Raw genomic sequence first — 60,948 nt, 5'->3', positions numbered from 1 at the left:
ATTGTGGTAGCAACAGTAGTGGGAGGGCAGTTGGAGTAGGTGATCTTGTAGGTCCTTTCCAACCTTGTGTTTCTATGATTCTAAAAGCTTAGGAGGGTTTTAAATTGAGAGATCCTCCAGTCCAACCCCTCTGCTAAAGTGGGTGCCCTGTGGCAGTTTTCAAAGGAAAGAGATCCATGTGGAGTAAACTCTTGGAAAGGGCTGACAATAGCAGGACAAGGGGAAATGGTTTGAAGTTGAAAGAGGGAAGATTTAGGTTGGATGTTAGGGGGAAGTTCTTCACTAGGAGAGTGGTGAGGCCCTGGAACAGGCTGCCCAGGGAGGTTGTGGATGCCCCGTCCTTGGAGGTGTTCAAGACCAGGTTGGACGGGGCCCTGGGCAACCTGATCTAGTAAAGGTGTATGTTTGGTGGCCCTGCCAGGCAGGGGGGTTGGAACTACATGATCCTTGAGGTCCCTTCCAACCCGGGTCATTCTGTGATTCTGTGATTCTGTGAGGTGCTGATCAGGCAGCTGCACCACAACCAAAGACTCTTTCCAGAGGGATGCCATTTGCCCCTTTGAATAGAACAAAACGTGGCCTATTCCCAACCAGTGTACCACACACAGTGCATAAGTACTGCAAGGATGTGCTCATGAAGGCTGAAAACCAAGCTGAACAGCATTTTACTTGGTACTTGTATACACGCACAAAGAGCATAGCCAGAGAATGAGGGACGAGCTGCTTTCCCACAGCTTTCTGCTGTGAAAGCTGTTTCCCACAGCGTCTGTTTGAGGCCATTTCACAACGTGAGGCTTTGGAGGTGATGCCCGTATTCACTTCGCCATTCCGGCTGATTCATACTGAATGAGAAAATAAAAAGGGGTTTTCAGGATGCCGAACTTTTGAGTTCTCGAAGCCTTCGTTGCCCCCTAGTGACAGGCAGAGACAAGCTGCGGAGAGCAGGAGGGGTGCGGGGCACAGAAGGGGATAATAGAGAAAAGTGAAAAGCTTCTTCTTTAGCGTCATTAACTTCCTTGCTGATTAGGAAGGAAGTCTATGGTTTGTCTATCAGCAGTAGGTGACAGCCACCGCTGCAATAGCTGGATGTTTGGAATATTCTTGCTGAAATAATAAGAAAACAATAACGAAGTAATGGCTTCTACGCTATACAAATGGGTTCCCTAAAGCTATCTTAAAATGCAGCGTATCAGATCTTGGAGGAGGCCTGAGAGCATCCTTACAGTATCTAAACGGGCTATGAGAAAGAGATTTAGACTGGATATAAGAAAAGCATTTTATGACCAGGGAAGCAGTGGAACTGATTGCCCAGAGAGCTGATGGATGCTCCATCCCTGAAGACACTCAAGGTCAGGCAGGACAAGGCTCTGAGCACCTGATGGAGCTGTAGGTGTCCCTGCTCATTGCAGGGGACAAAAGCCAGATGACCTTTAAAGATCCCTTGCAGCTCAAACAATTCTGTGATTCTGTCTAAACACAGAATCATCATCTTTGTGATGACTGATGCAGGGGAGATGACGGCTGAGCCTGCTGTGCTTGAAATCCCCATGAACCCCTTCCTTCCTTCTAGAAATGCTTTGCAAATACCGCTTCACTGAAGCACCAATAGCAGCAAATGTGGATAAAAGTGATACACACAAAACAAGGCCAAAAATGCTTTTTTTGCTGATTCAATGTAAATTGAGTTACTGAATCATTACCACCACTTTAGATGGTACTTTTATATCACACCTGCATCAGCACTGGGGCTGATACCGGGCTCAGTATGTGAGTCAGTATGAATCACAATCCCTAACCTACCTCACTCACTGTACTGATAAAAGTTTTAATCACTGACAAGGTTTAAATTGCTCTGTTTGAACTGAACTGACTGCCACAAAGGAGTCTGTATCAGTACACTATGTTCTCTTTTGAGCAACTGCAGATTTGCAGCGTGGATGTAAGTGCTCAGGACAGAAACTCTAGACCTAACCACAGTGTATGTGCTTCTCAAGCCATCCTTCAGCCTGCCTTGTGCCAAGAACTTGAGAATCACAGAATTACCCGGGTTGGAAGGGACCTCAAGGATCATGTAGTTCCAACCCCCCTGCCTGGCAGGGCCACCAAACATACACCTTTACTAGATCAGGTTGCCCAGGGCCCCGTCCAACCTGGTCTTGAACACCTCCAAGGACGGGGCATCCACAACCTCCCTGAGCAGCCTGTTCCAGGGCCTAACAACTCTCCTAGTGAAGAACTTCCCCCTCCCCTTCTCCTTCCAGAGAACATCTGGAGAACAGTCTCCAGCATAAACACTGCTCAACCTACATTTGATTTGAGCTTCTCTGTAATGAGATTATGATTTTGCAGTTTTTATTTTGTATTATCATGGAATAGTTTTATTTTCGTTAGATATTCCTGCAGCATCCTTAGCTTCTGACTTTAAGCTGCATGTAAGCACTGATGTTTGCACTGCGTTTTTAGGTGGTTGTGTCCAGTCCCTTAACCATCCTTGCTCTTGTATGAGCAAAGACCTCTCTTCTCAGCGGCAGAGCCCTCAGGATGAGATATTCAGTTACTCATAACCCTATTCTGCAGTTTGAATTCCTCCTTGAGCTGCGCATCACAGTCAAAAATTCTCATTTAAGAGCAAGGATTTTTTTTGTTACCTCTCTTAATCTTCAGGATATTTACTTTTACGTTATCGTTAAGTCAACTCACAGTAAAAAATTTTCAGTTCCTCATGAGTCATAACAATCATTACAGAGCTTCCCCTTTGACTGTCTGTTGATGTAATCGTCGCCACAATCCCTGCAGTTATGGTCTTCACTTCTTAGGACACAGGAAGTTTTATCTAAATGTGAACAAAAATCTCTATATTTTGAGGGTGACAGAGCCCTGGAATAAGATGCCCAGTGGGGTTCTGGAGTCTCCTTCTCTGGAGATATTGATGAACATGCTTGGACTCTTTCCTGTGTAACCTACTGTAGGGAACCTGCTTTAGCAGAAGCATTGGACTGGAAGATCTCCAGAGGCCCTTTCCAACCCCTATTCTTCTGTGATTCCTTGTATGGGCCTGTTTAATTACATGGTAGATTTCCAGCTGTCAGGAAGGTGACCTTTGGAATTATAGCCATCTAACAGGATTATCTCACAGCTGTCCTGAATGTTGGTCCAAAATTTATGTTGTTCTTATAATACAGATGAGAGCATGGGTTACAAAATGGCAGCTATCCATCACTCTAATATCAAGCTGTATGTTATAGTAGTCCATATATTGTATGTAGAGTAAAAAATAATAGTAATTCCACACAATCATGTGATTTTTCAGCATTATGAATGAGAATAATCTCTTCTACTGTATGGAGTAACTAAAACTCCTGCTCTTAGGGCAGTGTGTTTGGTGTTACTGCGTTGAACCTTACAGTGCAATAGATGCACTGGGTAGGATGGGATTTGCTTTCAGAAAAAAAAACCAAAACAGAAATGCAACTTTCAGGCTTAGCATATCCTGATGGAATAAGAAACTCTGTAAAGTCCCTTGCCCATTTCCTTCTGCTTTAGTCACTCCTGAGTAAACTTCCCAGTTCTCAGTGGTCATATTTCTGGATGAATGTAAATATATATATAGTAGCAATGATCGTTGCAGTGAAGTATTCTTCATCATAGGAACTGTCTGCTCCCTAGCTGATTAAAGGGTACAATCGTGTGCATCAGGTGCGGCTTGATTTACACATGTCCTTTTGCATTTTGCTGAACAGACCAGGGACAGAACCAGGAGAATAATTCAGGAGTCAGCCTCGTTTCAGCCTTTCTTTAAAGTCATCCAGTTTGCATAACATATAAACACAAAGCCATTCAGGAGCTTGACCCCAAAGGTAGAAGCTCTGATCTCTTAATTAGAAAGTGGAATATTTTGCATACGTCAGTTAAGTTTTCCATATCTCATTTTCCTGGTTTGTCAAGTAGAGAAAATAATAATTACCTTCTTCAATAGTTTTTAAGGACCTCTTAAGGACTTTTAAACACTCAGACAAGAAAAAGTGCCATGTTGGCTCTCCCAGTAATTATGCAGCTTTGCTGTCTACAGCCCACAGGGCTTGAGTGCTCAGCATGAGCCATACTGACAAGGGTTTCCAACACATCATTAGGAGATATTACCATTTCTCAGGTCACAGTGCTGGCCTGTTGCTGGAGTTATGAGAACTGATGCTTTTACCACTTGCAGTTGTGCAACTTCCTTCTGGCTCCTCAGAATCTCCTTTCCAAGGAATTTCTTACGATGGCTATTAATGATTTGCTAAGCAACAGGCTCTGATGGTACTGCTTCACCTCCTTTTTGTCCTTCCTTTTTTACATTAACAAAATGATAGAAGCAGTTGAACCACATCTTCCTTTCCCCTGCAAGAGCAGTGTGAGTATCCATTGAAAGCCCCTAAATACTGATGTCATTTGTTGCTCCTCCAGGGGCTGGAGAAAGAGTCTTGGAGCTAAGGCCGACCCCACTGAGCCTGCAGAATGAATCAAACAGGAGAGAAGGGCACCTGGGCTGCACAGGGAAGATAATGTATCGATTTTGTATCTCTTTGCTTCCTTACCTCAAAGTATATCATAGAATAAAAATAAGGGGGAGAAAATCTATCTCAGGTTCATGCGTTCCCCTTATCTTGACCCTCTCAACCCCCACAAAACCCTGCAGCCCTGATCCCAGCAGGGACTGGCACACATGCTCTGTCAAATAAGAAGCAAGGACTAATGTTTGCATTCCTTAAGGCAATAATGATGAACAACTGGAAGCAAGGTGGGCTTGGGAATGCAGCAGCCATTGGGCAAAGCAAGCCTCCATCTCCTCTTACAGGCTCTGGGAGAGGAAAATGAGATTTTGATGCTCTCAGAAACCTGTGCCCTAAGCTCTTGCAGGCCCAGCTGATGGGATTGAATCTAATTATTTACCTTAACCTAATCTAACTAGTTACCAGCTGTTAATTGGTAATCAGTTTGCTAATTGTCAGTTTAGCAAACCATGATGAGTTTTTAATTGACTGGGGTGATAACTGACACTTTAACCGATTGATTCCATATTTTGGGACCCTAAGAAACATCCTACAAGCAGCTCAGGGTGAGTGGGGAGGGTGTGGGCAGGCAGTGAGGAGGGAACGTGCCTCACTAGGAAGGGGAGAGGGTGGAAAATAATGATAAAACGCCTTAGGTCGGAAGGGACCTTACAGCCCACGCAGCTCCAACCCCACACCGAGGGCTGGTTGACCCCCAGCAAACCAGGCTGCCCCACACCGGAATGGCTGTGAAGGAGGAGAGGCAGGCGGTAGCCAGGCGGCGCTGCTGCCTCGGGGAACGCCAGCAGCTCGCATCCCTCCCAGAGACGGTGATGCTGGTGCTTTCCTTTATTCATCTGTATTTCAATGAGTGAAAGCAGGCGCTTCTACTTACTTTAACTTGCTTTTATAGGATATAAGATCAGAAGAACGCTTTAAAATTTATTGCTTTTCTGATTGCTCTGCCACTTTCTAGCTCTTTCTGCAGAGTTCCAGGGCCTTCTGGACATACTGTTCTGCTCAGGGGTCAAAGTGGCAACAGCTATTGGCTCACAGTACAACTATCTTGTGCCCAGTCTGCGTGATTAAAGACAACAACAGAGCTGACTTTCAGAGGCCATTTTGCTAAATCATTCTGGAGTAAGAGCTCCCTGCCTCTTTGAAGTCCGTGGGGCTTTTGATGTTGCCTTCATCAATGGTAGGATAAAGCCTTAGCGCTGCCTAAGTATGGGATAGGGCCAACCTTTTTGTGAATCAGTGCAGCTATGAGTGAGTCAAACAGCTATTCGATGCATCATCTCCTCCTATGTAAGGGATACATTAAAGCAGATGTCATCCCAGGCACAAGCCTAGGAAATTCCTGAGGCAGAAGGCTCACAAGTTCACTGAATGCAGTCAGCTATCTCTTCTGTTCTTTGTGCCCCTTGGTACCTGTCTTCTTCTACAAGTAAGAGGTGCTGTGCATATTATCCTTTCATCTCTTTGTGATAAGAAGTCCTTCCTGAGCCAGGGTGGTGGTCTGGAGGCTCAGCCTCCCCACTGCGTGGTTGTGATGGCACAGAAGCCTCTGAGGGTTTATCATTCCACGGACAGGGGACTCAGGAGATGGACTTCATAAGCTGCTCTAAGAATAGAAGAGATGGTGGAATTGTTCAGAGTCACGGTCATTAACACAACAGACTTTGCTTATAATTCAGCTGTGATTGCTTTGGTAATGTTGTAAATTTGCATAATTAGTCTTTCATTACTCATGAGAAACATAACTAATATGCAGCAATCTTCTTTAGCCTGTAGCTTAAAAGCAGGATAGAGAAATAGCATAGAAAACAGTTTCTTTGATGTTCACATCTCCCTGACTCCCTAGGATAGAATGATCCACACAGGCCTTTCTCTCACCTGTACTTGTCCCCCATTGTGACTGGAAAATTGCATTTCTATTCTTTTCTGAATCCCTGGGAAATACCGTTTTACTTTATAGGGTAAGCAGGTTGAAATTCTTAAATACAGCTCGTAAACTTAGTTTATCTGTCTGGCTATAGAGCTGTGTCTGAGATCTATAGTGAAGCATGTGTTCTGCACAGACTGTGTGCAATTCTCACCCTTAAACTAGACCAGAAGGATGAAGAAGCTGACTATGTCTATGTCTATAGCTAGACTATGTCTAGTGATCTAGTAATGTCTAGCCCTTTTCATCACAGTACCTGTGAATGTGAAAGTGTGTTTGGTTTTTTTTCTTCCTGATGTTTAATATTGATGGCGTTATTGGTTTGTATTGCCTTATAATATATAGGAAGTAAAAAATCCTGATGCTCTCACAACTGCTCCCAGCCAGAAAGTTGCCGCTGCCTGTGCTTTTACAGAACTGCTCTCCCTGCTCAGTGCTGGAACTTGCAAGCGGTGTCCTTTGAAGCCTGGCTTAATATCTGACCTGCTCTGTAGCTTTTTGTCATTGTTTAGTGAAAGGCCCAAATGAGAGGATCATCGTCGTAAACCCCCCCCATTCAGTTTTATTAAGCAATTTTCTCAGTCTTAGCAGAATTATATGGCACACATTCATTAGTCCTTATAACAACTACTTTCTAGAGGAGGCACAATTACCCTCACAAGGGAGTAAAATCTCATTTAAATCGATCTTCATAACTTTTGGCCTTGTGCTCAAGACATTACTGATGAAGTGTGCTCATGTGAGTGACAACGCTGCCAGGCTCATCTTCTAGCTAAGAAAATTACTTTGGAAAGCACTGAGACCATGTTAAGCGTGTTGCTAGTCTCAGTGCTTTATTTTTTACTTCTGATTTTTTTCTTGTTGAGCTTGAATGACTGCTAGCTAAATTGAAAGGATATTTTAAGAAATCTGACTGTCAAACATTTCCTGGAACTTTTTTTTTTTTCTTTTTTTCTTTTTTTTTTTCTATTTTTCCCCTGTAGATGTCTGCGTTTTGTTGGTATTTCTTTTTGGGTTCTTCTTGGAAACACTTTATAAATTCATTCAAGTCAGCCTTTCCCAGCTGCTGAATGGTGTATTTCATTGCAGTCACTGTGATGTGTCTGTGGTTGTGAATTCTGAATTAGTTGGAATTCACCATTTAACGTTAATTATCTTCATAACACTGTTGTGAGTTCAGGTAGTGGTGTGGTCTTCAAACTGGAGTTAGGATATTATGAAGCAGATATGAGATATCAGATGATGATCATTTTGGATTCATGACTTAAGACTTAGGTTTGCACAGTGTTTTGCATTTTCAACATCTGTTTTCTTTAATGAGGATGCTTTTATTTCCCTTTTCTGGAATTATTTCCCCATCAGAATTCCCCATAAGAATTATTTCCTAACCATCATCTGAGGAAGGGATCCTATTAGTTATATGATTATTAATTACCCAGCCCTGGTATATTTTGTCATATGTCAGGGATGAATATCTCCCCTGAATGTCCAATAACACAAGCAAAAACACAACGTTGTCATGCAGTTAAGGGCTGAATTACAATGAATTTGCATGCATACATCATTAAATTCATTAAAGTTTCTCAGCTCTCATAACCTTTGTATTTTTCTAAGTCATTTAATAAGTAATATCATGATTATTAAAAAGAAAAAAGAAATCATATTACTTAGAATTTGTTTGTATGTTGTCTCACCATAAAGTTTACTTTTATGAGTGTAAACTGAATAGCACAGGAGTCCTTTGGTGTTCATGGCCAGAGTCATATATGCTCATGCCCTCTGGCCTTGTAGCCTGGTTTAGGAAGGAAAGGTACTCCAGAGACTACAGAGTTTTCAGCTTATTAGAATCTAATGACCCATGCCAGTTTGAAATTAACATCCCATGTTGCTGCTGGTCAGACTTCTGCTGCAGGCTGCTGAAGTCCTTGGTCTTTGAAGTCCAGGTCCACAGCTCTAGTTTTAACACCAATCATAATCCAGCCTATCAGCTCCTTTTGGACACCATTCAAAGTTTTTATGTCAGCCCTTCTTAACACAGGAATCCAGGGCTGGAAAGAAGCATGAAATTGAATTTAAGAAATATTGGATTTTGGATTACAAGGGTGGTTATGAATTGAGATAGGGCTAAAGCATGTCCTGGAAATAAACTGGCCACCCAATCTGACAGCCTGAACAAGGGCTGGGTCTGGGAATGGTTGAGGTAGCAAGCCTGTGGGAAGAGAGCTGGATTTAAGGTTTGGGTGATGGGTTGGGCATGGGGAAACAAGGCTGGGGGCTCTTTGATTTTGATGAAGCTGGAAGGGTTCAGTGTTTTAAAGTTAAGGGTCTTAAACCAAGAAGCACAAGTCAGTTGTAATTAAAGAAGATTTTATTCATTTGGAGCAGTTACGATCAATAATGCTGCTTAAAAGTATTAAATCAGTGTATTTATATTGTTACATTTCTTTTCCTGAGCAAGCTGCTCCTGAACATCAGGGAGTATGAGGACACAGAGTGGCCAAGTTCAGGACACAGTGGATGTATGAGGCTGAGCCATCACTCAGAACACGCAGACAGCAGGAGGCTTCCTTTGTGGCCTGCGTGTAGTGACTGCAGCTGGTGAAACTCCAGCTGGGCCTTTATGTAAGGAAAAGTCAAAATGAGCATTTGGAGAAACAATGTGGGTCCTATTTCCACTACCAGAAGTTCAGTGCGCAAGGCATTTATTTTTGTATGACACACAGGAACATTTTGAGACACAGCTCAGATGCTGCTTTCCAAAATAGCACTTACTCTGAGCTGATAATAAGATTTTTTTATTGGAAAATGAGGAATTGTATTTCGTTCTCAGAAGTGAGATGTGACAGTTTTATTTCCTCAGGTAACCCATATCAGCTATCAACAAGGCTGAAACAGGTAGTGGAAAACCAACTTTCATTCTTTCAAGTGTCGTTCACAGCAATTCACTTTTCTTGAGATCAAAGAATGATATGCAGAGTACCGCAGATAGCAGGAGGAGGTTAAAAATAATGTGAGCTCTTTGTCCTTCGATAAAATGAAAAGTAGTGACAAGGAATTTCATTATTTTTGAGACACAGAGAATAAAGGGATGAAAATACTCTCAACATGATAGGGAAACGTTAGGTTATCTCAAGATCTCAGTCCTTATTATCCTACTGCGAGCTTGCCCTGAATCATATCTCAAAGACAACCAAGATGCTGGGAAAAAGAACAACTTCTCCCCTAGTACTGGTGAGTGGTGTCAGACTAGAAGCCACAGACCGACACAGAAATTACTTACTTGAACTCTGGTGGATCAGAAAATCTATTATGGGATTCTCTGTTCTCTTTTGAGGTGCTTGATTGGTGTCTCTTGCCAATAGGAGAAGCTTCTTCCATGGGTGCAGGACACAGCAGAGTACTCCTGCCTTGTAGAAATGCTGGAAGATCATGAAGGAGCATACACAGAGCCCTGTTGGTGTTTCCATCTGTGATGGTGTTTTCCATCTGATGGTTTGTTACGCCTTCCTCAAGTATTTAACACTGAGTAGTGACAGAGAATTTAGTGGAGAATTCATCAGAGATGATCAAGGCATTCTCAGGTAACTCTATGTACAATTCCTTTGATTTTTATTATGTTGTTGAAATGAATCAATGGTTCACTCGCATACTTATTTCCACGTACATCTTTCCAGGGCTGGGCCTAAGTGCAGTAAAATGCCATCCTGTTATTTTCAACACGAAACAAGCAGTTGAAAGCTTGCACACTTGACTGAACTTCCTGATGCTCACACTGCTAACCAAGAACCGGGCTTCTGCTTTGTACGTCTCACTGATCTTCACATAAAACTGTGTCTACAGAGAAGAGGTGTAGGCGAAGTGGCTGAGGGAAGGAAGGAACACGAGTAGTTTTGTGTACAAAACATCCCTCCTACGCAAATGGTGCTCTGGGGGTGGCTGCTATTTTTAGACTCATTGAAAAACCACAGTCCAAAAATAATAAGTGTTACTACAGATCGTAAATGTGAGACCAATGGGTCAAATCTGAGCTTTCGCTTCTTTATTATTTATTTCTTTTTAGAGTGGATGCGTGGGCTGAAAAGTTTGATTGAGTCACTTTGGAGAATGGAGAGAAGTACGGGAAACAAATGAGAATTGTTTTAGATGTTGATCTTCTGTTTCATAGTAACAATTGAATGGAACATATTAGTAAGGCTTACATACTGCACACCTACACTTCTGATTTTTTTAAAGTGTTTTTTGGTTGCTTCAGCCAAGGTGCCATAAGAGAACCCAGGGTTTCATTTCACTTTAATTGCCTGTTTAAAAATGTGATCAAACATGGCATGAATTTGTATGCAACAAGGACTATTTTTGAAAGAAAATCGGTACATTGTAAGTTAAGGAGGGGAATTCTAGTCTGTTCTACACTCTGCATTCATTCCCTATGAGGACACTTCTGCACTTACCTGGAGAGCTCTTGCAGGAAATCAAGGAGGTGCCCAACCCTCTCTGCTGTCATTCTTGCTTACTCCACCATCATTCCAGATATCAACCAAAACAATGGACCAATGGAACCTACAAGTAAGACTAGAAAGTGCTGGTCTGAGTCTCTGGGCACAAGCATTCTTGTATAGCAAAAGATAAAACTGGAGGAAGGAGGGGTAAAATAAACTTGAATTAATAAAGGAAGATTATAGTTTAGATTCTTCTGACTCTCAAGAACTGCTCTTTGTTTTGTTTGGCCTTTCTATCTCCTTCATGACACAAAACCCTACAGCTGGAATTTCAATTTTCATTTGAAACAAGGTAGTGTTTCAGCTTTCCTAAGACTGAAGGCTTGGCTCCTACCAAGGCCATGATTGTGGAACTGTGTATTGACTCCAAGTAATTTTATGAGTTATGTCTCTAGTTTGGCTTTTCACTACAACATTATGTGCTGGTGTGATTTTTTTGTTATTTTACGATTGTGTTCCTGTTGATAGTGGTGCCTATGCAGAAAGGCATAGATTGACTCAGCACCCTGATTCCTGCTGCTAGCAGAGCTCTACTGGAAGCACTTCTCAACTAGTCCACATCTTGTTCTTCTGTATATTTGGCAATGGACTGAGTATATTTCCAACATCTCGTGGTTGTAAATAATTCCGGTCATTTCAGCAAATGCTGCCACTCATTAGATCTGGCTTCTCTGAACACCCAGCCTGTGAGGTCAGTGTAAGACTCCTTCATCCTGTGAGTGATGTGACGTTTTCAGTTACAGGCATTAGTCACACCCACTCACCAACATTTAGTTCTGAGTGGTTCTCTCCCACTCTTCCTCATTCTTTTACTCACATTTTCTGTCTTTTCATTTCCAGACAGATTTGATTTGGATACTACAGTTCCTGTGAGCTTTGAGGTGGACGCAACCCACCTGGAGGTTTGAAGGAAGTCTCAACTGGTGTTACTGCAGGTCAGGCTGCCACCCATTGCACTGACAACTACTGTGGGTGTCAAAGGTAGGGGTAGAAATATTTCTTAGTTTCTAGCAAAAAAGCTGCTGTCATGCACAGCACATGTATTTTCTCTCGGCAAAGCAGCTGTATTATCTCTGATCTTATTAGAAAACACAGATTTACAACTTCATGCTTCAGAGGTGAGGAAATCTTCTGGCCTTAAAGAGGGTATCAAAATGCATCGTATTTTGTGGTGTTTTCAACATACGGAAAGCTTTCAAAAGCTCCAAGGGCTGAACTATTTTTTCTTGTTAAAAATAACTCACTGTGCCTTATCTGTGAGCTTATCTTGTGGGTAAAACCAGAGATGCTGCATACAGAGGGCTCTTACAAAAGTACCTCAAAGATAGATTTGGTTGATCAGTTTTCTCTAAACATTACCATACAGTCTGATCTCATTGAGAAAGCCTATAATTAACATGTAGTTCAATTCCGTATATACATTTGTACTGAGTTTCTCAATTTACAAATAGGCATAAAATGTAAGTTTCAGTGAATACCAATAATTTTGTAAACCTTAGGCAAGTACAAGTACAGAATTATGTGTGGAGGTTGTGGTGAGTAGTGCTGGGCCAGAAATACAAGAGGGAAGTCTTCAGATGTTGCTGAAAGAAGTGTTGCTAGTGCTGCTTCCACTCCCAGCCTGCTCCTCCTGCCACCAGATGGGAAGCCTGGCATCCTACTGAGGCACGGCTGCTGGCAGGAATGGCACCTCTGTGCTCAAGTCTCTCTTGCACCTCTAGGGCAGTGCTGTTCACAGGCTTGTACAAAATATGCTTCAGAGTGGATTAGAAGTGCAGACATTTTGCAGAGACATATTGCATGTGAAGAGAATTCAAGAGCATGGGGAAGAGACTGACTGTAATAGATAGCATCTTTTGTGGTTGTCTCTGAGACATGTGAAACATGAAGGGCAGCAGAGCTCCTGACCATGCAGGTCAAGGACCGCCAACAGAGTGGATACAGGAAGAGATTTGTAGTGTTGATTAACTATTTTTTTCATTTTTTCACAGTGTCTGCTCTGAAACCAAACGTCTGCAAGCCTTCTTTCCAGTGTTTTGTTTCCTGGTATTAGTGGTGATAATGTTTGTAGTGACACTATGGGAAATCCATGTTCGAATCTTTCTTTTGTGTCTGGGATGACACAGATCCCTGATGAATAGATGCCTGTGAGAGACTGAGACGTGGGGGATACCGGGACTGCAGTTTCTGCCTATAGGTTTCTCTATATATTGCATCGTATGGCACTGCATGTCTACTGTGCCATCCTCCTGGAGCAGGAGCCCAAGCCTCTGAACTATCCTTCCTCCAATAAGAGGATTATCTATATATATATACACACAGTATACCTTATAAGGACTTGATTTGTGGCAGTGAATGCCTGCCATTATGGCACAGCAGATCTTTAATTAGCAATATCAGCACTGGCTCTCGGTGAACAAGTTGAAGTAATAAAGCAGTACGAGGAGAGTCATAGAGCTCAGTGTTGGCTCATTTAGCCTGTCTATTAGCTGGACTAATTAGCTCAGATGGAAAGCAATACTTAAGCAGTCACACCACTGCTGCTTTCTGAGCCAGTTAATTCAGAGCCAGCTCTGATATTTCTACACAGTAGCACATCGTACTATGTAAATACATTCTGAATGCTGCAAAGCAAATGGCCTTGTAGGAACCTTACTTCTCACATAAGCCACTGCTAATTCATAACTTCATATTGTGCTGGAGACCTCTCATGTGGAATCCATCAGTGAGAGAGACATAATTTTCCCCATGGTACCTACCAGTAGAGTTTGTGTTTCTTAGTTTAGGTTATCAGGGTCTTATGTTTTTTAATTATTTTTAATAAGAAAATTCAGCAATGCTGCTGTGAGATGTCTTGTATTTCAAAATACCAGCATAAATTTTATGTATGATTTCTACTATAGCTGTCAGTGATGACAAACATAGATTTCAGTGAAAAACAGATGAAATAAATAGAACAGTGTACAAAGCAGACTAAGAAGTAAGAAAGGTATTTCCAAGCAAATTATCTTCATATGGACACAAAGTGTGGAGGGAAGAAAATAAAAAGCTGTTCATCAAAGCTATAATCAATTGCATATGGCTTGAGCAAGAATGACTAGTCATGAGTAATTCTCCTTTTGACATTTAGCTATCCTTTAGAAACAGAAAATACAGTTTAAAAACAGAGCCCTGGAGTGAAAATGTGTATGAAAGTCTGGTGGAAATAATCAACTATGATTCTAAGATACATAAGTACACTTGATTTTGCTCCATGAAGAGCATTGGTGAACCTGGAGGCTACAGGAGGAGGTGGAACAGCTGAATCTCTACCACAGTCCTCTAGAGGAGGTGCAGCAGCGTCCATCTGCTGTCAGGGCAGAACAAATGCCTCTGCAGGAAACACACACTGTGTCCTTTCGTTTATCTGCCAAAGTTGTCTTACCTTCCTGAGAAGTGACTGCATTGACTAACAGAATGTTAAGCAGATGGAAGCATTAGAATCAGATATGGCGCTAAAAATGATGTGCTGGTGTCAAAGCCTTGTTTCCATGACATCTCATCCTGGTGTAGAGAAATGTCTAGGAATTGGTACCAAATTGTCTAAGAGATGATGATAAAATTAGATTTAGACAAATATATATTTCAGGGAAATTTCTCAGGTCCTCAGGTGCCACACAAACATAACAAATATTAGAGGGCAGATAAGAAAATGTGTGTTCAAGGAAGTTGCTCTGAGTTTTCAGTCAAAGGTGTAATCCTGTGCAAATGTTCATGCGAATGTCAGCACTCATCCAGAGTAGTGGATAAGCACTGATTAGATTTGTTTATGTGATAATTGGTGCTAGTGAAGAGTAGATTTTCCATTTGCCTTAGGCGTGCTTACCAGAAAGGCAACCAGTCTTAATCTGCTGATGTCAGCAGGACAGTATGCCTTCCTAGACAGTGTGCTGTCACTACTGCATACACTGCTCTGTATATGTACTAGTGCTCCACACAGCCCAGGTAAACTTCTTGGGTTCAGCTTTATTCAGGACACCATCTTTGTGTCATCTGCAGACAGTACTCATGATTATCCATCCATGGAAACAGTCATGATAGTCCAGCATAAAGCTCTGCCAGAAACATTGGATGAAGAATCCTATGTAGACATCTTGGAATCTTTCAGCTTGTTCTAAATCCACGCACTGTTTGGGCTACTTCTATTTTATAGTGCCACACTTGGATCAGGATGTCTTGGTGTGTTGGTTCAACCGTCTCACAAATTATTTTAGTTAAATATATCCATTGCTTTTATCACTTCAATTTAATGTGTCAAGGAGAAATCTGGATTGTTGAAGACAACCATTTTTTGTGCGTGGCTTTTTTTCCCCATTAATCATACTGGTGGGTGCTGAATGCTTATGCTTCCATTTAACCCTTTATTTGTTTTTCCATGGTTTTGGGTTTTGTCTGAGACACACAAACAAATCTTCTGCTGCACTGTGATGTCCCCCTCTCCTCGCAGGTGTTCATTGCTTTTAATTTTGGCACAGCTATCAGACTTCCAGCTCTTTTACTTTACTTTTGCTCTAGCTGCATTTGATATTCTTTATGTCAAAGTGAAATGTCAATAGACCAAAGTTACTCCATAGCCTCCTCTTTTTCCTGGATACTAATAGTGGGATGTTACAGTATTTATCCAAACAGATGCTTTTTACCATCTGACTTTTTTTGCTCATTCATCATCTTCATGTGATATGGGTTCATCATATCCCTTCCTCCAAATATAAACTAAAACTCTCAAGTACTTCTGCATTTTCTGAAGTGTTATTAAGAGCTTTTTCATTTCCTTTGACTAATGGGCCTTCTACCATAGCTAATGTTTATCCTCTTCTTCTCTTTTTTCTATCTTAACTTTACTTCTAATTTAATCTCTGAACAGTTTTCTATACTTTACAGCAGGGCCTGAGTCACTTGTGTCATAGGAGACATGAATGCTCTGTAACTGCTGAAACTATCCACATCTCTGTGTCTGACTTTGGCTGTAGGGAAAACATTTCTGTTCAAGTTCACAGAACTTAATATGTTACAGATGCGTGTGAGTGAGCTGCCCATGGTGCAGCTGGGTGTGCTTATCCATCCCGTGACAAGCTGAAGATGTCTGCAGTGAGGAGGCCACTCAGCCCATTATGCTCCAGAAAGCTTTGAGGTCAGGTGTAGGTTTGCATGAGCCTGCCAGACCCTGAGAACGTGACATTCATCTCAGTCTCTCTGACCACCGTGGAGGATGCAGTGGAGGGGCCTTTTTCACAGGCCACAAGAAGTAAAACAGCCCAACCACATGAGGAAATGACTAGCACATCCTATCTTCGGTATAGTACCAGATCCTGGGCTTGATGAAGTTTTCCTGTATTGACTAAATTGATTCATAGCAGACAGGAAAGAAAAAGGAGCACACAGACATATGAAACTTCTCCGAGTTGCTCTAAGGTGAACACATTTGAGGTGCTCCACTCTGTAGTGCACAGGGGTGGTTCCTGTGTCGTATGTGGCAGCTCCAAGTGAAAGTCCAGAATACCTTAAGGCATCTCAAATGGCATAAAATGCAAACTTAACTGAATTAAATCCCCTGAGTGGGAGTCGGATTAATGCACCTTAATTTAGGTAGCTAAGTACAAGTATCTCATTTGCAAACAAGGCTTCCTTCATAACCAGTGGAACTTCAAGTGAATGCTCTCTAGTCATTTGATTAAGCATGGGCGGTGCATTTGGACAAGCTAGGTAGCAATTTGGGAATGCTGACCAGAGACAGAGCACTGCTGCTTCAATGGAGGCACAGTGTAGCTAGGGAGGTACGTTGGGCTTCTCAGCTGGGCTCTGGCTGCTGCTGGGATGCAGACCCCATGCCACAGCTCCTCTCCTGGAGCAGCATCACAGATATTGTAGGGCAGCTCGAATGATGTTAGCCATTTGATTGTGGGCAACGGGAAGCTGTAATCAAGCCCTAGAACACCACTGGCTGCAAAAGTAAATCACTCAGCTAGTTCAGCAATATTAGCCATATAAATCTGGGAATCTTAATCTGGAGCTGAATCTCACCTGCTGGTTAGAATAACTGTTATTTCTAAGGCTAACATTGTACTTACTTTGGCTCAAAGGCTAACATTTCTAAATTGTATATCAAAGTGTAGCTGGTGTAGGGAATAATTCAGGTGGTTTACTCCTCAACTATGCAGACATGCTGAAGGATCAGGTGTTCTGTAGCAGCAGATTTACAAGCAGTTTCCTGCCCTTCGTGGCACCATGACCTCAAGTTTTGTCTGAGTCAAGGAGAAAAGTGAGAATAGGGAGGGGAGAGTATCAGCACATCTAGCACTGTACATTCAGGGCCTGAGGTGAAGATGGCACATTAATACTGTGTAAGCGAGAAGCTGGAACACTATGATTTGCTCTTGTAACACAAATAACAGCTTCTGCCACCTCAGTTTTGCTGTCCCTTCTTCCTGATATAAAGTGATGTTAAGCAACAAAAGATACCACAATGACTTGTTCAGGCACCATTCTGTTCATATCAGAGGCTGAATCTTCTGCTTTTGCAGACACAACAGATCTGGTCAGGTTTTCTCCACTTCCCTCGAGGAAATGTTTTCTGGCATCAGTGAGCTTTATGTGAGCTGAAACTAAGGAAAAAAGCCTCCCTTTTCTCAATGATTCAGGATGTCCCCAGAAAATTCTGCCCTGGTGCATGCATGGAAGAAGATTTAGCTTTGAGTGAGGATGAGAAACATAAGTGTATGTTTGGGAATTAGTGAGTGACTCAGATGTATTGCCTCTTTTGTGCAAAGGTCTTTGTGTGAAGCTACTTTTCAAACAGTAAGAAAACAAGCTTTATAACACTTGTTGATGTAAAGATGAAGGAAAGTTCACATCATACTGAAAATATGTGATCGGATTTGCTTGGAAAGAAAACAAGCAAGTTTCCTTATCATTGTACCAGAAGTAGAAATGCTAGTAATAAAAAAATCTGTGGGGAACAAATTGAGCACTGACTGTGCTCAGTTTGAGATGAGAACAGCTCAGGCCCTTCAGATTTGGTCTTTGCAGGCAAAAACGATTATATTCTGCACCATGTGCTGTTACCTTGTTTTACCGAAGGTTCTGTAGCCAAAATGTTTTGTAAAACTCTTTTCCTATAGACTTTGTTGTTCCAGTAACTATGTTTTGTGACTACTACTTCTTCTGAGCGTTATTATGTCATTGATACACACAGCAATATTACAGTAGAGCTGCCCAATCAAAGAGCAGGCTGCTGCTTGTGCCTCCTATGTTTTGACTTCGTATTCTGAAGCTTCACAGCCCACAGTCCTTGTGTCAGCTGCATCCTATAACTCTACAGCATCTCCTGTGCTCACTTCTAGTGATCCATCCCATATCATGTCCGTCTGTGCCTTAAGATTATGTGGGGCATGCACTACAGTTGTTGTTCGAATAATTTTATCTATCATACAGCGTTGTGATCATTTATGGATGATGACACTGTCTTCAAGCGATGAGTCATAGAAAATGCCAGCTCATGTGTCTTTTGTTTCTTCATTCCCAGCTCAAGACTCACATGATTTCATTAGGGCTGTCGCAGTTTGATGTGCAAACTTGCACTGAAAACATTGCATTTAAAATATATTCTTGAATCTAAAGGAGGATATTGGTGTTTGTAGTCATCTGTATGATGTCTGTCGCAGAGTGTGTGCTCTTCAGAGCAACCACACAGCACCAGACAGCTTCCTCAAGGAGACAACACTCCTTTGTTCAGTTCTGGCCGTGGTTTTTGCGTGTTAGTGGAATTCTTGGCACAGTTGTTGGACAGATGTCTTCAGCAGTCACAATCACAAGACTGTTTTGGGTCTTCTGGTTGTTAGGTTTGGTTTCTAAGGAGCTTTCAGCTCTCCTTCCATTGTCTGTGCCCTTTTGAGACATTAACTGTCCTCTCCATCACCTTTCTGCAGGGCGAGGCAATTTTCCACCTGCTCATACTTCTGAACAGAGATTGTTTTCATCCCAATAGCACTGATATATCACAACAGTTCAGTTACAATGCCCAGCGCGCAGCCATTGCAAATTTCAGACACTGGGATACTAAAATGACTCCTGTTAAAAAAAAAACACAACAAAACAACACAACAACAACAACCAAGAAACAAATCAGAGATGCTACCTCTGCAGTGTCTGTACTCTCTTCATCCAGGTCATATAGAAAGTGCCAGCCAAATTCATGCTGAGCATGAGACCTAGAAAGAAGTGAGGGTTGTGCTGCTGTAGGTTTGCCCAGGCTCACTTGAAACCAGTCTAAGTGAGATCCTAGCTTTTCCAGCACCCTGATGCCAGGAGCCTAATCATTCAACCACCACATCTGCAATGCTTGTCTCTATCCCTTTTGCATTATGGAAACTAGCAGTGCACATAACTTCCAAGATGTGAGGCTTGCTGGATGTATGCTGTGGCATAATGCTCTTTTCTGCTTTGTTCTTGGTTCTCCTGCTAGTAAGTGCTGATGTTCTGTTTGCAGCTTGGCCCTGGCTAAGCACTGACCCACCAGCTTTTTGGAACCATTGCAGCCTAAGAGCTTATTCCTTTGGGGCAGTAATCAGGCAGGGCCAACCATTTTTTATACTAGGTTAGGAAGAGTTTTATGACTATTTACACAAAGTTTAGCCTTGCTCTGTTGCTCAGTACTATTAGGTTCTTCTTCACAGCCAGCACTTATCTTTACTACCCTAAACAACTTGATATCAGCACACTTTATTTTATTGCCTCCCTTCTCATAACAAGCTTTGTGTTAAGGGACTTTTATCATATCAAATATGGCTATATTGAAATGCTTTGTTTGCGTGCCAGTTCCCAAGGAAGGAAAACACCTTTCCACAGTGAAAACTCTGTGTTTAACTCCCACCTTCTTTTTCCTATCTTTTGACCTTATTTTTTTGCCACTGGTGTTCAACTTCCTGAAAAGCTTTTGATGACTAAGCACACTGAGGGTGTTTTAGGAACACAAATAGCACCCATCACCCACAGAATCACAGAATGACCCGGGATGGAAGGGACCTCAAGGATCATGTAATTCCAACCCCCCTGCCTAGCAGGGGCCCCCTTCCACATACTTAATGACTCCTTGGGGGAACACCAACAGATTCACTTGTGAGACATAATTTCTCATTTTAGAAGCTGCCCTGACTCCCCCTTAACACATAATTGTTATTGTCCCTTCTAATTGCTTTGGTATGGTTTTTATTAACTTACCCCAGGTCAGATGTCATGTCTACCAGCTTGTGGATCCCTGATTTTATCTTGGAACCATAAAAATTACAAAAATGTCATCATATTTATGAGGGTGGATAGTGATAGGACAAGGGGAATGGTCTTAAACTGAGACAGGGGAGTTTAGGTTAGATATTAGGAGGGAGTTTATCACCCAGAGGGTGGTGACGCACTGGAACAGGTTGCCCAAGGGGGCTGTGGATGCCCCATCCCTGCAGGCATTCAAGGCCAGGCTGGATGTGGCTCTGGGCAGCCTGATCTGGTGGTTGGTGGCCCTGCACACAGCAGGGGGATGGAACTGGATGATCGTTGTGGTCCTCTTCAACCCAGGCCATTCTACGATTCTATGATTCTATGATTTATTACTTTTCATTTCCCAGATAAAATGCTGGCTTTAAGCACAAGGTCATACACTACAGTTGGAGCTATATTCTCTTAGAACTCTTGGCAGAATACAGTCTAGTTCTGGCAATTGACTGTTCATCTTGTTCATTTAACCTGTAGCCTTTTCCACCGATCCTTCAGTTTATCACAGATCTCTAACAGCTCTCCCAGTGAAGACAGGATCTTGCATGGAAACTCTCCTAACTCTTTTAGAGAAATAGGATATTTATTCAGCTATTCTGTAATGCTCTTCTGTGCTTTTATCTTCTCTGAGTGTACTTTAATCACACACTGACTGCTGATTCTCTGATATCCTTCCAGCTCTGCATGCATTTGGAAAAGGATTTGCTTTTGTTTTTTATAATTTCTGCAAGTTGCTCTTCAGCAATAATTCTGGCCTATTTTATTAGTGCTTTTAAGTGTGGGATTTTTTCTTTCTTTTTTTTATTTAACATTATTATTATCTTCCTTTGGATATTTGTCAGTATTTTTAGGGATGCTGTAATAGATTCATGATCATTGCAGGACAGATAAGCAAGAAAACCTCTGCTACAGTTTTACTCAGTTTGAAAGGATGATTATAGGGAGGAGTATTGCCAGAAAGAAGCTCAGAGCAGCAGATGAGAGAGGCTTCATGCAGTCTAACAAAGATTTAAAGATAACTATGGGAGAACAGAGCAAACATAGCCCACATATGAAGGAAGATTTGAGAAGGAGCATAAGGATGCCAGCATAAGGAGCACTCAGTGTCTCGTTGTTACAGAGGAAAGCTGGAAGCCGCACTGGTTTCCATCTACACCAGCAGCTTCTATTGTACCCTCCAGACAGAGGCAAGAATTCCACATTTCCTCACTCCAGAAAGATAAAGATTTTGAGGCTTTTGCAACCACCAACCTGAGGCTGCTCCTGTGTTAATTATGACTAAAATTAGCCCTATTTCTGAGAGATGCAGCTTTCCTATTCTTCTAATGATGACTGCATACCTAAACCTTCCTACATGATATTGAAACCTGTAGCCTCTAGGCTTTTTGGTGTTCATGCCTTTACAAGCATGTCTGGATGTGAACAGCTTGGAAAGGTTTTATGCATTCCTGTGCTGGGTTTAACGCCTTGCTCTTTGCTCTTCTGAGTATGAACCTTCAGAGAAGGCTGTAGTTATATGAGTAGTACCTTCCTGCTGGAAACTTCACAACTGTGTAAGTTATTTTGCTTTGACAACATGAAAATAATGTTACTCACCACCAGCAGACTGGAATTGCTCTGATGGTTTCCATTGCTCTGCAGTTTTCGGTAAGAGGCTGGAAAGAGTGGGAGGATATCACGGTGTGGTGCACTCAAATCACAAATCACATGCTGAAGGTTTGGGATTCTCTGCCCCTGCAGCTACAGCTACGTTTCATTTGTTCAGTTTTGAATGGGGGGTTGGAAAAAACAACGTTTATCTGAAGACAAATTGCACCGTCACTGTAAGTTTGGTATTTATTGTGATTTTTACTTACGTGCTCAAAGTGAAACTAATTAACAGATTTTGGATTGTAAGAAATATTCCTTTGGGACATAGGATGGAAACCAGTGGTTTCCATCTATCTTATCTGCAGATGGATTGGCAGATGGAGAGAAGTTCATAGTTTCTGCTAATGAGAACAAGCAAGTTTGGGAAAATGCCTTTTTCTGGTCTCAGTAATGGCCTCATCCTCCCTTAACAAGTACGATCATCCAGGCTGAAAACTACTTCTATCCAGTGTTGTTGTTTCCTCCAGAGGTCAGGTATGTGACACATTTCTTTCTCAAAATTATTATAAACCCATGTTACTCAAATGCTTTTCATTTTTTTCCCTGATATTTTGTGCAACTGCAAAACATGTTTGTCAAATGGACATCCCTGCCTTTCCCATGCCAAACCCAAATTATAGCTGCTTCAGCACAAAACACGCTGAAAGAACGTCAGGAGGCAGAAAGTCTGTTTTCCAAAGAGAGGAACAAAATAATTTGATTGCAAATGCAGTGCAGCAAATGTTGGCAACAGGAACGACCTCAGACAGATCACTTTCATCCTGTGCATCAGTGAGGCTGTTATACTGAAGAGAAGGAGGGACGTTATAGCTGTCAGCCAAATATGCTGCTGATAAGCCAAATAAGGAAATAAGGATTATTTCCTTAAAGCTTCAGCAGGAGATCATGGCTGAAATGGACAAACTGCCTTCACAGACCCTGCTTTTTCTGGCATACTCCCTCCATGCATTAGGAATTATTTCATCTCAGTGGGGATACAGTTGGGATCTGGAACAGATTATGTCGCTTAAGTTAATTACAGTATTTGTCAGCATTAGAAGGGAAAGAAAAAAACAGAACAAAACAAAACAAAACAAAACAAACCCCAGAGGCTTTATTTTTATCAAAGGCTTGGTAAGAGTCCTATAAACATAACACAGAATATGGTTAAAGAAAATATGCTCTTTTTTGTTCTCTTTAAACGTTTTTCACGTTTCTCTGACACTTCTAACTAATAAAGGTAAGTACCTTCTTCACACTAAGTGTGTTGTTATTTTGAGGTGTGCCTCTAGGGCAGAGCTATTGGGATCCTTGTACATCTCAGAGAGCAAATGTTATTATTTCTGTGTCGTGCACTTCCCCTGACAGGCCCCATTAGGGCCCCTTGTGATACCGTCTCTGGAGCCGGACTCGTGATCGCAGTCTGCATTCCCAGCTTGGGACAGCAACTAGGAGCCACAGCAGCAAGCAAAGTTCAAACTGGTTGTGATGCTGGGGTACAGCAAGAGACTGCAAAACGTCAGAGCATACGCACTGCAGCACAGTATTACAATGCAGAGTATCTGGGTGGCTTCTATCATTAGAATCATTTTAACAGAATCACGCAGTTGTGAGCTAGTGAAGGCTCCAACTGTAAGTAATGAGTTCATCAGTTTGAGACAGCTGAGAAAGGGCAAGCTCATAAAATAATTACCATTTCCTGGTGTTACACAGCTGTGATTCTAAAAGGCATCAGGCACAGCCTTCCCAGGAGGAATAATGGAGTGTTCCTGTCCTCTCAGCTGGAATGCTGCCTGCCATTCACATCACACAGAGCTTTTCTGGTCCAAAAAGAAAATACAGCTGAGAAGTGAGATGGTGAAGGGCCTCATACTTTGTCACAGCGTGTATAAAGGCCTGTCAGTTTAGCTTGCAGCTTGGGGATGGGGAATGTTTTCCTTGCTGAGGATCAAATAAACCCTTCCAACATATTTGGCAGGCCATGTGTTGACATGCTCTGCTACCTGCTAATAACACACGCTCTAATTTTAATCATAGGCCATACCATGTAAAATGAAATCACTGAGCATATTCAGCCAACAAAATAAGGTTCACCACGCCTGCTTTAGCTTAGTGCTAAAGACCCCATCAGGGTCTCAGTGCTAAACTGCATTTCCAAAGCAGTTTTTGGTGTATCTGCTGTACTTCAAACACACGACTTTATTTCACAGACTGAGAACCATCTTTGCTCTCTTCAGCAGAGAGATGGAGTCTTCTGGCTACTTCATATTTCAAAACGTTATGAACGACAAAAAGAAATGCTAATAAATGGCATCCATGGGAAATACCACACCGCTGTGTTTTCTGACCACAGAAACCATTTTAATGCCACTGTAAAGGTTAAAGGCTATAAAATCAACTTGAAATATTGTCTGAGTAAAGCTAATTGAATTCATACAAATCTGCAGGATTATGCCAAGAATGAGGTGTTAGATGGGGACATTGCTTTATTAAGTGCTGTTTTTCGGTTACATTCTTGTTAACACAGCTAAATGGAGTTAAAGCTGAGTGCTTTGCATCTCCCAGGGCTGCTGGCTGATTCAGGTGACTGGCAGGAGAGATGCTCTCACTTGAGTTCAGGTGTATGTTTGGTGGCCCTACTAGGCAGGGGGGTTGGAACTACATGATCCTTGAGGTCCCTTCCAACCCAGGTGATTCTGTGATTCTGTGAGTCCCATTTGTGTCCAACCCAGCTGCTGCTTCCCTGGAAGCCAAGCGTTGAGTCTACCCAGGGAGCTGTGTGCGCCCCATACTCAGAGCTCGGGGTCGGGTTGGATGGGGATGGGGTCGGGGTCGGGGTCGGGGTCGGGGCCGGGTTGGGTGGGCTCTCGGCAGCGGCCGGAGCACCCAGCCCATTGCAGGGGTGGGACCGGGCGAGCTGCGAGGTCCTTCCAACCCAACCAGCTCCGCGTGGGTGGCGGCGGCCGGAGGAGGGCGGTGCGGTCCCGGCAGCTCCCACCAGCGGAGGGAGGGGAAAGGAGGAGAAAGGAGGATGCAGTGAGACCGGACCCGCCTCGGGGCGGCCCACGGCGTGCAGGTGAAGGAAGGGGCGGGCGCTGGGTGATGCGAGGGCTGCGGGGCTGGGTTTAGTCGGAGCGACCGCCCAGCTGAGCTGAGCCGCGGCCCCGGCCGAGGTAAGTGCTCGGTCCTGGCTTCCCAGGACGAGTTTCCGAGGGTGAGACGGTGGAAGGGTTCTGGGGAAACATATCGCTGCTTCTCTTTGGGTGATAGAGCCGTGCTGCTTCCCGGCGCCTTTGGTGAGCGGCGTGCTGTGTTGTGAGCATCAGGATTAGGTTCTTAGCGTCTTCCCGATGAACAGCCGGCAAGGCTGCTTCGTGATGGAACGCAGGTTGCAGTGCGGCTTTAACGGCGATCTCTGCGATGTTACCATCTTCATGCTCCTCCAGACCTGACGTGGTTCGTGCTGCCTTCTCTCTCTGGGGCTGTAGTTCCCATTCGGCTACAGGTGGTTGTGCGCATCGTGGGTTTTACTCCTTGTGTTTGTAAGGAGCAAGAAAAAACCGGCTGTGTTGATTTAACTTGTCCGCTTCTGTCCTGCAAACGGTCACCGCGAATCGATAACAGTTCAGATAGTACCGCTGACCTGAATGGACTGTGGAAGTGGAACCATGATTCCTTTCTTTCCAACCTGTCTGCCTGGACCTTTGCTGCAGGTCCTGGTGATGCCAGCAGAGAACAAGTTGCAGTAGTGTTGAGCCTCATCCAGTTGCTGGCAGGGTGCTCTGAGCTTCATCTGACCCCATCTGACTGGTGGGTGCTGCTCAGTGCTCTGAGCCTCTCTGCCTGCCCTGGCCATGGGAGAACCTCAGGTTCCTTTGTGTTGCACTGCACCCTTATGTTTCCTACTGCGAAAAGCAAATCTCCACGTTCCCTCAGCTCTCAGTGGTTTATGGCTATGGGGAGAGGGAGAGCATGCAGTACATTAATGTCTGATGAATTACATACACCTTCTGTTTATTCCTGGTTCTGTTTGTGCAGGATGTGTATAGCTGGATCCTCTGCGGTTTGTTTCATTCAGATTTCTCCTCTGTATTACAGGCAAAAGTAAACTTGCTGTTTTGCTTTTAGGCACAACACATGCTCCTTCCCCCTTCCTGTTAGTGAATTTTGGAGCCATCTTGCTGTTGCAAGAGAGCTGATTAATAGGTGCCCCTTGCCAATATTCCATTACTGTGGAGTCAGTACTGGGTCAGCTTAGCGGTGGGTTAAATGCTGTTTCCTGTTTGCATGTTTTTTGTTTTAAAATCTCCTTCAACCTCTCCACAAACTATGACAAATTTATACTAAAAGGTCCAAAAAACAGAGCTTTTTTTTTTTTTTTTTTATTTTGAAGTTATGGAAAAGGAAGATACGGAGACTCCAGTTCTGGAGAAGACTTACAGTTTGCAAACTGCTCAGAATGAATACACAAAGATAAAGCCTTGCAGGCCTCGCGCCTCTGGCAGGGCTGTCCAAGCAAGAACATTCTGATCAGCTGCTGAAGTGGAAGCCGCTGCAGGCAGAGAGACCATTGGAACTGGAGGCTTTTAAGAGCAGCCTGCAGTTGTATTTGTCTTGGTAGGAATCTTCAGGTTGGCCTGTAGAAAAAGAGGTAGTGAGAAAAATCTCCTGCTTCAAGATGTTACTGAAGTAGATGTGTACTTTCCTTTGGTGGAAATCTGAGCATGGCAGCCACTTTGGCAGTGAGCAGTAAGTAGAAATGGAAACTCATTAAAGCCGCTGACGTAGCTCTTACAATGTTGAATGACAAACACAAATGATCAAATGTATAAATCAGAATACGCGCATCCATTGGTTGCTTTACCACTTAGAAAAGTGATTGTGACACTCAGAGTCTGGTAGTTGCATTGTGTGCCTTTCAGCCTGTAACCCTCAGACTGTTTACGCATGTATCGCTGTGCATTGCAGTGCAGTAAAATTGCAGTACTGAGGGGTGTGAGTTGTGAGCCAACAGTGCTGACCTGCTGCTGGGGCATCTTCCAGGTGCCAGACAGTGGGTAACTCGCACCCTTGTTAAATCATCCAGCAGTTCCTTGTGCTGTTTGGAATGTGCAGCCCTGCAAGCACGACGTCAATTAGCTGCTGTTGGCTAAGCCCTGGTCTTGAAAGTGCTTGCAGATGTGAGTAAGCCCCATTACTTGGAAAACTGTTCATCTGTATTGCTGTAGCATGGGGATCTTAGCTTGTTGCTGCTACCAGACCTTGCAGGAAGCTCAGCAGATCTGATGGATGGCCCTGTAAATAGAAGGGTGAGCTCATGGGATTAATCAGGGGATTTCCAGTCGCTTGCTCTGTTTAAGTTTGAACATATTGATACAATGATCCTGCCACAATGCCTATAGTCTTTCAATGGGGATTTCTGTGGTAGGACAGAGAACAACCTTTTAGATGTCTCTTCCCCTTGTGCATAGCTAAGCATTTTCCTGGCTCTTTGTAAGGTGAACTCACTCCATCAGAGTACTTCCTGATGATATTGCTTTGTGTTTGAACCTGTGGTGCAATGGAGCAGTATTGGGCAAGGAGATAGGAGCCTGGACTTGGAGAACCTGAGGCAGCAAGGGAGAGACAATGCGTTTTCATCAAGACAGTTCCAAAAGGAGCATGCTTTTTTTTTTTACCTTGTTTTCATATATTGATATGTCATTGCCAGTCCCTATGAGATTTATGGAACACTGCTTACTTTCTTGTTATAAAGCACTTGTTTTATGTTGGTGTGTCTAAGAAGTTACACTTTCTGCAGTGCTTTGAGTAAAGAGCTAAAGGTAGTGAAGTTTTGGTCAGTTTTAGGTGTTGTTTTAAGACTTGAGGCATTAATTACCCTACTGAGAATTAGAAGGGTATGTATCGTGGTGTGCTTAGGGCAGGTAACTAAACGAGAGCACGTCACAGCATTCCCATCACGCTCCTTTTTAAGAGCAACATGCTTCTCCATGGTATTTCTTCAAGACATTTGAAGGGCTTTTTCCACTCTTACCTCTTATCTATGAGCTCCTATGTTGAATTTCACTCTTTTTTTAAATTTGTTATTTGTAAAAAGAAATGTGGCAGTAGAATCCATGTTTCATTTAATGCATGCAGGAATCTGAAAACTGTTTTTCCTCTTTATAGAGATGAATTCTGAACAGGGCTAAGCAATAACTAGGGAAGAATGCAGAGCCATGGCTTCCTATGGAAACAAACCTAAGCATTGTTCTTCCTCTAACCCAGCATACCAGTATAACTGAATTAATCTATTTAATTACATGCCAGCTCATTTATAGTAATGACCCAGTTCTTATCTTTTTCCTAGGCATTACTGCAGTACTTACGTGTTATCTGAGCATCTCTGGCAGAATATTTCAATATTTGTTAAACGAGGGACTTCCCAATTCAAGCTAGATTTGTATCCTTACAGTATAGAGAAGTAAACTTGTGTGTGCATAGTTAAATGCGATCACTCTGCTGTAACTTATAATAATAACACATTGTGATTGTAGACTGTTTCCTTGTATATTTTACAAAGATGTAGTTTGGGGTTTTGTTCTTTGTAGTACGACTGTCTCTGCTGTGTATTGTAGTGTGTGCGCACTCAGGTAACTGTGGCAGTTCTTCATTCCTCATGGATTTAGATGAGTGGTTTAGGAACACCTGGAGAGCTGTACCTGCACACAGCTATTAGATCACGTTACAAAACTTTACAGTAGTGCACACTGTCAGATTATGAACATTGTTGATTAATGATGTAGCATTAATTTTAACTAAGCTTGGTGTACATATACAAAATGACCTTGTTTCAGCACATGCATGCACAAAAGACTTGCAGATATCACTATGAAACACTTAATTGGTGTTCTTTCTTGTTTCAGTGCAGGGATATCTTGCAATCTCCGAACAGAAGGGTTAGCAAGCATGTTTAACCAGGGCTTTTATTTCGTTATTTCATGCCCTTCGGCTTTGCTGTAATTGGACTACTAGGAGGAACTTGGATTCGTGCCCTTAATCATGAACTTACCTGTAAGGGCTCAGCAAACAGGCTCTGTCATTCCAGCTTGTTCCGTCAAAACATGAAGGTGGAATTTCCAGCAGAACTCATAAAGAAGCAACAGCTGAGCAAAATATTGTCTTCAATCTTTACCAGTTATTTTTAGTTGTGATATGCAACAGTGCTGAATGCTGTTTGCGTATATGGAGCAGCACTGCAGTGATGCTGTAGAATTCGAGCGCTGTGTTGGTTTCAATATAACTGTGTGCGTTTAAAAAAATACCAAAACCAACAAACCGCGGACCGACCTGTTCTTCTTGAGAGTGGAGTCTGCTAAAAGACTCAGTTCTTAGCACTGGGATCACTGCTTTTATGTTACAACGCATCTCTTGTCTTACAGCTACCTTGTAAGCTTCCTACACCCTGACTGAACACTGACCCCCTGCTCCTGTTAAGCGATTCATTCCAACTTGCAGTACAAAAACAAACCTGATGTTGGAATTTGAGTTATTTTCCTCATTCTTGATCCTGACTGTACTCGGAAAGAAAGTACTTAGGTGCCAGTGTGCAGGTCTGGATCTGTTGTTGCCTTGGCAATCATTGTTTTCTCAGTGTTGGAGGAAGAGATGATGGGAAGTGCTGCAAGGCTTTTTGTGAAAGGTGATTTACGCATAACAGAGTCGTGACTAAAAGCAGAAGGTTCCTTAGGAATATGTACCAGGTCTGAACAAAGAGAGGAGGAAGGGTAGTAGAAGTAGGCACATTTTCTTGCCTAAGTTTAGCACTTGTATGGTCAATAAACAAAGTGTACTGGGTCATGGAGATATAGACTGCTTGTATGAGGGTTTCCCCATGAATACAAGAACTAGGTTGAGTTTAAGTGGCCTGTGCTCCGTTGTTGCTCTGTATAAATGCAGCTTTGCATTGCTTAGGTGAGCTGGAGCTGCCAGCACCCAAAGAGATGGCACAGCTCCTCTGCTTCAGCAGGTTGGAAAAAAGGTCGGGTCTAGCTTAGCTTGCAGTCTGCCTGTTTACATGAAAACAAGAACCCTTGGAGGAGGGAAATCCCACTTAGAGCATCAGTTTCCACTTTCATGCTCAGTTCTGCTCCAGACAAACAAGCTTTCTTCTCTCCAGTAGAATTTTCTGTGCTGAAATCAGTCAGCACAGTCAATTCTTACAGCACTGCAGGGCAGCATATCAGATTCTGCAGCAGATCCTAGTGAATGTTTGAGTGTTTTCATTTTCATTCTTCATATAATAACCTTCAGTAACAAGAAAGCAAAGAGTCGGAAGTAGGTTGTTGTGAGTGCCTCGGTGCTGTCTGCTGAAGCATGGCTCGTAAAACCAAAAGAGGAAAGAAAAAACCAAGGTTAGGTAGGAAGCTTTTTTTTCCCCATTCTATTTTTACCCTACTGTTACAGTAGCGATAGAAATTAATCATCATTCTGGAAACAGTCATTTTTATGCATATTTGCATATTTTCCTACTAAGTAAATGTCAGTCCATTGAGGAAGGAAAAAACAACGCAGAGCCCGTTTTGACTTTGCGTCTCATGAGCTGCGATTTATGGGGTTGTACAGTGCTGTAGCTACACAAGTAGGAACAAGATTTGATTCTCAATTTCTCCCCAGTGTCTGCTTGCAAATCTTACTCCAAACAAAAACATGTTTTACATGGTCCTTATTATATTTTATCTTGAAGTACTTTCTGAAACTTGAGATACTTCATAACGTTTTGACGTACAAAATGTCACCTCAAAGTCATAGTTGCCCTTCGTTTCAGCAGAAGTTGCCTGTAAGTAAGTGCTGAGCTTAGCATCCTGACCAGAGCATAGTTAGCCTGAAGAGCTAGTTACCTACAAGCAGCACAGGCTTAAAATATTAGTCTTTAATCTTGTGACAACCCTACTAACGAGAGTAAATCATTACCCTAATGTTGCTTAATAGTAATTCTATTACAACATGTCCCAGAGTTGTTTTTCTCCTAGGTCAAGCTGGAGTTTGTTATACACTGTTAAGAAACGAAGTCTGGTCTGTCAGACACACTGTTTTGACCTAGGCTATGTGATGAACTCTATTTTTTTTTTTCCTTATGTTAATGGAATTAACATAATTTTTTTTCTTATGTGGAACTGCACATTTCAGATACATGGATGTGTGTGAAAGCTGCTGCTCTTTTCTTTGTGTTGCGTGCCTTCCTGTATGCCTAGGAGGATGAATGTTCTTCTATTTTGGCACATTAATAATGCAGAGAAAGGTTTAGCATAGGGATAACTTGCCTGTAAGTCTAAAGGTCCTACTGACAGAGCAAAGGCTTCAAGTTTGCGAGATCAAGACTGATCTTATCTGTATACTTGACTCATCAAAACGAGGCGCTTTGAGCAGTGTTCAGGCAAAAGGGTGACCTGATTTGAACAGCTGTTCAGCATCTGTGACTGTTTAGTGCCTCTCTTTAATCAAACAGGCTTAAACATTTAAGCTTTACAAGTAATTCTTCAGTCAGTTAGTCAGTTTCCACTGTTTCCCAAGTACTGCACAGCTTTCGCTAAACAATTCTGTGAGCAGAGAGGGGTTTGTGTGTGCACTTTGCATGGGGAGCAGGCTTTCTGCTATGCAGGTGAGCACACCAGCTGTAAGTGTCTTTCATGGTCTTATTTCGTGCCTGAAGTGGGAAGTAGCGATGATAGTGATCAGTTGGACTGGATGATCTTAGAAGTCTTTTGCAACCTTGATGATTCTGTGGTAAGTGAATATACCCAATAGAAGAGTTACTAAAAAGGGGTTTTGGAGGAGCCCTAATACCTCTTGCAGAATGGGCAAAGAGATCTTGCTAACAGTATTCCACTGCAAAGAGCAAACTATGTAGAAGAGTACTAATGGGATTTTAGGCAATAGAACTGTGGTCATGGATTTAGGAGAACCTATGCAAATAGCAGTCTGGCCCAACTTCATCCTGGTCCCAAACTTTTCCCATCAGTAACCTTGCATGGGTCTTCCTATTCAGGATTAAGTGAGCACAGCAGACTGCTGGGGTTATGCTGGTTAAGTACTTAATATGTGACTGTGTGGTGGGGGAGGGAGTGGGAGAAATGTGGAAGGGAAAGAGGAATACCTCAAATGTGCTTCTCGCATTAAGCTGGGAGAACAGAGAACAGAGGTAGAGAGTGGAACTGTTCTCCATCCACTTATAGGGGAGATTGCTGCATTTATTAGTAGCTGTTGTGGGAATTGCTCACAGTGAAATTCTTTTTTCCCTCTGAGCTCAAAGTCTCAGTGAGTCATTTTGAAAAACTTTTTCCCCCCAGGAAAGGATGCCTTATTTCTGTGCCTGGGCAAATATCACAGCTGTTGTGAAGGTGGTTGTAGTCCAGAAAGACACTGATCTGAGGTCATAAGGGGCAAACTGAAGCATTATCAGAGAACTTGTGGGCTTGCTGGATGTCACATACTTTGCTTTGAGGTACAGATAACCTCTCCAATAATAATGGAAGTGGTGCTGATAAGACGCAATTCCGCAGTTCCAAATGTGCACAGTACTAAATGGCATCCAAGTGATTAAGTCCTAAAGATATCTGTTGTATTGGCACTGTGCTGACTGTGCTGCTGCTGCCAGTGCATTCCTGCCCAGCACTGTGGCATCCTTTCTCCCACAGAGGACAGCAGTCCATGCCTCTGCTCCCTGCAGGTCTTGCACTGCGGGGTTTGGCTCCCCAGCAAAATTGGGCTGGCAGGTGGCATGGGATTAGTGAGAATGCTGCTAATTCCTAAAGATGTACTAACGTCTGATCTAATGGATCTGCAACAATATCACACTCCTTTTCTTAGCTTCACACTGGTAAGTCATTATTAAGTTTTTCTTCCAGATTGGAAGATTTTACTCCAAGGGATATGGTGTGTGATGGAGATACCTTATCTCATTTGTTTTGGAGGGAAAGACAAACAGAAGGGGTTTGCAGCAGCATCTTTGTTACAAAATGTGGTGAGCTGAAGTCTTTTTGCTTGAAACTCTTCAGCTGGCAGCCCTAACCAATCCCTTTCCTTCCTGGAATGTTCTTGTCCATTTTAGACAAGAAGGAAAATATTAATTAATGGGTGCATCTGTGCCACTTCAACCACTCTGGTCAATGTGCTGAGTCATTTGGCTGCCATGTCTAATTTACTCTGTCATTTCTGTGGCCCTAAGAGGATACAAAGTGTATAGGCCAGCAGCCTGGGACCAGTTTGAGTGCGTACTTCAGTCACAGAACTTCCATTTATTCTCTGTACTTTTTAACTTGATGCTTATTTTTTTTCCCCACCCACTTAACCTGTGGATGCACTCATTGTTTTTGATTGTGCCATGCCAGTTACTGGTTCTCAGGTAGACTGCATGGTTGTCTTTTGTCTAGATTTAAATATAGACAAGTATTATTGCGTCTTGTGAACAACTTGACTTATAATGTCTTCCATTAAAGTAGTGGCGTGCTGCTGAACATCAGATAAGTGGAACGCTCTGTAGGGTTGTCTGGTGTTTTGTGGATGAAGGGGGGAAGGCTGGTCAGAGTAACACACTTCTCATATTTTTTAACACATCTAAAGCTGAGAGTTCTTAACATGGCTACAGGCATAAACGTATTTGTAATGCATATACGCCTTGCTAGTTGTTAAGTTCAATTTTTTGTAGCGTTTTGTGTGTCTGTTGGTTTCAGTGCTATGTAAAATGTCACAATATCATCATGTTTTAAACTGTGTGCAGAAGCAGCAAGTTTTGTTTCTATTCTTCTTCCTTAAAGCTCAGCACCTGTAGATCTTCTGTGTTGGGATGCCAGTAACACAGGCAGCTGAATCAGTGCATCTGTGATCTGCACGGTCTGTGGCTTGGTTTGGGTCTAGGAGAGCTGCTGTTGTATTACTGCACAAGGAGACGTCAGGTTTGATTTGTTGGTTTGGAGCAAGACTAATCCCCCTTACCCCAATTCCTGAATTTATTCTGTGCAAGTTTCAGTTCTTCACTGTGTGCAGAAAGTGACTGTATGCCTCAAGAATAGCCAGGATGTGTTTAGCAGCAAGATACCCTATAAATATTGTAAAAGCTTCTGCTGGAGATACTTCATCATCCATATGTAAGCATAAACTTGAGTTCTGTGGGGCAGCAGAGCTTGCAAATGGAACAGCGCTGCACAGGCATGATCTCATGGTTACAGCTGAATTCAGTTTTTGTTCCAAAAGTGTGAACTGGCAGAAATTCTTGTTTTCAGTGCATTAAAAAAATAAATAAATTGCATTTACAAAAGTGATGGAACACAGTGTGACCTTGAGTCCTTGGTACTGCAATCCACATTCATACCTGTTTCAGTGCTTTGATTTAGTCTTCAATGTTTGGAGATGGGAGTGACAAAATTCTTTTGCCTTACAACATCCCTTAAGAGAAGTTTGATATCATGATTTAAAAGGGAATTGTCATTGAAATTGGAGAGGAACCTTTATTTCACGAACACTTGCTTGAGGTTTTGGGCACAATACTCATCTTCACACATTAATGAGCTGTTGGCAAATGTATTATTTATCCCCTTGTCTGCTTAGGCTTCAGAGCTCTTCTTGGCAGTGGGGACTGCATGAGCAATGTGGCCCAGCTGGACCTTCTTATTCTATAAATCACACATGCATGGTTATTAGCTTGTTTTAGGATTCTGTTTCCCAGTCAGAGTTTCCAAGTATGTAAAGAGATGCTTTGGTGCACTCTTAGTTGGAAACCAGCGCTATCTACTGTGCTGTGCAGCAATAAAACATAGAAAAAGGGTCTTTGTGGTTATACTTTGCCTTTAAATATTGTCACAGAGCCTCTTTTCAAACAAAACAAAAATAGAAAATGCTTGGTTTTGTTTCTGCAGGGTCTGGCAGAAGTTGAGCTTCCTCTTTGGTGCTGGTTGCAGCCTTTTGCCTGTAGAGATCTATTTCCTTATATTTACTGAATGCCACCAGAAGAGGGACACAGCTCCAAGGGCTGATAGATGACGTGACCGAATACTCTGCTTTACAGAGTGCATTATGGCTTACTGAACATGTTCATTATTCACTTAGTAACTTGTTATTGGTGTCAGCGATAGAATTAATCTGTTTACTCGTTTCACTTTTTTTGCTGATAAGCATTCGAAAGGACTTGTTCAATAAGCTTGATGTGTTTGCATACATATCCGTGCTACATGATCTCTTTACTTGGTACCAGCAGTCCTGGATCTAGGTTTTGTTGAAGCGTTGAAGGAGTACAGCATACAGTGAACTGGTGGACGTTGACTTTCTTGCCAAATTACATTAGTGTCAGAAATGGTAGAAAAGGGTGAATGGCAATGCAGGTCTCACAGGTTTTTTCTTCTTTTTCCCAGTCTTTGCGTTCTTTAAAATGATTTCAGTAAAATTCTAAGAAAAATATATGTCTTTGCCAGCAGCAGACTTAACTTTCTATACTGAGATGTGTACAGGTTAAATAAGTGTACCTATCAAGTAGCTTTATAATCACAGAATAACAGAATTGTAGGGGTTGGAAGGGACCTCTAGAGATCATTGAGTCCAACCCCCCTGCCAAAGCAGGCTCCCTACACCACGTCACACAGGTAAATCTACAATGGACAGCTGACTTTCCCTTGTATGTTGCTGGAAGACTTTTGTTTTGGCATTCGATGTACTAAAGGCAGACTGGCTTCAATACTGAGAGGTATTTTGGAACATAAGCCGAATTTATTTTGGAGTCCCACAGTGCTTGCTAAATCTTTAGTTATAGAGTGCGTTGCTAATGGAGTTGTGTGTAAATCATTCCAAATGAGCCAAGGAAATAAAATCGTGTCCACTGTAACATCATAGAGAGGAAATGTTCTGCCAAGGAAATAAATAATCTGGGGAAACTCCCACTTTCAGAGTATATATTTTGGGGAAACTCCCTTTGCATCTGTCAGCAGCAGAACTGTGTGCAGGAATAGGACTTGGTCCATTGCATTTGTACTTCCCAGTTGTGCTACAAGTGCTTGTGAAGGATAACATGTAATGATCAGATCAGTGCGTCACCGTCCTGTACGTGAGCCAAGTTTATTGGGGTGAGGAAAACTAATAGTTTACAATTTCATTTTAAAATTGATATTTTCTTCCTCTTTAAGTGTATTTTATACACACACACACACACACACACACACACACACAGAGTCTACAGCATCTACAAATATACAGTTCTGTGTAGGTAAACATATAGAAATGCATGTATCTGGTCTACTTATACTATATTATTATAACTTCTTCAGTTCTTCCCCTGTAAGCAGAATGAGGAAATGATAGCAGAAGTTTTAAAAGCTGTCACTTATCTGGCATGGAAAGTGCATTTCTGGAAATCCAGGCTTCACTTCTTCCCTTTGTTGCTGATAATGATTATTATTGTTGTTATGCTGCAGGTTGCCTGGCAGAAGTAATTCTGATGCGTGGTTATTCACATTTTCACAGAGCTGCCTTACGTAGCAGATGAACTATTCAGGTGAGTAGCTGAAGCCAGCTCTTTTCCAGTATGGAGTTGTAGAGTATCCTGCTAACAAATGTGTTCTCTCTCAACACACTGGATGTTTTCCCACTGTGATCTAAAAGCTTGGTCTAAACTTGTTTGGTTAAATCACTAAAATAATAAAGCTTATAATAATCTGCTCCTTATTCAAGCTGGTTCGCCAGTAGAACAAAATATGGTTGTCTTTCCTACCGTACTATACTACAGACTTTTACCATAGAGATAACATATGAACTCTTATGGAACTCTGAGTGGAACCTGACCACTAGGATGGCTACTTGCTCTGGTGGAAGAGAAGTGAGTTTTGTGCTTTTCTTTTGTTCTTCTTGTTGGTTTGTTAATTTTTCTGCCTTGTCTCTTGCTCAGTCTGCTTCTATCTGTGGTCCATTCTTGCAGTTTCCTGTAAATTGGTCAGTAAGAGGAAGCTCTCTCGCTGAAGATAGTTCAACACCTCAACTGAACCAGTGCATTAATACCAGTGAGGTTACTGTAGCATGAGAGACACTTTTTATTCTCTTGCTTTCGGTAAACTTGGCGTAGACGTGGTTACTTTTGACTGCAAGCAAGAGCTGTTATTAACATTGGCGGGGATGACTGACTGTCATTCACAAGCAGTGGTCCTAATGGAGTGAAAATCAAATGTAAAGTTGCTTTTGATGCTATGGTTCTTCTTACATGAGATCTGATAATGTCAGAGAGATGAAGCAACCGCTTTTCGTTGAAATTCTCCCTGAGCTGGGTTGGTGCAAGGCCTCACTGATGTTGTGGGGACAAATAAAGGTCAGTAGTCTGAAAACCATATGCCAGCATTCCTTGCAAAACTGAATTTTGCACTGTGGAGGAGGACTCTTCTGTGACAAACGTGTTAATCAAACCCATTACAGTTTTGCGTCTATTCAGGCTCTGTATTTGTCGTTTTGAAATGCAAACCTTCTGATTAATGTTTGGTCTAGAAAGCTAGGCAGAATTTTCATTCTACTACATGAATGATCATCTGTGAAACATGCAAGCGCTCTTTGGTGGTTTTGGTGTGTGCTTATTCCTCACTACAACACCAGCTTGTGCCTGAGCACATGTGAAGTGGCCTCTGTTCTGATGGTATTCGTTCTCTAAGACCATTTGGACAGTGTTAGAAATCACCAGAAAAATCGAAAGGGGATCTTGGAAGTAGAAATGAAAAACTGTGAGTGCGTATATGAAGAGGGCAGCATCAGAAAGATTAGAATGGAAAAAGTAGTACGTTGGGAGCATACTGAATGTATGAAATATTAATTTAAAATGAGACTGCAGAGCCCAGAGAGCATTGTGTTATGGCTGCAAACTTTGGAAGGGTAAAACCAAGGCTGAAGTGTGTCAGGCTGATGTTTGGAATGGATGTTCTGCAGTGTTACATCTACTTAAGTGCTGTCTCTTTTGATCATAGCTTTTTTTTAAATGAGGTGGAGATACAGGCTGAAGGATAGTAATGCAAGTTTAGGAGAGTATGCCAGATAGCAGAGAGCAATTATAACATAGCAGAGAACAGGGAGAGGAAGGACTGCTTTAAAACACTGTTAATTCTTAATATCAACTGTCTATTTCAATTTAATGGTGCATGGGACGAATTAATTTCATGGAATCACACAATCACCAAGGTTGGAAAAGACCTCCAACAACATCCATTCCAACCGTCCACCTGCCACCAATATTTCCTCACTAAACCATGTCCCTCAGTACGATACCTAAACGTGTCTTGAACACCTCTATACACTCAGTCACGTTTCTGGGCAGCCTGTTCCAGCACCTGACCACTCTTTCTGAGAAGAAACTTTTACTAATGTCCAACTTGAATCTCCCCTATCACGACATGAGGCCATTCCCTCTGGTCCTATCACTAACTACGCAGGAGAGGAGCCAACTCTCACCTCACCACAGCCTCCCTTCAGGGTGCTATTGAGAGCAATAAGGTCTCCCCTGAGCCTCTTCTTCTCCAGACTGAACAATCCCTGTCCTCTCAGCCATTCTCCATAAGACTCGTGCTCCAGATCTCACATACATTCTTTGCCCTTCTCCAGAACTGCTCCAGAGCCTGAGCACACTGTAAGGGAGAAGGGCTACCTTCTTTTTCTCCCATGGGAAAGCAGTTGGTGGGAAGGTGAAGAAGAGGCAAGAGAGCGCTAGAAAATCCCCCACAGTGTGTCTCGCAGTCTCAGAGGCTTGAGGTAACGCACAGTTTGATTTACAGCCTCTGTGGGATATTGGGAAATCTGACAAAGACAGAGCTGCCCACTGACTCTGGGGGGAAACAGGAAGTAACAAAGGAAACAAGTCATTGCCTAGGCGTCCCTTTTGGCCACGCTGCAGTGCAGATGTACAAGCAGTCGGGGCGCAGCTCCTCCTTTGTGTGTACAGTAGTTATCGCTGCCGCTCTCAGCCTTTCCATACACAAAAAGGAGGGGAGCACAGCGATGTTCCTGTCATGCCTGAGAGGGGCTATCAGCTGCTAATGGCTTTGTCCTCACAAAGGAAACTATCATACAGTGAAAGCGTCAGCAGGAAAGCTATGTGTCGACTGGGCACGGTGTCAAGGTGAGTGCGTGTATTTCTGTCATCTGTCCTCTTTTAGGTAGAGAGCAGATTAAAACTAAGAGAAGAAAACTGACTCAAGGAAAAATGCTTTTAACTGCTGCATCTTATGCAGAAAATGGCCAAGGATTGGAGGGGGAAAAACAAAGAGAGAGTTGGTTGGAAACGCTCACCTGATAAGAAAAGCAATTTGAATGGAATGAGCATATTTATAACGTGCACCTCAGTCAGGCTTAGTTCTCTATTCCCTTTGTCCTTTGGATTTATTTCTCCTCAGTGTTCGTGCTACGCTTCATTCTTTTGAGCAACTATTGTGAAAGGGGCTGTTGGGAGTGTTAAGAAATGCGATGTGTAACTCAGAAAAGGGGGAGAAATGTGGCAGAGTATTTCAGAAATACTGGGAATATTTATTAAATAATGGAAACGAGACCTGGATTTTTTGCAGAAAGCAGTTGTACAGATGGTTGGTATGTAGGTGGTTGAACTGGAGAACTCGTTTGTGCTCAGCATTGCAGAGGGCACAGGAGGAAAACTTTTGTTATGTTTTTCTGTATGTGCTGCCTTAGTTCTGGGTTCAGCCTTTTGTGAATGCTTAAACTTCAGTCACCTGCGTTATACCAGGAATGCATTCATTGCTGTAAGTTACACGCATAGTGAGAAGGAAATCCACATCCTGCTGTGCTGGGTTTTACTTTCAAAACAGTATTTAAAGATCGGATATTATGAGATGTTACGGCATTAAAATGTTTCTCAGACATGATTTGCATTGAGACTCTTGTGACAAACCCAGAACAGATTTAACTTTTACTGCAGTTCAGGATACTTGTTTAGTTTTCAGCATGACCAAAGGGCCTCCAGTACTGTCCATAAATATTATTATAACAAGTGAGAACTTTTAAGACAACTTTTGGCAGCTGTAGCTTCAGCAATGAGGTTAATGTGTCTTTAGGCTTATACACTACAAGGCGTGGGGATGATCACGTCTGCTGTATGTTCTGCTGAGGTTCAGCAAGGAACAAGGACTCCTGGCTCTTCTAGGATGCAGTCCTTAGTTGAATCAGCCTGTATCAATTTAATCGGGCTGAATGCCAATAGCTCGTAAGGCCAAAAGGGATAAGCACTCCTTCATAATCTGTTCCAGATGTGTTATGTGGCTGAAGGAGTTCATTCTGATAGTATTTGAGAAAGGTGTATTCATGGGATAGGCTTGGACTGACTTTACTGATACTTCCAGGGTACATTGTGGACTGGCTTGGTCTGCCAAAGTCTGGAAGACCGGTTTGCATGTATGAATTAATTACAGTATTGATTGTATCGTGCTCAATAGTGTTAGCTGCACTGCTCTGTCTCAGCTCTGTTGAGTGATGAAGCAAGTCCTATTAGCTGCTGTTTCAGTGTCTCCCACTATGCTTTAAAGTCTTGTCTCCCACAGAGGCGTAGAGTTGCCGTGGGGGTCATCTGAGAAAGGAAGTGGTGCAAGGCCTTTTGCTGCTGTCATCCTCTGCTGGCTCAGATGGTTCATTTCAATAGTGTTTCAGGGAAGAGAAGGCTGATTTACGAGGCACTTGTGCTGGGTGTGGAACTTGATGGAGAAAATTTATAAACATGTACCTAGTCCCTTGATGACAAGAACGGGAGGAATAAAGTATGTGGTTTTTACTAGAAGATTGCACAAAAGAATTAGCACAGGTATTGTTACCTGGTATCTTGTAACAGAGGGCTGCCATCAGAGAGGGAGGGTAGCCTGGCTCTGATGGCTCTTAGTGGGTCTCTCCTGTTATCTTCCTTGTCTGCTCAGTGGAAGAGGCTTTGGTTATGTACCTTGAGATGAAAATATGTAAGGGGGTCTTTGGCTTGTAGGGCAAGAATATAACAGTATAAAAAAAGGCATCTGGGAAATATCTTTTCATTCTTAATGATCACGGAGCTAATAGGCTCTACAGTGACTTTGGTGCTTGCTGTTGACCATACCTGGTAATGGAGCATTGATCTGTTCCTCACATAATAGACTGGAAAAAAAAACCAAAAAAGAAACAAAACATTTAGGAGGAATATCAAAAGTGGAAAGATCTATTTTAGGGAGCTAAAGACAACTATATTATGGATGCTAACACCAGGAAAACCTTCAAGAGCATCAGTTCTTCTTTCATCCCACCCCTAAAATAAAGATCCTGGGGATATTTTGTTTTGACAGCTTTCTCCCAGCAGCAGGATGCAGAGCAGCAGTTAGTGTCCTTCTAGGATTGCTTTGTATGCTCAAAATAAAACAAAATAAAAACCAATCTGCTTGGGAATAGATTCAAAGTGTTGCTTTAAGAGAGCTATTTCAAATGTTTCAATCTGGAATACCAGATTATACACACATACCCTGTGTGTCAGGAACTGCAGCCCCAGCCTACATATGAGAATAGGAAGTGGGAAAAGTTACAGTGGAATCCAGAAAATACCCATAGTTAAACTGAAGGGAAAGCTCTGTGTTTTAGGTGGAATATGTACTTGCCTGCAGGGAGTTCAGCCACACCTCCTTGATTCGCTCAGGTGGATGGGGAAGTTTGAAGGTTTGGTTTCAGAACTGTTTTATTGTAAATCTGCAAAGATAAGGAATGATCCTTGAGAAGAGGAAGCAGAACCTGATACTTTGTTGTCCTTCCTTTTGGTTAAGTCCTGTACTGTCTGCGCTGTAGAACTGGATTCTTTACCCGCTTGTTTCTCTGTTCCCATGCAATGTTTTTGTTGTCTTCCAGCTATTGTGGCTTTCCAGCAGCTATCCATGTAGAGGGCTGCCATGACCTAGGCAAATACTTGTGCTTTCTGTATTTACCCAGGGAGGGATACCCTTGTCCCCAGTGTTTGCCGTTGCCTTCCTAGAATCTCAGCTTGTGGTTGTTTTGGATCACCTCCCTGAGGTACTTAACTCTGCCTCTTCTGAAATGTTTTCAATCTAAGTCAGTCTAACACTGAGATTATTGCTTAATTCCAGTGGGGAAGTGCTGAAGTCCTTTCTTTTGCTCTTTGCTATTTAAAAACAAACCCGTGATGATCTTCAAACCGTTGGCTGGCACTGAGACTAACGCTAGAGTCAGATGAAGGAATCTGAGACCAGGGTATATCTGGCTGAATAAGAAGTTGCAACTTTTGCTTCATCTCTTTTTCTGAATATAATTAGAAACAGACTGAAATCATTTAATCGTAAATTAGTTTCAAATGTTTGAATGTCGATGTACTAGCTCTTAAGTAAAGAAATTTGCCCAAGACTTGCCTTTGTGTTCCTCGTTTCAAGGAAATAATGACTCTTAGTACTGCAGTGTAGCTTGGCGTTAGTAGCCTGCTGGTTGATGCCCTGTTACCCTCTGACTCTTCTGAAAGATGTGGAGAAATTATTTGAAGATTTCATTTTCTGTTTTGGTTTTAGATTTAATACTTTTTACTATTTTAGTAATTCTCAAGTTCTTAAATATTATAGGTCCATTTCTTGGACCTGTGTAAGGTGGTGGCAGTAACAGTGGGAACTGCGTAGGTATTTGGTGGAACATGGCATTAATAACGGATGTATGAGTGAAGACATCCTGCAGCAATCTGAGATGGATTTGATTTGCATTGTCATGTATGATGTTCAGTATAAGATTACACCCTGATGCTAGTAGTTAGAATAAAACATACAAATGTGGGAAGCATGTTATTAATCACTGCATGCGGTTGATCTGACCGTTGGTTCCCTTGCTGTACAGAAAACTACACTCAGTGCCCATGTGTGGTATGAAGCTTTAGAGAAGAAACTGATTTTCTTTCTAGTCTTGGTGTTATCATCTGAGACAGGTTTAAGATATAAATAGCCAAATAACATTTATTAAGCACTCTTCAATTTCTTTGACCGCTGTCAGTCACATTTGAGAACTGTATAAAAATAAATCGGGACTTTCTGCGCTGTGTTTTTTATACCTCACAAACTTCCTGGAACCTATGAGCACGCGTCTGTCCTGCATACTTGGCTGCTGAACCATGTTAGTTGTTTGGAAAACTTGGTTAAGGAAACAAGCTTTGTTTCTCAGTCCTCATTTCCTGAAGTAAAATCTAACTTTGAAGCTGCTCTTAATTAATTATTCTAAATTGCAGGAAGATGGCCTCAGAGGAACAAGTCTGGCCAGTCCCAATGAAGGCAATTGGAGCACAAAACCTTTTGACGATGCCTGGAGGAGTGACCAAATCGGGCTATCTTCATAAAAAGGGAGGCACTCAGCTGCAGATCTTGAAGTGTAAGTTCAGTGGAGTTTAATTTGTATTCTAGTTATTTCCAATGCCTGTTTACAACTAAGCTGTGTTTATACAACTAAGGGCAAAGATTACTGTCTTTGATAAAGGCGAAAGGAGAGTTGGCACTTAGTTTGAAAGAAAGAAGCACTTTATTACCAGCTTTATGCATGTGTATTCTGTCACCTTTAAGAAGAAAGGAGGAGATATGTTCACCCCAAATTGTAATATGTTGATCTAAATAGCTATTTGTAGCCCATGTTTGTATTCCTCTTACCTTGTTTCAGGCTGCACTCTTATGTTAGCTTGTACCTCCAGAGAAAGGTGGAGGTCAGGCTTACAGTCTGGGGTTTCTTTTGAAGAGCTTCATGTGACTGGTCAGCAGCCAGCTGCCACTCCTCTTCTTTGTGCCCTTCTATAAGGATTAATGAAATCCACTTGGCATCCTAACTTGTGTACAGCTATTATTCTAGAATTGAGGAACGTGCTGCCTTTGGATTTGTATCATACTTGCTTTTTTTCTTTATCAGGGCCATTGAGATTTGTTATTATCCATGAGGGATGCATTTACTACTTCAAGACCAGCACATCTGCATCTCCACAGGGTGCGTTTTCTTTGAATGGTTACAACAGGTGAGTGCCAGAACTTAATGCTTTAAGCCCTTGTACTTAATGGTGGTAGGAGCTACCTTTCGTTTTGAGTAGTTAATTCAGCAATGTTTGTTGTTTTGGTCAAGCACTGGTCTCACATTCTGAGAGACAAATTCCTTTCAAATTGTGTGTGTGTTTCCAGTGCTGTGCAAGCGTATACCCTTCGTTGTTTGTAATTGCTCTGCATTGGGTTTGTGTTTGTTCCTTATTTAATGTGGACTTTGCACACACAGAGATGTATTGCTTTGGGCAAAGTAAAGTTCCTGATTCAGTAACACTCGTTGGTGTCAAAATTGAATCAATTACAGGAGTAATAAAATGAGAACATACATGTGCAAAATATCTGACTCTTTACACTAGGCATTATAAATTTTAACGTTTGCTTTTTAAGTTGAAGACAAAAATAAATGGCTTTCAAGTCCATCAGAATCTCTCTGAGTGCGCATGTACTGAGCCTACAGACTGCACTCAGTATTAACCTCAGGAAATTGGTGTTGAATATGATGCTAAGAAAAGACAAGGAAGATGTAGAATGTAGAGAAATGAGCTGTTGTTGGTCCTAACCGCTGCAGTTTATTGTGTTCGTAAATGTGCTTGTTGTTCCTGCACTGCATAATGCTCTCAGACCTTTAGGATAAGGAAATCTCTCTCATTGTGGTGGGAAGGTCTTTTAACTGGCCGCCACAGCAGGGTATCTGCTAGGAATGCTGCTATAACATGGCCATGATACCAGCTTCTGTAATCATGATATTATGAAAAATGCTATGGATTTTGTAATTCGTGGGAACTCTTATTGCTTTTTACTTAACTGCGTATCTGCAACCACCCTGGTTGTAGAACTGGGACCAGCTCATAGTTAATGTTATGCACAGACAGAAGCATTGCTGAATAAAAGCTTCAAGTGAAAGAAATTTTCACTTGTTAGCCTGGGCAGTTCCATAAGAGTACATGAAAGCAAGTTACTCTAAGGCTTCCCTGGACTTCCGTCTTTCGGATTTCATTCAGTAGCCTTTATATTTCAAGAGTGGATGGCACATGAGACAGTGCTGAATGTTCTGGTGGCTCAGGATGTGGGAATCATTGTCATCCCTCCCAGACATACAATGGTTATTTTCCATAGTAACATCTCTATTGGTCTTAAATTAGCAGATGAAGTAACTTACGGTTCCTTTTGCTGCTTTGTTTCAGGACAGATTAAAAGAACCAAACCACTATAACTTACAATTTAAAATTAGCAAAGCATTGCTTTGCTTCAATGAAGAAGAGTTACAATTGCCCGTGTTAGTGTTTTGGTGAGGTGTTGTTGCTGATCTTGGGGATTATTTCCATCCAGGTAGAGCAGGCTGGTAAAACTGCTTTCTGAGCTGTGACCTGTACAGCAGAATTAACTTCACAGATGAAGGGATTTCTGTATATTGGTTCTTCTGTTTCCCAGGGTTATGCGGGCAGCTGAGGAGACGACATCAAGCAACGTGTTTCCTTTCAAGTTAGTTCACATTAGCAAGAAGCACAGGACGTGGTTTTTTTCTGCTTCTTCTGAAGATGAAAGAAAGGTATTTTCTACTTCAAGGGACATCATATTACAAATGAAGAAACTGGATCTTGGGCTTCCCCAAAATCTACGTGAGCTGGTCATGCAGCTGTAACCAAAGTCTGTACATCTGGTTCTTTGGACTCCTCTGAAATTATGCCTGAAGTTTTACAATTAGTAGTGTAGGGAATGGTTAAAAGTGGCATCGTAGATGTTACAGTTCTTTGTGTTCCTGATTTTTAGCCAGGGAATTATTATTTGTATGGTGAACTTCTGATTAAGTATGAAAACTTGTTCAGTGAAATCTCCTACCCGCACACAGTCTATGAGCAGGTATCTGGATTTAGGAGTAACAGCTGGAAATTCACTAATCAAAAGTTGAATATTTTAATACATTCCTGTAGGATTTTCAATAGTCAAAACATTTTGACTAGCAAATCCTTTCAAGATTTATATAAAGGTGTGGATAAATGTTATTTCACTTACACAGTCGCTCTGGTCTTACAGGAGAAAGATACTGTGCATCTCTGTGTGATGATGTAAAGATTAATGTGTTGAATGTTGTGGATCTATTTATTTAGAATTGGATGCTATCCCTGCGGAGGGAAATCGATCACTATCATGATAAGAAAGAAACAGTAACAGAATTCAGGTATGAAACATTAATCTCTTCATTTGCCTTTTCCCCCTCTTCTCTTTAGCTCTCAATAATGTTGTTCTTGGCTCTTTGCATCTACAAGTTATTTCCTGCTAAGTAATAACAGCTGCAATAGGCTCCAAGAATGAAGGGCCCACCTAAAAGATAGATTGAAGGACAAACAAATCATTTTACAAAGAGAAATTAAGTTGTCAGTTTTGTGTAAAACAGAGAAAAATATTAACAGCAGCAACTGATTTAGCTATTGATGGAGGAACAGATTGCTTCTGCTTTTCCAGCATTACTTTCCAGTGCTGCAGTCTTGCTAACAGATGTCTTTATTGGTCCAAGCCCTCTAACACAGTGATGCAAACAGGACTCGCTTTTCTTTTGCAGTGACTCTGGTTCTGATGCAGACAGTTTCTATGGCTCAGTAGAACGTCCCATTGATATCAAGTATTCTCATCATTCAGCAGATAATGAAGGTGAGAATTTTTAGACATAGATAAATGCTTTTATTTTTAATCTTGTTTTCCTTCTGGATTCTGCAGGAACTATTCCAGTAGTTCGAGCAGACTGTCTGATCTACGTTGCAACTAAGAACTAAAAATGGTTATTTTTATGAGGTACATAGAGTTGTTGTAGTTTGAAGTCAGAAACAGTCTGTGTTGTAAAACTATTACTAAAAAATAAGTGGTAACTAAAGAAATTCAGGCCTGGCCAGGAGGTGTCTGACAATGCGATCTTAATATCGCCCCTAATAATGCAACCTTAAATTGCTTAGTACAAACAAGAACTCCTCCCAGTTCTGGAAGATCTTGCTTTAGACAAATGAATGGCCTTAGTGGGATGTGTTGGATAACATTCTTCAATGACTTTCAAACTGAGTAACTTTTTAAAGTAAGGCTCGAGGAGTCTCATTCTTAGCATTCTTCTTATTTTAATTCAGTTTGGTAACTTGCTGTAACAATTCCGGCTGTGTTTAGTTTTTAGATAGAAACGGGGATTTTACAGAAAGCTTGTCAGATTGAGATTCACAGTGCATTTCAGCAGCTGACTTCTTAGTCAAGAAACACAGTACAGTCCAACATGAGAAGACTTGCTTCATGATCCAGCAGAGTTCCTTTAGTAGGCATTTTCTGCCCTTTCAGGTTTCTCAGGGTAGGGTTGATTGGAGCCAGAGCTCTGATTTCCTGACGGGAAATTCCTGACTGTTTTTCCTGACTAGGACAAAAGATAAAATAAGGGAGTTTGTAGGAAATCCGTTTGAATTGTTGCAAAGCAGAGGAAAACACTCATCAGCATTTTGTATAGGATTGCAGTTTAGAACATCGGTGTTTATGGGAGAGAAGGGTTGTATACAATATGAATTATATTTGGAGAGGCCTGGGAGCCTAAATAAGGATAATTATTATAACAGTTAACTGATTTTTATCAGCTTAACCTTAGCATTTTCCCCAGCCCCCACTGAATCTCTTTCTCTAAGGAAGTAGTACATATTGTCCTTAAGGCTCGTATCATAGTCAGTGATGAAAAATTACTGCCCAGAGGCAGTGTGCTTTTCATGTCTTGATTATTTTGACTTGGAGACAACACTGAAGTCATTTGTTGTGGCGTATTTTGTTCCCAGAGCAAGGCAACATAATTCGTAACGTTTTGAAGGTGATGGGGCTTTCTTAGGCACCTAAACTGCAGGGTTGTAAAACTATGTTTCTTTGGCAGGGTTGCTTTTGGGTTGTTGAGTTTTATTTTTCCAGCTTGTTCAGCAAATATATCAGATTGTAGTTGTGCCTCTGTAACCCATCTGAATTGTTCTGAGGATGGCGTTGCCACTACAAAGTGTCACACCAGAAGGTGCATTTGAATTTCAAAGATGGAGACAAACAAGCATGCTGTGTTCTTCATTCACTGTTGTAAGCAATGGCTTTCTTGGTTGATGTCAAAATGTAAGAAAATGCACGCTGTGAATAGCAGAGAGGTGGTTGTCTGAGACTGACACGTGGATTTTTACTTGCAGATTATGACCAGGAGGAAGATGATGAGTCCTACTTGCAACCAGATACTTCTGACATAGTGAAAGATGGTATGTGATTGCCTCTATTCCCTCCAGAAAATGCTGGCAATTAAGATCAGTTTGTGTAGGATGTCAGATCGCTGTTTCTTAGTCATACCTTAAGCACTTCAGGTGACAAATTAACCAATGAAAGGCATAGGTATCAAATCTTGAGAGGCATTTAGGGTGAAAAGAGCCTAGTAACAGCAGTAACAGTTTCTGGAGGGTCTGCTGCCCTGAAGGACCTGCATGTGGTCACCAGTCTGGAGGAGGGGGTAATGCTTTTTCAGTAGTCTTTTTCCCTTTATTTCCAACATTGGGTATTTTCTTTGTGCAGATATGGTCCTGCCCCCAGCCTACCCACCACCACCGGTCCCTCATGTCCGAAAAGCTGCCTACTCAGAGTCAAGGTCACATTCCTTTAGTGGAAAAACTGCTGGGTCAGCACCACCACCACCACCTCCAAAAAGGAGCTTACCTGAGATCAAGTCAGATGATTTCTTCGGTGTGAGAGAGCCCCAGTTACAATGCCGAGCTGAACCTAACCTAAAGATTCAGTCTTCCAGCCGAAGACCAAGTGAACAGCCACCTCCTGTACCCCCATTACCTCTTTTCAAGAAGCCTTTTTGTGTCAAAGAACCTTCCTCACTGCCTCCGGAACCTCTCCCTCTATCTCACGTTCTCACTACTCCAGAAGGATGCGAGAAGCTAAAATCCTTAAACCTTTCACCACGGACTCCTCCTCCACTGCCGAGCAATAAACCCAAGTTGTCCCAGATAACTGAAAAAACAGTAGAAACCAAAGTGCCAAGAGAACATGGGAAACCGGGACTGTTTGTGCCACCAGTGCTTCCAAAGCCACCCGTGCCAGGCCACCAGCATCCTGTACCTAAACCTAGACCAGAGAAGCCTCCGTGTCCCCAGTTACAGTAAGTGTGAAAATACGTCCCAGTATCAAATAAACCTTTATGTCAGAAAGTCAGTGAACCTCAAAAAATGATTTTAGACCTCTATGGAGACAGGAAATGGTTAAGATCAGCTTTATGAAGGGAGGTGCAACTAGCTGTGCTGTTTAGGCAGCTGGAAATGTTTTTGTCTGCTGGATTGTGCAGCTTTAGAGAAGGAATGAAAAACTCTTTAAATGCCGTACAAGGAAGAGAGATTGATTGATTCATGGAAGTGAGTCCATCCACCAAGATGTTCGGGCACATGATACGTGAGGAGAGGCTGAGAGATTTGGGTTAGTTCAGCCTTTAGGAAGGCTAATGGAAGATGTCACTGCACTCTATTGGGAAGGCTAGTTGAAGGTGTTACTGCTGTCTACAGCTACTCATTGGCAAGGCAGGGAGATTACAGAACAAAAGATCTGCAGTGATAGGGCAAGAGGCAACAGACAGAATTCGTGACCTTGGAAATTACAGTTAGTTATAAGTTGTAATTTCACCTTGTGGATGATCAACTCAGAGAGGCTGTGGAATCTCCGTCCTTGGTGATACTCAACCAGACACAGCTGCCTGGGCTGTTTGGACCTGCTGTGTGCAGGAGCTTGGGCTAAATCATCTACAGCTGTCCCTTTCAAGCTACATTGTTCTGTGATTCTTGATGTTCCAGTTTTATTACCGTTTCAGTGCTTGGTATATTTGTTCTGTTTTCATTGGAGATATCCTTCAGTTTTTGTTCTGTTTCTGCCAGGAGATCACCACCAGATGGGCAGAGTTTTAGAAGCTTCTCATTTGAAAAACCAGCGCTGCCCTCCAAGCCAAATCAAGTGAATGATGATTCTGATGATGACTATGAAAAAGTAAGAGCAAACAGATGATATATATTTTTTAAAAGACCATTTTTCCTGCTTTCTCTATAGGAGAGCTCTGGGACATGATTGGGGGTGAGAGGGGAGAAGGGGGTGGGGGGGAAAAGAACCTTCTGAAAATGCAGCTCTTTGTGATTTGTAGATTTAAGGAATGCCTTTATTAATTCTGGATTGTAGTCATTGGTATACAGGAGGAAGAAATGTCAAGTTCAGATTAAAACATTATTAACAAATTCAGATATCAGCAGCTGTAGCTTGTTTGGATACCATGTTAGTATTTTGTGTTTTCATTGTCCTTCATGGTCACTTAATTTCTTTGTATTTTTCTACAGGTTGAGTTGCCTACTTCAATATTTCTTAATACCTCTGAATCCTTAGAAGTTGAAAGGTAGATGTGGCTTTCAAGTTACTTAAAATCCTATAAGTATCTGTGTTGAACAGTAGTTTAAAATCATTTTGAGATATATAATTTGTGTTTAAAAACATGGTGATATATTTGAATCACTCTGCTTTCCAGCAGAGATAGTTCAGTGCTTGTGTATCAGTTGAGAAAACATAGTACTTATAAAATGATCCTACCCCCTCTGGAAATTATTGTTCTGCCAGGATGCTAAGGGGACAGATCTTCTGTGACACATCACTGATTGATATGCTAGAACAGTAAAATTCTGTCTAATATGATGTAATATAAATTATTACAACTGAAACAGATTTGTAACGAAGAATTGGCAGCAGTGTGCCCTTGTGGCTAAAAAGGGTAGTGTTATCCTGGGGTGCATTAAGAGGAGCGTGGCCAGCGGGTTGAGGGAGGTGATGGTCTGCTCCTACTCTGCCCTGCTGAGTCCACATCTGGAGTGCTGTGTCCAGTTCTGGGCTCCCCAGTTGAAGAAGATGCTTTCCTGTGCAACCTACTTTAGTAAGGTGGGGGTGACTGGACTAGATGATCTCCAGTGGTCCCTTCCTGCTCCTATAATTCTGTGATTACAAGAAGCTACATGTTAATGTTTCCTGGATCAGATAAGTAACATATGTCAATATTGCACTGTTTTTATTTTAGGATATTTAAAGCTACTAGCCCAAAGGGACAGCCACAGAATGGATTATACTGCATTAGGAACTCATCTACTAAGGCTGGAAAGGTAACTTGCAATTGCAGAATCTACCCCTACAAAAACCTTCAGGATTTAGTGATGCTGTATTTTTACATGTTAAAAGTACTTAGATCTTCTTGCTTATTGTTAAGTACTGAAACAATTGCTATTATATCTTCAGTGATTTTTTTAATAGGCCAGTCAGCTGGTTGTAAATAATTCCTTAATTATACACTGACTTCGAGTTTATTAGTGTAAACTGATTTTTGTTGCACTTTTCGTTGTTAAGGTATTAGTTGTATGGGATCAATCTGCAGAAAAAGTGAGAAACTACAGAATATTTGAAAAGGTGAGTGGCTCTCCTGTATATGAAGCTTTTGTATATGTTTACATCTGTATGATATTGTGTATACATATAATGTGCAGGTATATGCGTATGTATCACAGTTAACAAGTCAAACTTACCCCAGCCCTAAAAGTAAATGTAAGCTGCTTTACAGGTATTTGTTCCAGAATGAGAATTTAAGTGATCAGATCTGGGCTTCTTGATTGCTGTACTGTACAAAAGACAAAGTGGCTGCAAATGTCCAAATCTAAATATCAGCCCCAGTTCCATTCTAGGGGAAGGACTATGAAGCTCTTGAGTTTAATTTGGACTTATTTGTCTAAGTGAGAAGCTTGCAAAGCAGCAGCTTGATGGAAAGATCCTAGTTCTGATAGTGTTTTACTTCTTGTTGTCAGCGTTCGTTGGGTGTTTTTTTTATTTTCTCATTAAACACTGAGTAGGAAATATTGCTGCCAGTGACTGTGTATGTTTCTGTTCTACCACAGGACTGTAAATTCTACCTGGATGCAGACATCATGTTTCTGAACATGGGGAGTTTGGTTGAATACTACAGCACTCATGTCCTACCTAGTCACGGCAGCCTGATTCTTCAGTGTCCTTATGGGTACTCTAAACCAAGGTGACAGGGCCGGCATAATTCACTGACACTGAGGAAAAATGGGTTCTCTGCTGTCTTGGAATTAAATGTGGACTTCTGCCACTGTTGGATTTCCTGTTGTTTGCACACAGAACCTGAGTTTATTTCAACCATTTGTTCTCATGTGAACTATGCCTCCACTTAATGAACTCTTGGTAAAGTTTTACGATGCAGATCAGTGGATTTTGTGCCTTTCTCTCTGAAAGATCTGAACAGACCGTACTGTGAAGGCCATCTGCAACACCTGCACCTTCTTATGAAACTGCTGCTATTGCTCATCTCCTTGGAATGTGGAGGAGAACCACGTCCACATGATCAAAAAAGTGTTGTGAATACAACCAACAGAGAAGAGGGAAACTTCTGAGAATACATCAGAATTGTGACAGGGAATACTAATATTCTGACTTGGAGGTTTTTACACCTTAAGTCAGGGCTGGTGCTGAACTTGTATAACTTGTACAGCTGATGTGTAAATAATGAAGTCTTTTGTGCAGATAACTTGGTTTACTACAGGTAAAGACGATTGGGAAATTCATGTTTTCTAAGTCATTTGATACATAAACATAATTTGTGATTACAGTGTCCACAGTAATCAGCACTGGGGTACTATCCAACGGGTAGGGTTATGGCGTCATATGAATTACTTAAGAACACTTCAGGGAGGTCTAGGGTAATGCTGATTTGGTTTTAATGGGAGTCCTATTCCTTATTTCCGAACCAGAAGGCTTTTAAAACACAAGAAAAAGCTGTAATTATTGTGATGTTACAATTATTCTATACAATGATGTGGTCACTTTGTGAGGATCGGGCTGTCAGCCAGTTGCACTCTCTTCTGTTCCATTGCAGAGCATCCTGTTCTAGTCTACTTTTTGTAGAACTCTACTAATTTTTTCATTATTAAAATCTCTCTTGGATCAAAGCAAATGCAATGCAAGCAAGATAAAATTAGTTTTTAATGTACTGTCAGCACTATCAATTGTAGGTGTTTGCAGGGTGCTTGTAATGTTTGTTCCCTTATATCATGGGGACAGGTGTTCTAAACACAAGGGCCTGGTGGTTCTGAATTTGCCCTACTCCTGAATTTTTGTAAAGAGAAGGATATTCTGCTGACTTTGGTTAATTCAGAAGTACTGTCAAATTATTATATTTAATCATGCTCGTGAGGCTTAATAAAGAAAGAATAATTTGCTGTAACTCTTGAAACAGGAGAAGCTATCTGGTTTCTATCAGTTTGAATCCTTAAATTCCACTTTTCTGCTACCTTTACAAAGGTTATGCATGTCAGGTTTAGTCTTATTAAGTGGTCACAGCTTTAAAAACATTAAAATGTTACAGAATAAGAATTTCGTTTTATGAAAATCATAAAATAGGATTTAATCCCTAAGGGATTTTTCTTAATAAGCTGTAATTATAGGACCTCACATAGGGCCAGAAGTTCTTGCCTTAATTCCTACATTTTGCCTGAGACCGATAAGCACAATAACAATCATTTGCTTTCTGATCCCACTGTAATAAAAGTTTTTTGTGAGCATAAATTAAAGAATGTGCAGTGCTTAAATTTCAGATTCTGTTGAATATCAGATACATCACACTTGTAATTCATTTATTTTAAATAAGTATCCCCATGGTTCACTGATGTGATGTGATTCGCTCCACAAAGAAAGCTCAGCCAACAGAGCACTTGTAAAAGTGTTGGATTTTAGACATGTGCACCTGTATTTTAGGCAAGCTCTCGTTTCCTTACAGTATTTATATGTACTGTTTACAAGTGTATTTTTCTCTCTGTAGGAATAACTGACTCATACTGTCATGACATTCATACTTACAATATACTATGGGGCCAAATTCAGGTATTAATTCTGTTATTTTTGTTTGCAATTATACACTTGTGAGCTGTAAAAATACTTATGTAATCCAGTACATATAAACCATAACACTGTCTTTACCTGTATAGGGCTTGCAAATATGTAAATGTTAATGTTAATTTTCTTTTTTTTTTTAATACAAATGTACATATTTCTGAAGTGGATAAACTTCCAATGCCAACTCACCTATTTTGTGCAGTCTCACTTGAACTTGCTGAGTATGTGCTTTAATGCTTTAAGTGTAATTGTGGTAAGTAGAGCTCTTCTAACTTCACAATTAGAAGAATTAGGTTTCAGCCCTCTTGAATATGATTTTTTTGTAAGCAATCGTGTCAAAAATTTGGCATTTGGGCCATCAGATAAAATGGCAGGAGGTAAAAATTATCCATTTTTCTATTTAATTCAAGGGTTCTTGAGTGAGAATTGAGGACTGAAGCATTCATTTTATCTACGGACACAAAACACAAGTGCAGCCATAATTAAAAAGTACCTCAGAGGAACAGGAATGTGCTGTGCAAGAGAGCCAAGTCTCCAAAGGACTTCTTCAGCAGCTTGAAGGGAGAGGCCCTTTGCATTTCCCAGCACCAAACAGCCCTTCTGTTCAGCAGTGTTGGTGTAACCCAGCAGCAGGTTTCTCTGATGCCTCCTGAAGGCAAGTAGGAGGGGGGCAGGTGGGACACGCTATGCAGTTCTTCCAGGATAAAATTCTGCACTTTCTGTCCAAATTTCCATGCAAGCTTTGTATTTGTAGGGGGATAATTCTTCTAGGGAAGAAAAACAAAGAAAAAAATGAATGGTTCTGGAAATACAGGTTTTAAGAAGGGGCTGTCAGTCAATAGGGTGCAATAATGGAATAATAAGAGTGCTAAAAGGGAATCTGGTATCGAGCTTTTATGTGCAAGTGAGTGCTATGTGCTGCTGCTTTTTGTCAGCTGTCCCCCCAGAAATGAACAGTTTGCAAAGGAATGTAAGTAATGAGAACATTTGTGCCCTCTGTTCTGTCGTGCTTTGGAAAATGGGAAGTAACACAGATTTCTGAAGCTTTGATGGTGATTAGTTTGAATTTGGTGACATCTGCTGGTCAGCCATTTCCATGCAGGGCTTTACGCAACAGCAGCATCAACGTGAAACGTGTACAGATGTCATCTGGGTGGACATCATTCTTAAGTGACTTTGGATAGGAGCCAGTTTAAAGCCTAACTCTGCGTGAAGAGCTGATGAGCTGCATCTTTGAAGGCGGAAGCATCTTTTGGCTCATGTTTCTTACATAAGTAGCAACATTGTTTAGCAAAACTAGTCATCAGAATGTATTTTAATATATATAAACAGGAATATAAAATTCAGACATCTGAGCACTACCCAAATACCTGACATTGTGAGGCATGAAGGAATTGTTCTGAACTTGAAATACTTCACCTCGCCGAAGTATCTGATGTTGTAATAGTTTCCATCTTACTAAGAAGTCAGTATCTTGAAACATTTTCTTCTAGCAAGAGAAGCACTCTCCATGACTGTGATTACAGCCTCTTCAGAGAACTCTGAGCTCTCATATTGAAAACAAACAAATAGTAAATGCTACTGAAGCCCTTACAGAGCAGAAAGAATTTGAGTTAACTTTAAATTGGGCAAACTTGGCTCAGCAAGCTTAGTAAGTCTTGTAACATAGTCAACCCTAAAACGTACTCATCTGGGACTTCCATTCCTGTGTCTTAAAATACAGGATGGTCATTACTGTTGGTTGTCTGTACCTCATTTCATACAACTGCTAGTTACTGGGAAGTATTTAACCCAGCCTCTCAGGTTCATGGCACACATGGCCATAATTGTCACGTATGAATTGGTTTTAATGTAATTTTACTTCTGCATAACGCTAAGGAAGATGTTTTGTACAGAAATGACAGTAGTAATTGCTTGCAAGCCTAGATCTCTGGAAATGGACAGGGGAAATAAATGGAGACCCATCTGAGCCTTCTTTGGGTCAGTGCTTTGCTTTTTGCCAGTATCACATGAATTCCTTTTGGCCCTACCCTTGATCCATCTGGTTCTTGTACTGGGAGGCAGATACATACTTCAGTAATGACCTTGAAGATTATTTTTTTTTGCACAGCTGGAGTCCTGCAGTTATATTGAAGGCCATTGATGTGAAAAGTACATCACAGAAATAGGGTCTATTCAATGTGAACAGGGTTTTCTTACAGGACAGCTAAGGAAAGATGTTCCAGGTGCAGCCTCACAGGCTGTTGGGGATTCAGTGATTACACTGTGCTTTCATTTCTGCTGTGCTGGCGTTCACACCTACTTATTTCTCAAAGTAATTGGCAGCTACGCCTTAACCATGGGGTGCTGCTGGAAATTTGCCTTTTTAAGAATTAAATATGATTTACAAGTCTTCAAAATGTGCTGTTCTAACATTTGAAAGCTTCCCCCAAGATTAATTAATTTAGTCCCGTATGTAGTTATAATTAATACAAAATACTTTTTTTTCCCCCCATGTTTCTCAGCCCTCTTCATTGCTTTGAACTTGCCCCTGTATCTTATTTCTTTCTTTGCTGTATTTGCCGTGCTCTGTCTTTGAAGTCCCAGCTCTTCAAAAGGTAAAACTTCTGGCTGTGGCACTTCAGTTACTACCGACCTCCATAAGCAGTGTTGCATTATTAAGAGAAAGCCAGTTTCTTGTTTTCTTTTTCCCCTTCCTTTCATTTCTAGTCACAAGATCCCACCTTTGTTTCTGTGCCATTGCTGACTTTCATGCAGCTCAGGAACCTGCCCAGGCTAAAAACTGAATTGGCACCATTAATGCTGTCACGCATCAGATTCAGCAGCTGTTTGAGTCAGCTGATTCAGCAGGAAGCTGATCTTGCCCCTTTACGCCCCAGTTCTTCCATCAGAGTAGTTCGATGAAATGATATATTCTTTGGCCCTAGAACTATGCAAAGAGGTTGGAAAGGGAGAGCAGGAATGGCGACCTTGGGCAGGTCACAGGGTAATACAGCACCTTTTTAATGGTTTTGAGTGTTCCACCATCAGATCAAACAGTGGCAATTGATATAACTCAGCCTCTGCTCAGCCCAGGCTGCTGGTGGCACAGCTCCCCGTGCTTACAAAACGAATGATCTTCCCTTCCCTGGTCAGTGCTTCTGACCTCAACATCACCATCCCTGTTGGCTCTAATGCTCTCACAGCCTTTATGTGTTAGAGAGGTGAAGAAGAAGCCGAGCTGAACTGGAACTGACGCTCATGGCGCCACGGCCGCTCCGCCCACACACCACAGGCCGCCTCCTCCCCTCCCGCACCTCCCGCCCCGCGTCCTCCTCCAACCAACGGCGGTGCCGGTTACTCGCCGCTCTCTCTCCCTCCAATGTTCGTCTCGTTTGTTGCCCTGCAGCCCGGGGAAGCCGCACCCAGCCAGGCGGGGGCTGTGCGGGGGGTGGGCGGAGCGCGGCGCTGGGGCCAGCGGCGGAGGCGACGGGTTCGGCGGAGCGTTGTCCGCAGCGGCCCCGGCTTTTCTCGTCCCGTCGCTCCGGTACCCGCCGCTTGTTTCTCATCTGCCCTCGGGTGAGCGCGGCCGGGACGGGCGGGAGGTTGTGGGGGCGGGTGGGGGAACGTGAGGGGCTCAGCCGTTAACGGACTACGGAGGGCGGGGGTGCGGCCGTTGGCGGCGGCGGAGGAGACGGGCGGGCAACGCGGGGCTGAGAGGGGCAGGAGGAGGAAAGCGGGTCATGGAGCGGGTCCTGCGGCCTCGGGAGGGGCGTCTAGAGCCTGGATGGTGCCCAGGGCCTCTGCGGGGCCCCGCAGTGTTTGGGGCGTTCTAAAGGTTGGATCTTAGGCTGCGTTGGTTTTAGGTGAAACCAGGAAAAAACAAACATCCACGGTTGTGTTGAGACGGGTTGTGAAGAGGCTGGGTGGTATCTACGAGATGAGCCGGGCGCCGATGTTGTTTTCCTCTCTGCTTTCTGGAAGGTTGCTGTAGATCGTTAGTGTTATGTACTGTCTGTGTTGTTGGAGGGGAACGTTTTCTTGCATGGTGATATGGATCTATAAGGGGCTTCACGGAACACTCCTACCTTCTGTTGGTGGGTTCTGGAATCATCATGCTGCAACGACTGCCAGATATTTCTGTATGCCTTGCAGAAAGCTACAGGTATCTCTGAGCACGATTCATAGAATCCTTAGAGCTGGAAGGGACCTCTGAGGGCCGTTTCATCCCACTGCTCTGCACTGAGCAGGGACACTGCAGCTATAGCGAGTTCCCCAGGGCCTCATCCAGCCTGGCCTTGAAAGTCTCCAGGGACAGAGAATAAACCACATCCCTACGCAACCTGTGCCAGAGCCTGACCACTTCCATGTCAAAGACTTTTACCTTATATCCCATCTGAATCTCCCCTCTTTGAGCTTAGAGACTGTTTACATCTCGGGGCTTCGCAATGTGTCCAAGCGTGTTGGGACTCAGCAGTTCTTAACTGGCACAAGTATTATTCTTGCTAATAGAATAAGGATTTAAAATTAAAGGAATATAAATTTTGGTTTCTATTTCCTTTGTCAATTTGATTGATGTAAGAGCTGCGTGTCTCAGTTTTAGAGCTGTATTCTGTCCCCGTTTGTTATTTATTATACAACAACGGACTGGCTCCTCATTCTGCAGCAGGTGGCTTTACATTCAACAAGCCCATCTGATGTGATCGAACAAAAATAGGCTGCAGTGAACATAATGTCTTACGGAGTTTGCATCAGAATTTAGACCTTGGAGGTGTTCAAGACCAGGTTGGACGGGGCCCTGGGCAACCTGATCTAGTAAAGGTGTATGTTTGGTGGCCCTGCTGGGCAGGGGGGGTTGGAACTACATGATCCTTGAGGTCCCTTCCAACCCGGGTCATTCAGTGATTCTGTGTTTTCTCAGAGTTTGCAGGAACCGAAAGTTTTTAACATCTGTGCATGTGAGTGCTTCCATGTTTAGGTATCTTGTAGTGTTGCTGGCTTCCTGTGAGGCTCCGTGTGGGATATAATTCTTCAGCCAAAAGCAGCAGCGCTGCCTGAATGTTTGTTTCTTGATGTTGGTGAATAACAAGTGGTGGGGGAAACCTGAACATCACGCTTCATCTGAAACAAGCGTTTTTCCCAACCAGCACGTTGTGCCAATGAGTTCTTTAGAGCATGGTTTGCTAATGCAGTAATGAAGAAGGTCATTTACTGAATCTCTTGTTTTCTGTGACAGTTTTTTCAGTGTCTCCAGCAGAAAATGACTCATCTCTGTTCTCGTTCTTTGAAATTCACCGCTGGTGTTGAATGATGTTTTGTAGCTACAGAATCAAGTCCTTTTTTGGTGAGAATATATGGCCAAACCCATTGGGGTACTGAGAGACTTACATGGCACGAAGCTGCTTCTGCCCCATTTGAGTCTGGTTTTGAAGGGTGGCTTCCCAGCATGGAGTGCTTTTAACAAATCTCCTTTACCAGCATTCTGTGAAATATCATGGCAGAAAAAAGCTGGATTTCCAAGGGGGCATTTTTGTTAAGAGGTAAACTGTAATAATGTGAGGCTTCAAATGAGGAGAAGCACATTCAACGTGCTGGTTGCTAGTAAGCATCCAACTTCTATGTGACAAGTGCCTTTACACCTGGAGAGGTCAGGCAATAAACCTTGTGCCTCGTGCTTTCTGGAGTTTGAAGGAGTTTTTGTCATCATTTAAGAACTGTCAGTGGTGAAGATGGAGCCATTTATCAATCCCAGCATCTGTCCAATGACCGAGTCCTGCTTGGAAATGAATGAAAATGAAAACTTGTCTATGCCTTTATGAAAGAGCACATCAAACGAGTGTTGCCGTGGTGTTCTCATGTGCCGTGTGTCCTCGCTGCATGGCAAACTAAAAATAATGCTAAGTTTCTAATTTTAATGGCTTTTCAGCACTTTTAGAGTTCTTGGTGCTTCGTATTTAAAAGCTGATGGAGGAGATATGAGTGCAGGTTTAACTGCTGGTTCTGCTTGCATCAGTCACAGCATGTCATTGTCAGCCCAGGAGTCGCAGTGTGGTCAGTAGCTGCAGAAGCTGTAGGGGCTGAGGTGGGAAACACCATTTGTAGAGTTCCTGTTGGCTCAAATCAGGTTTAGCTGAGGTAACGTCATTTGTCACAAGGGCTCTGGATTAGCGGTTCTGACCCAGGCCCTGAGTACCATTCAGGTATTTTAAAATCTATCTGCTCAGCATTTCATTGCAAACTGGATTTTGGTGCAGAGCTGGATTTGAGCAGCTGCTGCCAGTTGGGCCGGTTCAGCCGTCCATGTGCTTGCAGGCTTTGGAGGGTTGGCTCTTTGACCATTAAGAAACTGAAGATGTTGCCGTTGAAGGTGTGGCTAAAGGGGACAAGAACTGTTTGAGCACCTGCTCAGCTTCCTCCTTGCAGCCTCGCTTCCTATGTTGTGTTTTGAGACATGATCTCTTCCTGCTCTGTTGGGTGCAGTTACTGTTCTCTGGTGGATCCGCCTTTCAACGTCCGACCAGTTGTGTTCGCAGGCGAGACTTCAAAGCATCTTTCACTGTCGGCTCAGTAGTTTCCCTAAAGATTAATTAAAAATCAAAATACACGAGGAAAAGCACATTTCAGGTCACTTTTATAACTGGGGAACAGCTCTTCAAAACTGAGATTTAGCGTTTCCATGCTCTTTGGGTGGGTCAAACATTTCTTTCAATTTCTAATTGATAAATGCATTATGTTTCTTTCTTTGCCTAATTACCATCTTTGACACTGTGTGTTGTGTATGGTTTTCTGATCTTGATTCATGAAATGTTTAATTAAAAAAAAAAAAGGAATAAAATATTTTAAGAGTTGAGAGATTTTCTTCCATATACCTGCATGAATCGCTGAGAAGACAACATGGAAAACACGAGTAGAAAACGAGTAGTTAATCAGTAGCTTTTTATGGCATCTTTGATACTTTCTCATCAGTGGAGTAGATAAATATTGAATCATGGTACTTACCCATTCACACGCTAAAGATAAGGGGAAAAATTAGATTAACTAAGCTCTTTTTCATTGGAGACAACAAGCATTTGAAAACAACTTTAGGGTAAGAA

General features: G+C 42.1%; 2 protein-coding genes and 1 long non-coding RNA gene across 10 annotated transcripts in view; all 3 read left to right on the top strand.

Moving 5' to 3' along the window:
• The first annotated feature begins 5,055 nt into the window (after positions 1-5,055).
• Positions 5,056-11,953, top strand: LOC107313878. The gene is made up of 3 exons (XR_001555235.2): positions 5,056-5,098; positions 9,812-10,058; positions 10,152-11,953. It is a non-coding gene; the product is annotated as an uncharacterized LOC107313878 (long non-coding RNA).
• Positions 11,954-24,934: 12,981 nt separating this feature from the next.
• On the top strand, positions 24,935-54,063 carry SH3BP2 (SH3 domain binding protein 2). 4 transcript variants are annotated; one of them, XM_015862608.2, is made up of 14 exons: positions 24,936-25,075; positions 36,341-36,420; positions 43,123-43,262; positions 43,788-43,890; positions 45,344-45,461; positions 46,021-46,091; positions 46,473-46,561; positions 48,094-48,159; positions 48,467-49,058; positions 49,822-49,930; positions 50,272-50,327; positions 50,997-51,078; positions 51,320-51,379; positions 51,862-54,063. In XM_015862608.2, the coding sequence occupies exons 3-14, from the start codon at positions 43,127-43,129 to the stop codon at positions 51,997-51,999; spliced, it is 1,620 nt and encodes a 539-aa protein (XP_015718094.1). In that variant the 5' UTR covers positions 24,936-25,075; positions 36,341-36,420; positions 43,123-43,126; the 3' UTR covers positions 52,000-54,063. The 4 variants fall into 4 exon arrangements, with proteins under 4 accessions (XP_032299971.1, XP_015718094.1, XP_015718095.1 ...); XM_015862609.2 differs by lacking the exon at positions 24,936-25,075 and adding an exon at positions 32,586-32,760; XM_032444080.1 differs by lacking the exon at positions 36,341-36,420 and having other exon boundaries at positions 24,935-25,075.
• Positions 54,064-57,324: 3,261 nt separating this feature from the next.
• Positions 57,325-60,948, top strand: part of ADD1 (adducin 1) — a 47,158-nt gene continuing 43,534 nt past the window's right edge. For all 5 annotated transcript variants that reach the window (XM_032444079.1, XM_032444075.1, XM_032444078.1 and 2 more), the window contains exon 1: positions 57,325-57,433. The gene's annotated coding sequence lies outside the window, so the exon portion shown is untranslated. The remainder of the gene's footprint in view (positions 57,434-60,948) is intronic.

The sequence above is a fragment of the Coturnix japonica genome, chromosome 4, assembly GCF_001577835.2.
Source record: "Coturnix japonica isolate 7356 chromosome 4, Coturnix japonica 2.1, whole genome shotgun sequence".
Lineage (NCBI taxonomy): Eukaryota > Metazoa > Chordata > Aves > Galliformes > Phasianidae > Coturnix > Coturnix japonica.
This window is presented reverse-complemented; position numbering and strand designations above follow the sequence as displayed.

What these genes read in the sequence shown, in the direction of transcription:
- SH3BP2 (XM_015862607.2), top strand. Translation starts at nt 38,903, where the DNA reads ATGCCTGAGAGGGGCTATCAGCTGCTAATGGCTTTGTCCTCACAAAGG. An exon ending in TTCTGACATAGTGAAAGATG is followed by an intron (nt 48,160 to 48,466) that starts GTATGTGATTGC and finishes TTCTTTGTGCAG; the next exon opens with ATATGGTCCTGCCCCCAGCC. An exon ending in ACTACAGAATATTTGAAAAG is followed by an intron (nt 51,380 to 51,861) that starts GTGAGTGGCTCT and finishes GTTCTACCACAG; the next exon opens with GACTGTAAATTCTACCTGGA.